Source organism: Grammomys surdaster, unplaced genomic scaffold (assembly GCF_004785775.1).
Source record: "Grammomys surdaster isolate TR1022 unplaced genomic scaffold, NIH_TR_1.0 313, whole genome shotgun sequence".
Taxonomy (NCBI): domain Eukaryota; kingdom Metazoa; phylum Chordata; class Mammalia; order Rodentia; family Muridae; genus Grammomys; species Grammomys surdaster.
In genome coordinates, this window is record NW_021604732.1 from 147,460 (window position 1) to 201,087 (window position 53,628).

A 53,628-nucleotide genomic window follows, 5' to 3' on the forward strand; every position below is an offset into this window, starting at 1 on the left:
CACCTAGCGATGGCGGACTTTGTCAGCTCTCGTGGCGGCTCCCAACATCTGCCCCTTTTTGTTTAAATATAGAGGGTGGCAGGGGTCCCTGGGAAGGTTTCGTAACTCCCAATTTTGGGGAGTCTCATGGCGGGTCTGAGTCTCTTTAGAGGGCGGTGCTCAAACTCTTACCCGTCACGGGGTCAGCCTCCCCACCCGAGGCTGCCCTGTCTTAGGTGGCCGAGCCTTATCCGTCCACTCCGTTATTGACTTACCAGACCTTCTATCCGTGGAACGAACACCTTAGTGGGCAGGGACTGTGTACAGAAATGTTTGAGGCTTTACAGGGTGTCTTTACCAGAAGCCCTAGGGTGCAGCAGCTGAGGAATCTGTCTACTGGCTATTTCCTTTTAGATTTGTCAAACAGGCACTGGCTAATGTCCCGTGTCTAGGCTGACTGACATTTCTTCACAGCCAGCACCAAAGAATGGTGAGCGCTCTGGCTAGGCTACGAGGGTCGCGCACCCACACCTGGCATTCTTCGAATGTGCGCTCCAGGTTGTGGCCACTCGTAATGCCTGTCACCGGGTAATATCACCATTCGTGGTATACCTCTGGCATATGAGATCAGCTTATTCCCGTCGTTGGGATCAATTGACAGCCGGCCTGGAGACAAAAGGATGGAGTTATCTAACTGACTGCCCTTAGTCTGTCTAGTATGGTACCAGTTATGACTCAAATCCAAGGCCTGATCAAGCAAATTCCATCTTGGGGGAATAAGCGATCAAAGAACCAACAGTTTAAAACCGTCTCCCTTACCCTACCAGGTGCAATGGAAACACAAGTCCTCTGGGTACAAGGGCTAAGGGGAACAGAAAGAGATGCAAACACCCATCCCTGTGCAATGGAGTCATCTCCTAGGGGTGCAAGGGCTGTTTGTCTCAAAACTCAGGTACCACAGCTATACAGACAAGAATCAGCCAGGTCGAGACTCCTCACTGACCCAGTGTATTGGGCAAATCTCTGGGGTGCAACGCTGATGGCCTAACATTTAGCACCACTACTCGTAAGGGGAGGACTGCTCATTTTCGAAGCAGTGAAAGCTACACTGCAGGGAAAGCCCCTAGTACTTTGGTCACAAACGCCTGGCCAATAATAGCCTTGCCAAAATTTTATTGAGCTATGAGTTCGCAAACCAATCAAAGGATGAATACTAAACCACAACTTAGGGTAAACTAAACAGGCTTACTCCCACTTACTTAAAAAAAAGGAAGGGGGGAAAAGGAAAAGAAAGGAAGAAAGCTGAAGAATTCTGGGAGGACAGTCCCTCAGTCAGGAACAGATCCACGTGCGTCGAATTGATGTTCACCACAGCTGCTCTCAATTTTCTGAGTGTCTCACTGAAGTTTTCTGAGCAGTTTCCTGTAAGATACTGTATCCCTTGGATCAGTACAAGGGCTATCATCAGAGCCTGGAGGGTCTGTCTGGGTGTCACCTTCCAGTATCGCGAGTCGCCTCGTCAGCCGCTCTGGTAGCCAAAACGGATTGTCTTCTTCCTGTGGAAACACACAGACCGCTCCCCTGGCTTTTATTAAAATAGAATCTGTACTTTTTCATTGTCTGGTCAAGATGTCTTTTTATTTGACCATTTCTTTTGGCCTGTCAAGCTGAAAATGAGGTTTTAGCCAATTAATATCTGTTAACAACTTTTGAGAATCACTTTTCTGGAGCAACAAGTACTCTAAAATCTTAAAGCTCGTTGTACTAGAGCAAGGGCTTGTGGAAAAACTCCTTTAGAGAGATCAGCCAATAAAATATACAACGAATAATATATACTGAGAGATTTAAACGCCTTAACCTTTTGTATTAAAGCAACAACAAATTTTTTAAGGCCATTAATTATTCTTTGAGGCAAGCTTTTTTAATGAATGGCTTCATGGGCTCTCAAAATTCACAAGTAATTTCACTTAATGTAAACCTCTCACCTTTACCAGGAGGTAAAGGAACTGTATAGAACACTCTCTTAAATCTATAATAATTTTTTATATGTATTTACTTGAATGGCAGCTGGAGTAGGCAAGTCAGGCTGTAGTGCCCCATTAGTCTTATAAATCTTAAATTTGAACTTTCTCTGTGTAGTCCTGGCTGTCTCGGAACTCACTCTGTAGACCAGGCTGGCCTTGAACTCAGAAATCCGCCTGTCTCTGCCTCCCAAGTGCTGGGATTAAAGGCGTGCGCCACCACTGCCTGGCTCTAGTGTTTTTTGATTAATTGAATAACCAACTCTTTTTAGTTGAGTGAAGTATCAAATAAAGCCAAGCTGAAGGCAATCTTGTCCTCTAATAATTGTTAATTAGCCCCAGTTTCTTTTAATTATTAAGTTAAGATCAGGTCTTTTGTTACTAATAAGACCTAATACACCAGAGGAACCAAGGTCATTTTGTCTTTCATTACACTCAACAATTTTGGCCTGGCCCAAAAGCTGCTTTGAATTTCTTTGAGTCTGAGGCTGACCCCTCCCTAAGGGACAAGCAAGGCAATAAACAAATTCTAGAGAACACCCTTTTTGAGGCGGGACAGGACAATAGGAATGTCTGAAATCTAAGCTCCTGTCTCAACTACTCTGTTAAAGTCTAATTTAAATGTAAATGTTTTAATCTTGGCCTACATCCTGAGGCCTGGCCCAAGGATTATCTTTTCTGTACCAAGGACAGGTGTGTTAAGTAACCTTGGTCACCTGGCTGTTGTTTAAGCCTCTGTTCTTGGGACAGTCACTTTAAAAACTATCTAAATTTTTACATTTAAAACACTCCCCATCTCTATGGCTCTGTGTAGTTATGGCCAGAACCTGATTGTATGAGGGTGCAATTTCATTGCAAAGACAAGTATCTAAGTCTGTCTTTGCTTGTATGATTTGAGGGCTGTGTGGGCAGTTCAACCTGATTAACATCACACTGACCTTGTCTTACAAGCACGTTAAGATCTGTCTTCGTGTCTTAATTTAAATGTAAACGTTCTTAATCTTTAGCAGGCCAGCATTGTATCACAACCCGTTTTAAATATTTTTATTTAACTCTACTTGCTGTCCCCCTTTCCATAACATGGGCGAATCAAAAAAAATTTTAAACTCAAGATTACAACTGCCAACTGTAGCCAATGGAATACTGGCAGTTTAACTAAACTTTTAAATATCTTTTGTAGCATTAGCGTGTAACCATTAGTTTTGAGAAGCAAAAGCAAAACCAATTTAAACAATCTATCTTCTCTAAAATCAACACCAAGCAGACCACCCCTATGCTATAACGTTTTGCCACCAATTCTCTACACATGAATGCATGAAGCAGCTTTTAATCTCATTGAAGAGACATTGGTCTAAAATCTTACTTTCTATATACCTGGTTTCTGAACGACTCTAACACTGAGCTAGTTCTACGCCACCTTTCGTTATCAAAGTTGTACATTTTTAATTACACCCAATAATTTAAGCCAATAGTCTATAACCAAGACATGTAGAACATTTTTATACTTTTAAAACCAATTAGAAACAACAATTAAGTGGCTATATATCTTATCTTCAGATCAAACAAAATTTGGTGCTATTTCTAGCTGTAATTTTAAGAGAAAAGCACCGTGTCACAGAGATTTTTCTAGGACAAAATGACTCTTAGCTTCTTTATAAAACCCAGAATGCTACTGGTCTCTTTTAAAAGCAGTTTATGTCAACCTCAATTCCTGAAAAGACCTTTTTTGCTCCCAAAGGTTGGATCAAGCAGTTTTAACGATCTTTCTTTTTGAACACGTAACAAACACAGAACATTTAGACAACGAAACAAAAGGGAAACACAAACACGTGGACATTGGCGCGCCAAGGACAAGAGACAAAAAGGACTCTAAGAACTACAGAGAATTTCAGGACTTCTCCCGAATTCTCTGCTTCTAGATGAACTCTGAAATAGCCTTTTCATTCTTTTTTGTTGACACAGCTCAGAGAGAGGGCACCTGTATTTTTTAAAAACTCTTTCTCTCTCTCTCATATTTAAAATGTAACTTTTCATCTCGTTCATTGGAGATGTAGCGAGCAGCTAATTTAACACTTCAATACCCTGCTTTCTAATTCTTTTTAACCCTGCTCTTCCCGCCTGAAGCGGCTTTTCGGCCACAGGCAATGTCTGTTTAGAATTCTCCTGACCTATGTTTCGCTGTTACCTCCTAGGCAAAATCTTCATTCACCTAGACTGACTCTCCCGAAACATTCTTCTTGTAAACACAGCCTCTAATTGACCCTTACTAGCTCCAGCACTCGATCTCGCGGCGGCGGCCGGCTGGCAACTATCCTCCCCATCCCTCTCTCCATCTGAGTCCTCTGACTCGGAAGTTAGCCCCTCCGACTCAGAGCTATCACGCCGTAAAAACCCCGGCTCCTTTACCGGATAAAGAGATCTTTCTCTGAGGCTTACTTCCCTCTCTCTCCCAAGAGTGTTTTTCCTCTTATCTATCATCCCCGTGGGTTGGTCCTCGGGGAGGCCTGATTTCTTAAATTTCCCTTTTCTTTTCTGAATTCCTAAGCGCTTTTTTCCTTCCTCTGTTTCTGACAAGTGGGCCCGTAATTCGTCTGTCTCTCCCCAGTCCGCCGCCATGATCGAGCAGCTTTTCTCATCCTGCAAAACCAGAAGGAAGAGTACCAGCAATGTCTGGGGAGGAAGACGAAAAAAATCAAGACCAAACATTATCTCTCAGAGAACATTACCCCGTCATACGGTTCTGGATTCACTCCACACGTGAGAAAACGAGCGGAGGGTCTTCTTTAAGCAGCGCCGGCGATCGATGGATTTTCCCGGGTTTCACGGCACCAAATGTGCGGGGCGCACGTGTAGTGGTCTCGCCGGCAAAAAACATACACTCACGCGCGCACACACACACATCACACACACGCCAGAATCCTTCCGTATGAACACGTTTATTTCCCCAAAACCAAGATGGTGGAAGAAGAAGAGAAGGCGTGGGAAAGCACTGCCTATATACCCCAGAGCGGGGTATTCACCCCCTGATTGGCTGCTTACTCGTAGCGCGCCAAACGCCGTGGGATGGGCTTAGTTTTGGCGGGCTTACCATGGCACATGCGCAGTTTACTTGGTACTAGGAAGAATTACGGGCGACAGCGCCACCTAGCGATGGCGGACTTTGTCAGCTCTCGTGGCGGCTCCCAACAACTACCTACAAAAAATATTTACATTTTACATCACAAAGGACCATGTCCCCTGAAACACAACTTTTTCTAAAGGTCATAAGGAAGATGAAAGATTCAGAGAAAGCTCCTACAAATGACTCATAATAAATACACACCTTGGGCTGGAGAGATGGCTCACAGGTTTAGAGCACTTGCGACTCTTGCAAAGGTCGGGAGTGTGAGTCTCAGCACCCACACAACAGCTCATAACTATCTATCTATAACTTCAGTTCCAGTTTTCTTCTGACCTGCACAGGCACCAGGAGTGGATACAGGGATGCTTCCATACATATATACAAGCGAAACACTCATACATATAAATAAATTCCCTTTTCAAACAAATGGCAGATCCTTACATCTGATAACAAACATACTGGGTAGAATTCTTCCGCCATGTGGGTCAGAGTGTCCTGGCTAAGCTTCTGGGGAAGACACTGGGCAGTAAGGATTCATGTACACACAGTTTCTGCCACATCGATTCTGCTGTATACACTCACCATAGTCATAGTGCTATATTTTGCATCCAGTATTTTGCCCTGCTGTCTGTCTTTCTTTCTGGCTGTCTTGGGGTGGGGAGCTTTCCCTATACCACATGTTCCTACTGTAATATACTATGCTGCCTCAGACCTAAAGCAATAGGGCCAAGAAACCATGGATTACAACTTCTGAAACTGCAAGCCAAATTAAGCCATTCTTCTCTTTAATTTGATTTAGCTCAGGTATTTGTCATAGTGACAGAAAACCGACTAACATGCACTGTGAAATGACATAGTGAAAGGTGATTTGTAGCCATATTTTTAAGTAATAGATTAGAGAAAACCTCAAAGTCCAAAATAGGGAAGCAGTACTTGTATATTCACATGTATTCAGTTTGCTTGGGTTGCCATGATAAAACACTGCAAAGAACAAAAACTTACTGTCACATAATTCAGGAAGCTTAAACTCCAAGGTGAAAAGAATCTGCAAGTCTGGGAAGGTGGCTCAGCGAGTAAAGGGCTTGCTGTGCAAGGGTGAGGACTGGACTTTGGATCCACAGCACAAGTCTAAATACAAAGACAAACTTGGCAGGAGAGGTCTGCAACTGCAGCACTCAGATGCAGAGACCAGCAGCTCTGTGCAGCTGGCTGACTCCGTGAGCTTCAGACTTAATGACAGACCTTGTCTCAAAAGTAAAGTGGATTAGGATAAGGGTAGACACTTATTGTGGACGTCTGGCCTATACACCCATGCACACACATGTATACACACACACACACACACACACACACACACACACATACACACACACATACATAAACAGTTGGATTTTTCTTTTTGTTTTGTTTTGCTTTTGTTTGTTGGTTTGGTTGGATTTTTTGAGATAGGATTTTTCTCTGTAGCCCTGGCTGTCGTGGAACTCTATTTGCAGACCAGGCTGACCTTGAACTCACAGAGATCCACCTGCTCTGCCTCCCAAGTGATGGAATTAAATGCGTGTGCCACAACTACCCAGTTCACTCACAAAGTTTAAAGAAAAAAACAGTCCAGGCTTAGTTCCTCCTGGGGCCTACACACAAAATCTATTCTTCAACTCCTGCTTAGCCACTAACACTGGCTGAGCATGAGGAGGGGCCTTGGTTGCTTAAAGACACATGTGGAAAGGAGTTTTCAGTGTCTGCCCTAGTACTTTGAACCAGGAGACTATTTTATTTGTTTATTCAAATTTAAGCATAATAAGGTAACTGGAAGGTATGAAAGATTTCACCTCCTCCAATTATACCAGTTTATTCCATACCCCAACCACAATACACAATATAAGTAGAGTAAGTACATAGTCACAAAAATATGACAAGTCTTACCTGTTCTTGTGTACTCAAGGACTGGGGAAGTTAACTGTCATATGCTACCCACTGAATGCATATTTCTCATAAGTAAATGCACTCAAGGATGAAAAATTAAAATCAGCCCTAAATTGATTCAGACTGTTAAACTTCTTTCAAGGGAATCATATGTACTGGTGAGTAAACCGACCTGTAGCAAACCACCTCCTTGGTTTTTTTTTGTGCTTTAAAGCTTCATTTCTCTCCACATTTGGTGGCTGAGAGTATCTGGTGGCTTAACTTACTTTTGTTTGGTTCTGTAGCTTCTCTAGGGACTGTGTGTCCTTATGTTAGAGGTGCTATCTTCCTGAAGTCTGTGTGGACTTGTTCTTCATTGCAGTAGCACCTGCTGCCTTGTGGAGAGTCACCCTTGACACCTGTCCTGAACATTGCCTTCCCGTTGTCTAGTGATTGATTTTCCTTTCCTTTCAGATCCTGGTAGCTTGGGTGTGCAGAGTGTGTGACAAGCGGTGCTTTTGAGCTGTGTTAGAGGGGAGAGTGGGCTGGACTTAGAAACTTGCCACCAAGCATTCTTTGAAGGGCGAGTCCCTGGACAAAGGTTTAGAAGGAACTAGAGGCCTCCATGCTATCTTCTACAGGGGCTACATGCATCCTTTTCCTCCATCCTTGCCAATGGTTGGTATCTGCTGTCTTCTTATCAAGAGCGAAGGAGTCTTTAAAAAGAAAGACAACTGAACTCGTACACATAGACTGACACAGTTTGGGGAAATAGGAAGGAAAAGAAGTTGTCCTAGGTCAGTGAGATGGCTCATTGCGCAAAAGCACTTGCTGCCAAACCTCTTGATCTGAGTTGGATCCCCAACTCAGAGGGTGGGAGGAGAGAACAGATTCCTGACAGTTGTCCTCTGGCCTCTATGTGTGGTATGTCATGACACAGTGCTGTCCCTACCATCACTAAATAAATAAATAAATAAATAAATAAATACATACATACATACATACATAAATACATACATACATACATACATACATACATACATAAAATACATAAGTGTAACAATGATTTATTTTTTAGAGTAGTTGTCCTTTGCTTTCCTAATTTTGAGGAAGAACTCTTGGAAAATGATACTCTGGTCCAAGGTATTTCTTTTCACTCTGTTCTAGGTACTGGATTTCTCTTATGACTTCATAACTATATAGTCTCAGGATGATAACATCCTTGCATCTCTGTTTCATCATTTGGAAAATAGTGATAGTAGCTGCTTCATAGGATTGTTGCAAAAAACAAGTTGGCATACATAAGACACTTAAAACAGGGACTGTCATATAACAAACACTGTTATAAATATTAACAATTGTTTCTGACATCAGTCCTGTGGTTGTATATTTTTTTTTCCCTAGAGGAGTTCATCGCCTCTGTTTATCGTCTAGGAAGGGAAAGGACAGTACCCAAGACCGTCAAAGTGCAGCTTTAGACAGGGCCAATTAATCTTGAAGTCCAGAAAAGCAGTCCAGAGTTCAGGTCAAGGATCTCTCTCTCTCTCTCTCTCTCTCTCTCTGTGTGTGTGTGTCTCTCTCTCTCTCTCTCTGTGTGTGTCTCTCTCTCTCTGTCTCTCTCTCTCTGTCTCTCTCTCTCTCTCTGTGCATGCATGCGCACATATGTATTTTTTTCTGTCTTCTGCAGAAATCTTATGAAATTATATAGGACTTAGATCTTGCCAAACTTAAGGTACCCAGAGTAGTCAGTGGTAGACTATTCTTTTAACTTTGAGGTCTTGTAAAATATCATGATATCATGGCCTGGTTTTGGTTGGGCTCAGGACTGAGCGGTTTGCTCTGGGATCTTGACAGAGCCACCAAGGCTGATAATCAGTCTTCGGACCTGTACAATCCACCTTGACAAATATCAATTCAACCAGGTGTGGGATCTCCAGCAAGACATTCTCTCTCTATTCTAGGGACCACTGAGACAGGAGAAAGAACGCCGCCCTCTAGGAATTAAAGTGTTAAGTTTAGGACATAATAAAAAGAATTTGGAAAGTACGCCAGGGAACCATTTCTGTGAATGTCATTAAGGTTATAAAAATCTAAAACCTCAACAAGGCCAAGAATTCAGGGAAGACTGGGGATTTCATTTGTGAACTACGGCTGGTATTGGTGCCTGTCTCTCCCATCACGCTACAGGCCAAGTTCCCACTATTTTCTGATGCCAGGATTTGGGATTTGCCTTTTTTACCTTTGAATCATCAGGATGATTCCATAAGCACCATGCTACCAGAAGCAGAGGCCATTACTCACCTCCTTTTCAAACCCATTTCTTCTTGTCATCTCAGGCTGAAGCTGGAGAGTAGGGGGAACCTTCCCTTCCTCTCATTGTTGCTCATGTGGATGAGAAGTGAGGCTACTAGGAACATATCTCTGTTGCTGTGTTGAAGGTAATCTTGAGCTTTGTCATTTGCCTTGTTGTTTTTACAGTTGATGCTCAGCTGTACCGTGTTCCTTTCTTCCTGCCAACAGTTTTGCTATCTATAGTGTGTATATTCTTAGGCAGAGAGGCAGGGAGACATGAATCTTATACAGATCCTCTTTCTTTCTCTCTTTCTTTCTTTCTTTCTTTCTTTCTTTCTTTCTTTCTTTCTTTCTTCTTTCTGTAGCCCTGGCTGTCCTGGAACTCATTCTGTAGACCAGGCTGGCCTCGAACTCAGAAATCTGCCTGCCTCTCCCTCCCGAGTGCTGGGATCAAAGGCGTGCGCCACCACTGCCCGGCCAGACCCACGTTCTTAGTGTTTATACTATTACTCTTCCTTCTATTTATCTACTCAGCAAATATTTATCAGACTTTGGCACTGCCTAGGTCCTAGGGTATCACAGAAACAGCACATGAAATTTCACTTCTCTTTTTGGTGATGTCATACGCAAGACAGATAACCATATAGAAGTCGCTCTCTCATGATGTTATATATGCATGCCTCTACTTACTCTTGTTCACTCAGCTTAAAAAACACATTGCTTTACCCAGCAAGGTGAACATGTCACCTGCCCAGATAGCCATTCTCACCTGTCTTCCTTTAGGGTTTTTCTGCTGTGAACAGACACCATGACTAAAGCAACTCTTAAAAGAACAACATTTAATTGGGGCTGGCTTACAAGTTCAAAGGTTGGTTCAGTTCATTATCTTCAAGGCAGGAGCATGACAGGGTCCAGGCAGGCATGGTGCAGGAGGAACTGAGAGTTCTTCATCATCATCTGAAGGTCATTAGAAGACTGGCTTCCAGGCAGCTAGTACGAGGGTCTTAAAGCCCATCCCCACAATGACTCCAACACTTCCTCCAACAAGACCACACCCACTCCAACAAGGCCACACCTACTAATAGTGCCACTCCTTGGGCCAAGCATATTCAAACCACCACATTACCTTAGTGCTAACTTAGCAGTTATTCTTAGTGCTAACTTAGTGCACCCTCTAGAACAGAATGCTTTCGCAGTTGACTTCCAATTAGAAAGGGCTCTGTCATTTCTTTCATTGCATCTTCTTTAAGCTGGGCTCAGCTCCTCTGACTTCCATTATGAGAAATGTTGGTGGTGGCATACTGCTACTCTGAGAGGCTTCAGGAAGGTTCCCTCAGCCCATAGTGAAGTGGAAAGATCATGCAATCTACTCCCAGAATTCACATTTGAGTAAATACATGAAAGGCCTGTTTCCTGTGGAGTCTTCTCTCATGGTTCAAGAGAATGTTGTGAATGTATCATGATCCATTCAGCACTTCAGCCTGATCCACAAGATGGACTCCAGAGTACAACTAGGAGGTGAGTTGTGAAGGGAGCATGAAGGCCAAATGCACATCTAAGTCAAAGAAAAGTGTTTCACAAATGTCTCATAACTGATGGCTACCGAGTCAGTCTTTCTGAAGCTGTTCACAGCAAAAGGAAAAACATTAGAGACCCACATTGACCAGAGGAGAAATGTGTCTGGGAAAGAAAGAAAAAGATTTAAGAAAGAAAAAGCCCTGCTATTATCATATTTACTTTTATCAACGGAAGAATCCATTCACAATGAAAAGCACTAACATTTAAAATATTGATCTCTCATGATATTAATACATCTATAAAACATGTAAAGCAAGCATGGCATAAAAATAAGGAAATTGGGTGTGATGCTCTCTAAAATGGGCTACATGCATAGACTCTGTTACAGTATAGAAATGTGAAATAATGAACTTGACCTAGTGGGCGGATTTATAAGACTGGTGTTCCTCAGGAATGATTTTTGAAGCACAAGCTGGACATTTTTATCATCATTCACCACATATAGCAGCATGCGATGGCTTTCAAGAATTTTCAAGGAATTGATGTCATTCAGGCAGTACTCAATAATCATTGTACAGTTATGCTAAGTGACAATAAGGACAATTTTAAAATCTTTGAAAAATTCTAAAATAACCAAAGGAGTCATTAAAATCGTAGTGGTAGTTTATACATTCTTAGAACTGAACTACAACAAAATGGTATCATTCTTCAAATTGAATGATAACAAAAGGATATCATTGATTATGAAAAGCAGCTAATATCGTCTTCTGAGTCAAAGTTATATCCATAAATATTCATGGTAGAAGTGGAAAGACTGTAGAGACGTATGTGTAGTTATACATAAGAATGTTGGGTTTTTTATACATAAAATAGTATATTTTTATATTTGTAGTTAGCATTTAAATATCTTAAAATATAATTTTTTTTGGTACAAGATGAAAGGGGAGGGAGGATGGAAACCGTAAGGAAGAGTGAAAAATAAAATGGGAAAGAGTGCAGAGAAGCATGCTGAAGCTTGTCGCTTCAAGGCACTGCTAATATGTTGGGTGTGGGGGGTGCACATTGGACATTCCATCGCTTGAGAGGCAGATGAAGGAAGATTAGGAGCTTTCAAGGTAATCCTTAGCTATATAGCAAGCTTGAGGCCAGCCTAGGCTACATAGACTCTATCTCACAAAAGGAAAAAGCATAAAATGTTATTGAGCATCTAGCAACAAAGATCAAAACCAAGGGAAACAGCCCCATTCTATTGCACAGGAAACGAGGGAAGAAGTACAGATGGGCTGTATATTTAAACTGCTTGAAATAACTTCACGTTTGAATGTGGCTGAACAAACATATCACAGAAAAGTATAAAACAGAAATCTGAGTCAAAGGAAAACATTTCGCAAATGCCTTGTAACTCCAGTGGGCTTTAAATCAGTCTTGCTACACAGATGACACCAAAGTCACACTATTTTTCTTTTTAAAAAAAACCAACCAAATGTTTAAAGAGAGAAATAGAAACACTCTTACATCAAATTTTTAGAAAGCAGAATAAAAATGTTAAATCCACTGGTGGATTAATATAATGTTAATGCTGAAAAAATTAAGAACAGTGTGAAAAAGATAGCACCTTGGCAAACTTACTCAAAAAACAAAAATGTGAAAGAATGTCAAAACTTTGCACATTCAAATAAAATAATACACATGATTATAACACACACAATGACTGAGCTGAGTTTATTTTGGAATGTAAAGTTAGGTCAACACTAGAAGAGATGGAAAAGAAATCCTTAATCCAAATAGTTTAAAGCCTAACTCACATCCGACTCTTGAAATTCTCTTCCTGCATGTCAGTCCAAGCGGCTCACTGGCACTTAGCAAGAGTCTGTGCAGAATATGTCAAAGGGCAAGAAGCACTGATCCCTAGACTTTAGGAGGAATAAGACTGCTTGAAAAGGAAACAGACACACAGAGAAAATTGCAAACGTGCCCCAGTGAGACATTTATGAAAGTTCAAACTAAGGGGTAAGCCAAAGACTGACGGAAAAGACATGTGCACGCAGGGAGAGGAACTTTGCCCATCTGAAGGCCCATCAGAAGCAGGAATTTTGAGCAGGATCTTGGGAAAGACATTCCTCCCCGCTTCCTGCTCAATTAATCAATACTTAAATGAGTACCTAACTTTTGTGGAAATTTGAACATAGTTCTGAGTAAGATAAAAATATAATTATTTAGGATATGTTATTACTCAATAATTAATTTGCCTCATCCTTTCAGGTTAAAACACCCCAAACAATATACTACTTACAAAACTGTGTATGGTCACATCATCTGGGAGCACTCTTCCATACCTGTTACTACTAAACTGCTTTCCAGAGACTCTCAGTTAAATGCTGTAAGAAACATAACACCTGAAGCAGAGAGAGCTATTGGTTTATTAAACAGTGTTGTAGCAAATACAGTAGTTCATGGAATTAATCCCTTTTTTCCTTATCAATTACTTATCCTTCCTTCTTCCTTATCACTTACTGGAGTGATGAGGTGATGGTATCATAGAAATTTATGCATACCATAATTCTCTGCAGTGATCGGCAACTCCTTATTTATAAGAAATTATAGACTTGACAATGCTAAGAAGGACAGATCTTAAACAACTTGCTGGTAAGGAGTCTGCAGCAATGGTTCTCAATCTGTGGGTTGCGACCCTGGGGGGGGGTCACATATCTGATATCATATATATCAGATATTTACATTATGATTCATAACAGTAGCAAAATTACAGTTAAGAAGTAGCAACATAAATAATTTTATGGTTAGGGGTCACCACAACATGAGGATTTATATACTAAAGGGTTGAAGCATTAGGAAGCTTGAGGACCACTGGCCTACAGGAATAACTGGTGACTCTAAAATGCAGGCTGATTATTTTGTTCCACACTGGTAATTATTGGCAGGTCACATTAGCATGTTACTCAGGATCTTTAGATAAACATTAGTCTACAGATCTTCTTTTAAGATCTTTTGAAGAAGGCTGGGCAGTGGTGGCGCACGCCTTTAATCCCAGCACTCGGGAGGCAGAGGCAGGCGGATTTCTGAGTTTGAGGGCAGCCTGGTCTACAGAGTGAGTTCCAGGATAGCCAGGCTTACTCAGAGAAACCCTGTCTAAAAAAAAAAAAAAGAAAGATCGTATAAATAAATTGCTTCTTAAAAAAAAAAAGATCTTTTGAAGATATCCCATTATATTAAGATACCTAAAATTACATCTAAAAACCCTACAGAGATTGCTTTTAATGGTCTTGCAGATTGTCGTGGTTTGAATATGTTTGGCCCAGGAAGTGGCACTATTGGGAGGTGTGGCCTTGTTGGAGTAGGAGTGTCACTGTGGGCATGGATTTAAGACCCTTGTCCTAGCTGCCTGGAAGCGAGTATTCTGCTAGCAGCCTTCAGATGGAGATGTAGAACTCTCAGCTCATACTGCACCCTGTCTGCCTGGACGCTGCCATGCTCCCACCTTGATGATAATGGACTGAACCTCTGAGCCTGTAAGCCAGCCCCAATTAAATGTTGTCCTTACAAGAGTTGCCTTGGTCATGGTGTCTGTTCACAGCAGTAAAATCCTAACTAAGACACATATGGATCTTCAAAAGGACAAGAAGTTTGTGTTTTATATACACAAAGAAGACTATACTCACCTCTGGTCATACGCTCAACAGTCTGAACTTGCTGTAAAAACTTGCAGTGTTTATTAGGTGTTTCTAAGCCACCGAATATTTTAACTGACCCTGCACAGTGTGCTCAAGCTGTTTCTCTTTTAGAACCTGCAAGCCTTAACCCTGTTATTAATCTTACTTCACAGTTACTTCTCTCCCTTCAGATGTCTGTGAGACAACCAGTATCAACATTTTTCATAACTCACATTCATGCTCAATCTACTCTGCCAGGTCCATTAATACTTGCTAATGCTCAAACCTATGCACTGACCTACCCCCCACCTCTAATACTTTATTTTTAGGCTACTCAAAAATCTCTGGTACTTCATCAAATATAGGCATAATCTTTTTACCTAGCGAGCAAACTTGACAGACCATCTCCTTCTTGTTTTACGCTGCCGCCATCTGCTGGCATAATTAATGCTCGAGGGTGGAAACTTAACGCCGCTAGGCAAACAGACATTACTCATATCTCAGAATTTGGATGTTTAAGATATGTCCATGTAAGCGTTGATACTTTTTCTAATATGACTGTTGCTTCTGCTTACAAGGGTGAAACAACTTCAGATGTCATTATCATTTATTATCTACGTTTTTCTTTCTAGGACTCCCATTACAACTAAAATCTCATAATGGTCCTATTTATAAAGGCAAATGCTTTAAGAGATTTTGTTATTTATGGAATATTAATCATGTTACTGGAATCTCTTAAAATCCACAGGGACAAGCTATTGTGGAAAGACACCATCAAATACTTAAGTGGCAAATTTTAAAAATAGAAAAGGGTTTTGTATACCCACTGAAATCCCCACATAATATGATATTTAACCATGCTAGCTTTAATTTTTTTTTTACTTTAAAGAAATACTTCTTTTGCTGACCAAAAGAATTTTTCCCTAAAGGAGATGTATCCTAAAGTATATGTTAAATGGAAACTAATCTATGGAAAGGTCCAGGTGTTCTTCTAACATCAGGGTGAGGTTGTTTTTATTTTTTCCCAGAAAATGAATGAAGTCTCAGATGGTTTCTGCTCTGATGCATGAGACCAGGACAACATCCTAGACAAAGGAAGCACCTGAAGGTAGAACACAAACCCATCAAGGGACATCGCCCAAGAGGAGAGTAAGTCTAAGATTTGGGGAAACATCAAGTCTAACTCATCAAGCCAAGACCTCAAGGAGACAACATGGACACAATATTATTGACATGAAAGTGATGCTCTTATCTTTACTGGCTGTGTTACATATTAATTCTCAGCTCGTCAGTCCAGAATCCTAATGCCTTGTGTCAGGGGTGATAAAAGGCACTCCTGTAATAGGAGACAGTATGACATAATGTTTTGCCATATTAAAGACTATCTTTATCCTTTGGGACCAATTGTCTGGACGAAAGACGTTATATAAACATTGAATCATATGAATGGAGGATATCGTGGACAGACTAATCTAATTGATTGTCCCAAGTGTAATAATATGGATTTTAGCATAATTAAGTACTCTTTAGAAATAGCTCTGTTGGTGGAAATTATAGTTGTACAAAGATGAAAAATGGACTGTCTGATGTATCGCTTATCAAAGTTTATATTATTACAGAATAGCACTATCTGTTGCCAATGGTTCAGAAAATAAACTCTGGCTTTATTTGGTGTCTGACAGTCAACAAGAGAAATCTTTCTTCATCAGAGGAGATCTGTCTATTCATGGAATATATATATATATATATATATGTATATATATATATATATATATACACACACACACACATATATATTACATAGGAGTTACTCATATCCATTAGAATCCATTTGCACTCCTGATATTCCTGCCAATGCTTTTTTTTTAAAATCATGTTGACTATTGCTTTAAATGTACTTACATCTCTCCTTATTGTAATCCCACCTCTAACCACGCCCTTCCCTCTGGCAAACAACTGCCTTTGGGATGGATCTCTCTCTCTCTCTCTCTCTCTCTCTCTCTCTCTCTCTCTCTCTCTCTCTCTCTCTGTATGTGTGTGTATGTGAAAGAGAGAGAGAGAGAGAGAGAGAGAGAGAGAGAGAGAGAGAGAGAGAGGGAGAGAGAGAGACCTACATACACTGCCCTTCTGTGAGTTAAATGGTGTTATGTAGATTAGGCCATATTACATTCATTTTTCAGTAAATCTTTACAATTGATCAATAGAATTAAGAGACCTTCCCCCAGTTGTGATGATTTTTTGCATCTATTGCATTTTGTAATGGTTGCATCCACAGCAGCTTTCTTATTATCAATCCCAGGAATGATTACTGGAATACAAAGAGAGTGGCCTGTATAATTACTATATTATATAATTAGTAGTAAAACTATTAATATTAAGCAAAAATGTTAGCAGAAATTAACCCAGCGATGGTTGAATTGAGAGCCCCGGTTTTATAAAATAGAGCCACTATAGATAATCTGTTGCTGAAGCATAATTTTGGTTGTCAGCATTTTCCAGACATGTGTTGCTTTAATGTGTTAGATTTCTCTCACATTACAGAAGGTCAAATTCATGATTTGCATAAAGAGGTAAAATCTTTCAAGTGCCCTCTGAATACCTATCATGTTCAGATGGCTTTCCCCTTTTCTTGGTCCTCTGTTAACTATTATTATAATTATTTTATGTTTCCTGTGTTAGTTATACTAGCCATGAAGGCAATGCATTCAACCTTGGCCTCTATCTTCTCTGCTGGCTGTGATGGTCTCAGAGATCTCTTGCACGAAGGCTGAGAAGAAAGAGGTGTGCACACAGGAAGAGGTCAAGTTCACCCATCAGAGGCAGGAATTTGGAACAGGATCTTGGGAAAGAGTGCTGATCGATAGGAAGGAGGTCTATAGGACATCAATTGCCAGGAGTGTAATGGATTGCATTGCCTCCCTGGTGGGAGATTAGGAGGTGAAAATGCAGAGAGAGAGAGAGAGAGAGAGAGAGAGAGAGAGAGAGAGAGAGAGAGAGAGAGAGAGAGAGAGAGAGAGGACTGAGAAAGCAAGAGTGAGGGGTGAGGGATGTATGAATGACTGGAGAGACTTGAAGAAAAAGGACACACTGCATATGACAAACTCAAGAGAGGAGTGGATTCTCCACCTCCAGCAGCCTCTCTTCATTCCATTCAGCTGTGTGTAGAGTGCAGCTTCACCAGGGAAACGCTTATACCCCACAGTTTCCAAGCTGTATGAGCGCTGATGTAAGTCTGCTTGTGGCAATGTTCCCAGGCAATTTCCGTGCTGGTGTTTCCTTGCACAGAGGAATGCAATGGGTTAAGTAGAAGCTGGGCACAAGCACTTCCCAACTTCTAATGGAGACTGAAGTCTGCTTCAATGTGGCTGGGGAAGCGAGAGGGGCTGGCCTTGGACCACCACCCAGCCTCCCTGGATATCCAGCTTGATCTCTCCAGCAATCCTGGGTGGCCAGCTTGAGTGTTCTTTTTCTGCTCTTAGCCCTTGCAGTTGCAGCCTGTTCTAATAAAGTTCCCTGGCACCTTTGGCCTCTTTTTAAGACACTGGAGGGACATTTTCTATGGGAACTCAGCTTGAGATTTTTTTCCACGGGGACGGGATGTGACGGAGACTTCCTCGTTTTGTTCTATCTATCTTGGTTTTTATAATAAAGGGCAAAACCAATAGTTTATGTCCTAAGGTGGAAGGTGAGTGAGTAATTCTGTCACCAGTGAGCTGCATCTCCTTCCTGACTTCAGCTGCCAGCCCACATCTAAAGCATCTTAGCATCAGGGACTAACACTTCACAATCACCCCCTGTAGAGAAAGGTGAGATTGCCAGCATCCCTCTGCCACTTGGATCTTCTGCTGTTACCTGAAAGGTATGTGGCTCCTTTGTGACACCTGTATGAACCTTCTAGAAACAGAAAGCAGAAAAAGACAGAGACCCAAGGGGAAGCATATCATAGATGGAAGCTCTTATCACCCAATTCTGGTGGTTTCGTGGGGGTTGTCTTAGGGGAAATGACCATTCAGGCTGGCTCCTCTGAGGAGGCAAGGTTCTGATGCATCCTTTCCCCTGCTTGAAAAGGGTTCATTCTTTTGAGACCCCCTTCTTAAAATGACTCAACCCTTAGAGATTACAAGGATGGAAATCCTCTTATAGACCAACTAAAATCACACCAGTGTAAGCTAGTGGGCAGTAGAGTAGTACTGGAGTGGGAAAGGGGAAGGAACTGAGCAAGTCTCATTTGCCCTTTGGAGCTTATGAGGATAGCAGCAAGATGAAACATACCAATTGCCGTTTGCAAAACAACAGTACAAAACAGGAGAAGTGAGAAACGGGCTTCAGTACTACAGTATGCAAGAGCTCTTTATCCTTCATATCTTCAGAAAGGAGCATCCCAGGGGATCACAGAGATAACATGGTCCTCAACAGGACAACTTAGCTAGGTCTGAGACCTCTTCACTGAGGTCTCCATACCCTCAACCCCCACCCCCAATTAAGCATGTCTACCTTCCTCCTTGCTCCATCCAAACTTCTCCACCTGGATCAGACTCTGGAGCCCACGGCAACCTTGGTGAAAATGGTGGAAACTAGAAAGAGTTTCTGCTTAGGGAAAACTGCAGGAAGGATGAGAGCCTCTAACTGAAGGTAGAAAGGGGACCTTGAGGCAGCAGCGGGGAGTATTGTGTGGTCCGCCACACAGTCACTTTAGGAAACTCTTTTCTTGTCCCTTCAGGAAGTTTCCAGGTTTCCACTTCCAGGCTTCTCAGCAGATACCCCTGAATATTGAACAGACATCAAAGTCCCATGACTCTTGCCTAAGAGGCTAGTGACAAAGTCTTAGGAACACTTTGGTTTAAGTTTTCTTTCTTTTTCTTTGGCAGTAAAAGTTAAGTTCCTTGGTTGATTGGTCTTGTAGCTAAATAGCTTGTGAGCTAGTTTCTTCTTTAGTCCAGGTGGGCATGGCACTGCTCGAGGCTGGGTGCTTGCTGACAGCATTACGGTTCTGAGTTGTTGATATGAATGAAATCAGCAGCCAGTCCTGACACAACGCAGATGGAGAGAGGCTGGAGGAGAGAAAACAAGTGCTGTAAACAACAGCTGAGGCAGAAATTTTACTGTGCCACCTCTAGCTGTGTGTGAAGGTGTCCCCTAGGCCTCGGCTTACCTACCTATAATTTGGGCTTATTGATAAAAGTAGTAATAATAACTGATGGCATATTTGAGTGTTTGATAAATAAGTGCTTAATTTATGTTTATTGCTATGGGCATATACATGAGTTGTGTGTGTGTGTGTGTGTATACTCTCTTCTAGTCCCTTCAGGAAGTTTCCAGACTACTGGTTTCCAATTAAAGGCTATCCAATAGATAACCCTGAATACTGAACAGACACAAAGTACCTGTGACTCCTGTCTGTGAAGAGGCAAGCCCAAATTATAAGTAGGGAAACTGAGGCATGTGGGAAACTGTCACACACAGCTAGAGGTGATAGAGTGAAGCTTCCACCTCAGTGTGTGTGTGTGTGTTCACCTTATATTTTAAATTTTTTCCCTGTGGCTTCAATGATGACAATCACATATATATATATATATATCTCACAACAGAGATATGACTACAGAAAACTGTGGGTCCTCTAGCAATTCTGGAACATACTTCCCCATTTACTTGCCCTTTGGGGAAGAACAAAAAACCATTCTAGGCTAACTAGAGCTACCACTTCACTTACTTGCCCCTTGGGAAAGAACAAACTGTCTCTCTTGGCTGACCAGAGCTACCACTTAACACAGTTGACTAAGTCCTCACATTGTAGCTCATCCAGATGGACCACTGCATATGCCCCAGTCCTTGCTTTGCAAGGTGCTATCTGGGTGGTGATGTTGCCCTGTGTGGCTTTGCTCTCTTGGGTTTCTAAGCTGTATCTTGTCCATAAGACCAAGGCACAAAAGGGAAGGGAAGACAAAGTAAGTGACACACACAGAGTCAGTGTGGCCTCAGATGCCTTGCTGCCACTTGGCAGGGCTGTCATTGACATGCACATTCACACTTCTGTCATCAGCCACAACAGACAAGGGGTCTTACTGTCCCTTCAGAGCTTTCATCTCCGCCCAGGACCTCTGGTTTGTTTGTTACCGCATAACTAATAACCTCAGTACATTCTGGCCATCAAAACAGACAGGTTGGCTCCAGTGGGCAATGAGCCCCCCTCTCTCTATAAAGAGCCCATCTGAAACACAAATGGAGTGGTCCCCATTTGCTCTTCTGCCTTCTCTCTGCAACCCCTAAGTCTGAGTTCCAAGGTCCCAAGATGTGGTAGTTTATTTCTTAGACCATTGCTCCCCGAACCCCATATTGTGTTTCTACCAGTCTGGGGCCTTCTAGCCCAAAGGTCATCCTGAGAAGCCCTCATCAACCTTCTCACATCTCCTTCTGATGGCTTTCCTACTGTGCAATCCTACATCTTTGTCTATGATTTTGCAGTTCGTGTGACTAGAGCTCAGCAGAAGCAAAGGCTACGCAAGGGTCACCAAACAATGGCAAATATTGTGGCAAAGACAGAGTAGAAATGTGAGTTGGATTAGAGAGTAAAAATCCACTGAATATTCCCTCCCCAGAGGAACTTTCGTGATGGGATGAACTGTTTTTGGAAGAAAGTGGCAAAATGATGTTTTGAAACTGGAGAGAGGAGAAGATGGCGACTTTTATATATGGAGTATTTCCTTATTCCTACATTTGAGACAGAGTCTGGGTAGGTTAGACTCATGATCCCTTTGCTTCAGCCTTTTGCATGCTGTGACTTTATGTGTGCACCATCACATGCAATTTAAACAGCATCTTGTCAACCCATAGGAGGCTTAAACTTTTTTTCTTCCATTGCTCAAGCATGAAGATTGAGGGTCACTAAGATACAAAATCTGCTGCCTTAAGTCCTATGCCTAAATAAAGAAACGATGTGGGGAGACTGTGCACCCCGAGATGCATTGATCACATCAGACTCATTGGCTGCTAGGGTTAGATGCTAACACAGAGCGCAACAGGGAGTTAGAGCTAGAGGAGTCTGAATTTTCTGGACCACAGAATGGAGAAGGGATTGCCAGATGGCATCCCTCGATCGGCTGGGCCTAAAGATGTGATAAACCTGAGAACAGGGACTAGCTAATCCTGAGAAGATCAGAATAGATGAAGTTGACCCAGAATGTCCCAAAAGTTGGCAGACAGCCACCATATATACTCTGCTTTGGAAAAAACAGCTCTTTCTTCCTGTTTTATGAACCTGATGTTCCAGGGCAAAGAAACGTGTACACTTGTGGTCTGTGGCAGGGAGGAAGGGAGATAAAGCTGCATTTGAGATTCTCCCTAGATTTTCCAGTCTCTGGAGAGTGTCACTAACCCAGAGGAGGGTGACACTGAGTCCCTACACAATGTATGGCTCCATTCCTGAGTCTAAACAATACTTGGCTTCCTCTGGGATCCTTCAGCCCTGTCCGCTCACAGCACCATGAATTCCAACAAGCCCAATGGTAACAACATCACCTGGTAAAATTAGAAGCAGTTCTTACATCCTGTCATAGTTTAAAAGAAGCTATGGGCCAGATATGGAACTCCAGAATTAGCTAATAATAAAATAACAATAAATAAAAGAATAAAAATAAGTAACTTAGACAACAGCAGATCTCAGACCCTATGTGTGAAGGGTCACTGCCCACATTATCCAGCATGTTTATTATTTTCTAGGTGGCCCTCACTGCTGACAGATGACAGACTTCTCAGTATTTCTGGAGTTTCTGAAGCAAATGCCTTGGTGCCTCAGCGTCTTCGTCACCTACCTTCTCTTCCTTCAGTTGTGGGAGGTGAACTCAGGTAGTGTATCTGATCTGCAGCAATAGTCAGCCCACCCAGGTAGAATATGAGCAACCAACTCTGTCCTGATCTCTACTGGGTGCCCTTTAGGAATGGGGCCCCATAATACAACACCAGACCATACTAATTGCTAAAATGCAAAAAGATTCCTACGCAGGGTTTTGGATTTTGTTGTTATTTGGTTGGTTGGCTTATTTTTCATTTGTTTTGTAACTTTTGTTGTTTTGCTTTTGAAACAGGTTCTGGCTATGCAGCCTAGGCTGGCCAGGAACTCTCAATCCCCTTGCCTCAGCCTTCTCAGGACTGAACATATACCAACCAGTACAGTTATATAGCAACCAGTACAGTTATATAGCAACCAGTACATTATATAGCAACCAGTACAGTTATATACCAACCATTACACTTATATACCAAGCAGTACAGTTATATACCAACCAGTACAATCATATACCAACCAGTATAGTTATATACCAACCAGTACAGTCATATAACAATGAGTATAGTCATATAACAACCAGTACAGTTACATATCAACCAGTACAGTTACATACCAACCAGTACAGTTATATACCAACCATTACACTTATATACCAAGCAGTACAGTCATATAACAACCAGTACAATCATATACCAACCAGTACAGTTATATACCAACCGGTACAGTCACTACCAACCAGTACAGTTATATAGCACCATTCACTGCTTCTATACCAGTTGTTAAGGCCATACCATTTGATGCTCTTTCAGCAGTTCGCCAGCCCCTGTTTTCCATATATACTTTCCTGGAGCAAAACAAGCACAGATAAGAGCAATTCTCTTTCCTAGAAAGCCTTGCACAGTACACGTTCCCTGGGAAGATAATAGACGGACGATAAATGGGGAGCAGGGAGAGAGACAGAAAGAGAGACACTGAGACAGAGAGAAACAGAGAGACAGAGGAATCTCAGCTGTGTGAGAAGGACAGCTGATGAGACCCTGGAGAAGAAACCTGGTAGGAAGGTGATTGAATTGGCTGGGATTCATCCAGGAGGTAAAAGGGTTTTTTGTTTGTTTGTTTGTTTTTTGTTTTCTCCAAAATGACACAAAGCAAGAAACTTCCATGATCTACAGGCAAAGTGAAGGATGAGGAAGGAGATGTAAGATGTTTGAGTTTGAGAAGAAGTGTTAGCTGAGTTTGGGTACAGAGCTGCCGACCGGGATCTGCTCTGTGGTCAGGCCCAGACCGGAAGCAGAGTGTTAGCTGAATTTGGAAAGGAGGAAGCCAACTAAGGATAGCAGAGAGACCACCTAGAGGCACCAGAAAAGAAGACCAATGATCAAATGAAAGATTACAACAGGTCTCTCAACAGCAGAGTTCAGTAGGCATTTAAATACCAAACTACACGGAAGCTGCACATATGTACTCTATTGATAAATGCTGCGAAGACTGCCTGCCCTGGCTAGTTTATTGTCAGTTTGACACAAGTCAGAGATATCTGAGCAGTGGGAAGCACACTTGAGAAAAATGTATCTTTATGGTTGACTTGCATGCAAGCCCGAGGCATTTAAAATTAGTGATTGATATAGAAAGGCCCAGCCCATTGTGTGCTTATACATTCTGAGCATAAGAAAGCAGGCTGAAGACTCCGTGAAGAACAGCGACAGTAGGCAGCACTCCTCTATGGTCTTTGCTTCAGTTCTTGCCTCCAGGGCCTTGTCTTGAGTTCCTGCCTTGACTTACCTGTAAGATGAGACCTTTCCTTCTCAGGTTGGTTTTGATCATGCTTTTTATCACAGTGATGAAAACTCTACTAAGACAAGGATAAAATAAGGCTTTCCAGTCTCACTACCCAGAAAGCACCACCATCAGCTAAATGGTTTCCCTCTTTCAAGATCTTTTTCTCTCAGTGCACTTACGAAAATCAGCAATTCTATATCATAGGCACAAATTTTGTTAGTCACAGACATTGTATTTAGCATGCTCCCCTGGCCATATTTACACAGAACCCCAAATAGCATCTACTCTTGATTGATTCAAACCAATAACTACTCCAGCCCCGCACAGCACATCTGGTTGCAATGTGTGTACATAGATAGGTATTTTAATTGGCTTTTTTCATGACAATTTCTTCTCCAGGAAAGCACACAGATTGTTCTTGGAAAGCATCTCATTTTTGTCATTTGAATGGTTTGCTGTAGACTTCTGATCTACAAAGGGAAGTAATTTAACAACAACAACAAAAAAGAAATTTGAAGTGGGTTGATATTGGCCATTGTTTTGGGTTGTTGTCCTAGATGAGGTCTGGGTGCTGGGCCCTGAAGATCCCATTTTGGCCCGCGTTGGGGAAGCGGTGGAGTTCCCATGTCGCTTGTCATCATACCAGGACGCAGAGCACATGGAAATTCGCTGGTTTCAGACCCAGGTCTCCAACGTGGTGTACCTGTATCAGGAGCCGCAGGGACGCTCCAGCCTGCAGATGGCACAGTTCAGAAACAGGACCTCATTTGAAGCTTATGACATTGCTGAGGGCAGCGTGATCCTGAACATCCTTAGCGTGGTTCCCTCCGATGAGGGCCGATATGGGTGCCGCTTTCTTTCCCACAACTTCTCTGGTGAAGCCACGTGGGATCTGGAAGTAGTAGGTACGTTCTCAAGCCAGCCAGGAGCAGAAGACAGAGGAAAGGATCGAATTGGAATTGCAGAGAGAATCTCAAATCAAAAACAAACAACAAACACAATGTGTTAAAACGTTGAGTGTGGCATGAAGGGCTACTTCAGAGGTCCAGTGCCTGCCCAGCACACACAGGCTGTGGTTAGATCCCCAGTACCAGGGGTTGGGGGTGAGGGGAGCTTTTAAAAAGATGAAAAAAATAACCACAATAAATCCGTATGCAGCAAATAAAAAGGAAAAGGGTTCATAAAAATACTGAATGACTTCAAAAACAGCTGGAAAGATAGTTTTAGTCCACAATGACAAGGTGAATCAAAGTGACATAAAGAGAAAATAGGCATTTGTGTAATAAAAGTGTTTGTAGCAGTACATAGAATTCCAAAAGCATCGAAGCTTCCTAAATACAAACACACGGGAGCTGAAGACACCATCCGTATTCTGAAGCTTAAAAAACAAGCTCCTTGCCACCTTCCAGAATGCTCAGAGCCTGTTGCGTCTCAATGAACAGATATGTAGTGATTCCTAGGGTCCATTAACGAGAGGGAAAAAAAAAACAAAGAAATTTGAGGATGTATATTTTTTGTACACAATTAATAGGGGAATATTGTAGAAAGACTTGTAAGAAATGCAAGCTAGAAGCTAATAGGAGTTGATTACCTGAGTAGTGAGATATATGAAATTAAAATGTTGGAGAAAGGCCTGGGGTTTTCCTGATATGTATTTTATATATCATTAGTACTTAAATAATATTAATCTTTTGTTGTTTTTGATTAAAGTAGAATTGCATTCCTTTCTCCCCTTCTTTTCTCCCAAAAACCCTTCCCAGATACCCTCCCTCAAACCCCTCTTCCCATGCCCCTCACTCTCAAGTTGATAGCCTCTTTTTCTTTGAGTATTATTGTTACATACATGCAGAGTGGTCAGCCTTGAAATCATATATGTACCACCAACAAAAAGGACTCAAGTTATATGTATATATATTTCTGAACACACACACATATACACATATATTAACGTTTTGCAAGTTTAAAATATATGGCTGGGGATAGAGCTCAGTGGTAGGATGTTTACCTACATGAACGAGAGCTGGGTTTGACCTCAGCACATAATTTAATAGTTAAATGACAAATGATAGCTAGCCAGATAACAGAGCTAGCTCTATTTGAGTGCGAAAGGATTGCATATACTGTAGGCATTTGAGATCTAGTGAGAATTAACAGAGGATAATCTACTTGAGTTCTGGGTGAGGCAATTTTCCATTGTAGTGGGATCATTTCTTGCGCAATATAGCTAAATGCACATAGCCCCTCCCCCTGAATATTTCCTAATGTCCCCACCTAATCTAAACTGCCTTTGGCAGTTCAGGGTTGGAAGGGTGGTCGCTCACATATGTGATAAGAGCAGTCATAATTCCTGTCATCTTATGGTCACCACAGATGGTGAACAGTGGCAGGAACTCTATGTATGGTGAGCCTGATTTTTCTCACTTCTGCTTTCCCAGGATTGGGCTCAGACCCACACATCTTCCTCAAGGGCTTCAGTGGAGAAGGCATTCAGCTGCAATGCAGTTCCAGTGGCTGGTACCCCAAGCCAAACGTTCAGTGGAGAGGCCACCAGGGTCAGTGCCTTTCTCCAGAGTCTGAAGCCATCACGCAGAATGCCCAGGGCCTGTTCAGTTTGGAGACATCTGTGGTTGTCCGAGGAGGGGCCCATAGCAATGTGTCTTGTATAATCCAGAACCCCTTGCTGCCTCAGAAGAAAGAGTTCGTGATCCAGATTGCAGGTCAGTAGGCACTGGCTCACACTTGTCTTTCTAATCATCAAAAGCTCCATCTTGATTGGCCCAGAGGTCGTCTGTACACTAAAGCACGGTTTAGGGGAGGGGATATAGCTCCTGGTATAAGGCCTATCTTTCCTATAAGATCCTGGAAGAGCATTTAGGGCTCTTAACCCTGAAGCAATCTCTGCTTCAGTTTACTGTACTAAAGGTTAAAGATATTTATCTGTAATAAATCATTACTTTTGAATAATTAGATCACATGGACACAAAATTATTAAGCTGACACATGTTTCTTCAAAGTTATGCTCCAGTTTTGTCTTCATCCCTTCATCCCTGGCTACTCGAGGAGCTTCCCTGGGCTGCAGACAACACCAAACTGCACCCTACCTTTGGGGATTGTCTTGGTTAGGGTTTTATTGCTGTGAGAAGACACCATGGGCATGATAGCTCTTATAAAGAAAAACATTTAATTGGATCAGGCTTCCAGTTCCTGAGGTTTAGTCCATATCATCATGGTGGGAAGCATGGTGGAACCCAGGTTTTGACAATGTCCCTGGGAGTTCTACATATGGATAGGAAGAGGGGGGGGGGGAGAGGCGCTTGAGCTTCTGAAACCTCGAAGCGCATCCTCAGTGACAAACTTCCTTCAAAAAGTCACACCTCGATAATGCTACTCTCTATGAGCCTACGAAGGCCAGTTTCTTTTTTAAAATTGCTTTTTATTTATTCTTATTTCATTTATTATAACCCAACTGCAGTTTCCCCCCTCCTCTACTCCCATCCCCTCATCCACTCCTCTGTTTCCCTTCAGAAAAGGGCAAGCCTTCCATGGATATCAACCAAACACGGCATATCAAGTTGTAGTAAAGATAGGCACCTCCCTTCAATTTAATGGTGAATAAGTCAACCCAGTGGAAAGACAGGGGTCCCAAAAGCAGGCAAAAGAGTCAGAGACAGCTCCCACCCCCACTCTTAGGTATCATACAAGAAGACCAAGCTACACAACCATAACATATTACAGAGGGCCTAGGTCAGTCCCATGCAGGCTCCCTCATGGCAGTTTAGTCTCAGGGAGTTTCTACGACCCCAGGTGAGTTGATTCTATAGGTTTTCTTGTGGCACCCTTGATCCCTGTGGTTCCTACAAACCTCCCTCCCCCTCTTTCAGAGTATTCCCCAAGCTTCACCTAATGTGTGGCCGTGGCTCTCTACATCTGTTTCCATCAGTTGTGGGTGGAGCCTCTCTGATGACGACTATGCTAGGCTCCAGTCTACGAATATCATTAGGAATCATTTCATGGACTTTTTTTTTTCTTTGTTGGTCATGTTTGCTTCTATCCTAGGTGACTGGGCTATCCCGCCTCTGGTTCCTGGTTTTCCAGATAGTGTCAGGCATGTGCTCCCTCTCATGGCATGAGTCTCAAGCTGGACCAGTCACTGGTCGGCCACTCCACCAATTTCTGCACCACCTTTACCGCACCATATCTTGTAGGCAGGGCAAATTGTAGGTCAAAGGTTTTGAAGTTGGGTTGGTGTTGTGAAGCCATTTTCATTTAAACTAGCACAGGGCTTGCTTGGGTTGCTACTGTGGCTAAGCAGCTATTGGCTTTGTTGGGGATTCTTCCAGTGGTGTGAGAACTGAGACAAATGCCAGGAAGCAAGTGACAACCTATAGATTCCCCCGCCAGGTTGAAAACACTTTGGATGCTGGACTCCTTCAAGTGTAAGATCAGAACTGGAAAAGTGGGGTTGTGGTCCTCCAGTTATAAGTGGTGGGGAGGTGAAGGGCATACCAGTTCTGTGGCATCCAAACCCACTGGCAGAAACCAGAAACTTAGAGTCAATTCAAATTCAGATTAAATGAATTGGCAGCCTTAGAGCCAAAGAGCATGCTGTGTGGAAGGGGGATTTACGTGGGGTTTTTAAAGGCAGACATAATGTATTACAGCTATCCACAGAATCCATAGCTGGGCAGGCAAACTGGTTTACTTCCCTCAGTTGTTTCTGACTTTTTCTCTAAATAGTAAAAAGAGCATTGCATCCCTTTCCCATGGGGATAAGCAAGCTGTACAGAAGCAATGGCCGCTGTTAATATCCTAGAGCCCATTTTCCTCTTCTCATCTCACCTGCAGGCCACTAGCAGGCATTGTGGAGTAAAAGGTCAATGGCACTTAAGGGACCCCTGGCTCCATATTAAGTCTCTTTAGTCATCACAGGGGACCTATGTAAATTATTACTCAGACCTGAACACGCTAATAACTGGGATAGAGCAGTCCATTTTGGCGCAGGCAAAACCACAGTGCCATCAGGCTGCTGTAGCATCCCTCCAGTCAGGACCCATCCTTTATCCTCAATTCACAGCCTTTCCTTCCCCCACACTAGTGAGTTCTGCCATTGCGCCTGATCCTACCTGGAGTGAAGGCTGCACAGCTGCCTTCATGGTCGGTTCATACCTGGCTACAGAGGCTCCCACTAAAGGTGTAACTGTCTACCCCAAAGTCACTCAAGACATTATGATGTGAAGTCCAAGGTAGTCTTGCTTCAGTGGTTAGTAGATCCTAAGTCGAGACAAGTAACACCATGTGGCATGTTTTCCAGATGTGTTCCTACCCAGAATGTCCCCCTGGAAGAAAGCGTTTGTGGTAACCCTGGTGGTCCTGTCGCTCAGCCTGATTGTACTCACTATGCTGGCGCTGCGGTATTTTTACAAGCAGCGGCGCTTCCAAGGTATGAGTCAGGCCCTGGAGCTGGTTTTGCTCCATAATGATACAGTCTAGGTAGGAGTCTGACCAGGTTTGTTTTCCCTGCCAGTTAAAGAACTAAAAGACAGAGATGGTGGGGGCGGGGGAGCAGGATTTGAAACAGAAGAGGAAGCAGCAGGGGAATCTCAAGCACCACAAACAGAATCAACAGTTTAAACGGGCGGGCATTTTCTTATTGGGACGAGGAAGCACACACATGCAACAGATACACAGAGAAAACGACCCTTGGGAAGCTAAGGGTGGGGAGAGGGGCACTCGAAAAGGCTGAAAAAAAAAATCCTGTCCCTTCCCCGAGGACCGTGGCTTTTAAATTCTCTGAAGAATCTTCCTCCCCTCCCCTATGGCAGGTTGGTTTGAGGACAGATGGGATGGTTGATTGGTCCAGAAAGGCTATGCGAGTTGTCCTGATCAGGCCTTCAACTTGTAGAGCCAGTCCACCCGCAGGGGTCCTGCTGATGGGACACAAAAATTGCCAGGTTTTTTGTTTCAAGTCAGGAGGTTGAGGAAGAAGCTGGTCATCTTGGAAATTTGCCACCTTTATATTACCTACCCATGGTCCCTCTCCCTGTCTGCCCACCAGGAAGTCTAACTACCAGTCTCTCAATAGGGAAGTGGGTGGGGAGGGGTGAAGGGGGGGGAGAGTAGGGTGTTGGGGGAGGGGGCGGAGGTGTAGAGAGACAAGGCGACCCAATCTGGAAGGAGAGCTTAAAAAGCTAATCTTCTCCCATTCCTTCTTTCTTTCAGAAAAGCGGGTGAAGCAGGGAGAGAAGGACAGAGGTAAGTCGGACTTGGTGCCCTCTACATCCTGAGGAGAGCCCAGGTTTCTAAGACCTCAGTCTTGGAGGGCTCATCTAGGACTAGAAGAGCAGAGAGAAGGAAGGACTGCGTTTGCTCAAGGTGTCTGTTTCCAGGCACCCAGGCTGTCGTCCAGATGCACAGGGCTCAGTCTGCACACCTTGGGGGAGTGAGATTCCCGTGTTCATAATCTGTCGTGTCTAGTCGTTCCCCACCTCAGAGGATGTCTTAGAGCATCCTCTATTCCTTTCTTCTCCAGGAAGACTAATTGGGAGGTTGAGTAGGTTCTGGGTTCCCCACCAGAGGGCAGCTTATAGGACAAGTATGCTTATCTGGCCATCCCTGGAGCAGAAAAGGGCAGTCAAAGTGACTAGGCTCCTTTGAGGGAGAGAAAGATGACACCCATCTGGTTCTCCACCCATCTTTGCCTGCCTCCCCTCAATCAGGCAGACTGAGATGGCCTGCCTGTGGGTCCCAGCTTCAGGGTTCATTCACCAGAAGAACCTCTGAACACACCCTGCTGGAGTATTTCCTTCTCCCAACCTTCCTCCTTCCTGGAGTCGACCTTTCTCTTTTAACCCAAATGCCATTGTGAAGAATGACCCTTGAACTTGCACTAAAATGGAACACTCTGGTAAATTACTTTTTCTTTCTTTGGAACACACCAACTTAAAACCATCGAGGGGTGTGGTGTAGCAGAGGGCTGTACATAGGAAGCTGAGGAACCTGAGCGCCTTGGGTCTCACTGCCTACCCAATCCTACAAAACAAAAACAAAAGCACAAGACAAACAAAAACCCGCTGTGATGAGTCATCAAGGTCCCCGTCTGAATTAGTATACTGATTGTTCTTAAAGAATACAGAAAATGGAGAGACCAGAGGACCATATTCTAGAGACAGAGTCAGATCTTTTACATCTAGCCTGGAAAAACTAATTATCATGTCCTTTTTATCTTTAAATGAACTATTCAGCAAATGACTCCAAGAGACATAGGTTGTGCTCTGTGCCTAAGCTTATCCATCTGCTTCTGGCACCCCCCTCTCCCTGCCCACCAGGAACATCTTTTGGTTTTAGAAAGAATAAACTCCTCTCCACCCAACTGGAACCTAGGGGAGAAACTCTTTAGAACCAAGCCTGTTGTCACTCCCAGGGCCAGTGCCTGTTGATTTCTCCCTCTGAAATGAAGGTAGGATAAAGGCCCTGGAGTGGGGATGAGCCTCCTATAGGGCAATGTGGCATCAAGGGTAGAGTTGCAGAGAGACGTGACCTGAGATGAAGGAATGTGCTTGCATCAGAAGGTTGACGATTCTCTGTTTTGCTTGCAGAGAAACTTCAGACAGAGCTTGGTAAGTGTCTTCCACCCCAGAACCATCCCTCTCTGTCCCCTATTGTACCCTACTATCCATGTATCCTCTCCCAAGGAAGTATGACACCCAGACTGGAACTGTGCTGGCTGCATGGGTGGCGAGGGATGGCAAAAACAGTGGTGTCCTGACTTTCTAATTCCACCTTTCCTTTGCTGCTTCAGACTGGAGAAGGTCCGAAGGCCAGGCTGGTGAGTACAGTCCCTTTCTCTCCTACCATTTCTCACTAGGCTCCCCAACTTCCATGATGGACTCATATCTTTCTAAACCCACTGAAAATGTCCTAAGTTGGAAATGCGTTTGACTGGTCTACCAAACATCATGGATGAACGGCACAGGGCTGGGGTTTTGGATGGGTACCTTCTGATCATGCAGCTGGCTTAGGCTCTGACTCACTGTGGCTTCCCCAGCATCTCCATAGAGTCAACACACCACCTATCACCAGCCTGAGAAATGATCGAAATTCCAAGCCTGGTTTCTAATGAATACCTATGGCTTCCATACCATTATAGAGTAACACAAGTAAGCAAGCAAACAAACCGAAAATGTAGATCAAGCTATCACTAGCCAGCTACTCTCTACTTGGCAACATCACATTCTGTCTGGTGCTTCTATCTTCTCTCCTGTGCATTCCATGTTGTATGCATATTGTATTTGGTAGAGGTCAGACCCACGTTTCACTTGTATATTTATACTTGTTGTCCCAAGGCTACCTGTGGAAGAACATTGTTTTTAATCCTGGTTACTGAATGAAAAAACAAATAAATAAAAAGGCCAGGACATGGGCGGTCCTAGGAATAATGTAGGAGGAAGTTTATTATAGATAAAAGGGAAAGTCCAGAGTGGACATGCCCTGAGCCATGTGATGATGTAGGGGAAAGGAAGGGAGAGAGGAGGGAAGCAAACTAGGTGTAGTAGCCAGGAGGCCCAAAAGAGAACTGGGTGCTAAAATGGCTGGATTTTATATAGGGAAGGGCAGCCAAGCCTCTCTCTCTTACCTAGAGAAGTTTAGGGTAGGGAGTGGGGTATGCCAGCCATACCCTGTAACAGGTAGGAACTCAGGGATGCTGGGAGAACCTGGTGGCCAGGTCCATTTTGATACGTTAGGTAGGCACCCCAGCCATTTGTTTCTGGTTTAAAACCTAACAGTTACACACCACAGTCACCTGAATTTCTGATGCTAATCCTCAAATTTCCTGTGAATCTAGAGTAGACATGCTACTAAATGTTTAAATGCTTCTCTTCATACCTCAGTGAGACTGAGGACATGGCCACTCCTAGGAATGGTTGAGGAGAAGGTTTTTATTGTACATACCAGGAAGAGTACAGCCAGAGGCAACTAAAAGAATCCAGACTGAATGGATCCAGAACATTGAACTGAACAATGAGAGGAAAGGGGCAGGGGTGGAAAGCAAGAGAGGAAGAAGGAATGGGGGAGAGGGTAAATGGAATTGGGGTCCAGGAGCAAAGCCAAGAGCAAAATCAAGAGGAGATCCACATGTATAGCTAAAAATGTCCGAGCAATGTAAGGGACAGAAGCTGGTTTAGGGTAGCAGGCAGAGTATGTCAGCTAGGATTGAGGGACCCTAAAGGTTAGCATAGACCTTGATATGCTAATAGACACTACAGGCATAGGTAAATGGAGGAGCCATATGTCACTTTCGCCACATATAAAGAAAATGACTCCTTTTAGCAAATACAAACTATCATCTTAAGTCCCAGAGGGAATGCTGGCTTTTGCCTAAATGCCAGACGTTGGGAAAAGGAATTTCTTGGAACCTGATAATACTGTAATGGCCTATATTCCCTCCATAAGACCAACAGTCTAATGTATATTTTATTTTGTATACATTCTTGTAAATTTGGGTTTCTACTTTGTCACACGCATTATAGTTTTTGTGTAAACATCATTCATAGCCTCATGCTGTCTGTCCCTTGCTTCACACATGTATCGCTGTTTAAATATCCATCTCCTGTATGTTAGGTTTCTTTCTTCTTGCTGGTTCTCACTGCACTCCACTGCAAACCACACTGAGTAAGCCAAAAGTGTGTTGTCCTATTACCCTGTTTCTCTAGGAAGTATAACCAGGAAGGGAGATTATGATGCTGACTAGACAAAGATTTCCCAGAAAGCCATCTTCCTGCCATCAACAATGGTGAGGCTCTGTACACCTGCATCCTGTGTGAGCTAGCTCTCTAAGTTTGTTGGCCCATAGAAATAAATGCTTTCTTATTCTTTTAGTAGTAGCTCCTCTCTGGATGCTAAGGTTTTGAGGATTTCTATATGTGGGGTATGTGTATGTAATAATATATATATGTATATATATTTGATATTAAACAACATGGATTCCTTTTGCTATTGTGTCATTTGCTGTTAGTCTTGTTCATGTTCCCTTTATTAAAGAGAGAACATTACTTTTGATAAAGTTTAATTAATCAAAATTTGTACCTTATGGCTTATGCTCCTGAAACTTTGTTGAAGACCTTTGCTAAGGATGTCACAATGATATTGTCTTATAATTTCTTTTATTAATATAGAGTGTATTCCTCACCTTCTAGTAGTGTCACACAACACCTGATACAGTAAACTTGCACTGAGAGCAAAGGTTTACTTGGGATCACAGTTTCAAAGGTGATCACTTGGGCCTGTGGCAAGGCAGCACATTGCAGCAGGGAGTAAGGGAGTGTGAGGCAGAGAAAGCTGCTTGCCACATAGTACGGCAGGAAGCAAAGAAAAAAGAAGGAAAGGCCAGAGTCTCAATCCCCCCTGGATGGTCAGAAGACTTTCATCTTGGCTGTCCCTCTTAAAGATTCCACATAGTGAAGAGCTGAGACTAAGCCTTTAACTCAGGGCCACTGGAGAATGTTTCATATCCAAACTGCAATGGCATATTTCATGTGTCATTAATCCTACAGAATTCCTCCACTGTGGGTATGAGGTAAGATGGGTCCACTGAATTGTCTGTGTGCAGTGAATGGGTCTTCATTATGCCGTTTAGTACACCAGCCATAATCTTCCCATTGAGGTAAGGTTTCAACCTCAGTGTATGTAAGTAAGATCTATAAGTCCAGATAGGTTTGTCCAAGGGCTCTCCTTCCCTTCTTGTTATCACTATTATGGCCTTGATAGCACCAGGAAGTTCAAGTGTTCCTTCCCCATATCTACATCCCTTTTAAAGCTGATGAACCTTTAAAAATCCTCAAGTTGATTTAGACGAATAGTTTTTAATTCATAAGCAAACCGACACTGAATCCGCATTTTGCTGGAACTAAGGTATTCCATGTAACAGCTGTGTACCTTTAAAGCTCCATGGGCTGTTCTGATTGAGCCCCCCTCCAGTGCTCTGGAAAAAAAAACTCTTCTATTGTTTTGGATCAACTCTTTGCAGAGGGAAGACTGGGCATCTAGAAGACATCTTTAGACAGAGTCCAGCTCAGCAGGGCCTCCAGGACTGAGCTTGGGCAGGCAGATAGGTTTCATTTCCACGCTTTAGGGTACCCAGGTTCCATGATCCTGTTGCATCTTCTCAATGTAGCTTGAGGCTGCATAACACTTTGGGAGAACCCAGCACTGTTTAGACCCTTGCCCAGTCCAATCCAGAGATGGAGATGAGGTCATTTAATTTGTAGACAGCTCCTGAGCAAGAAAAGCCATCCTATGTGTCCCAAAGTTGCTGGCTGAACTCTCTGAGTCCCTTCCCCTCTCTCTTTGGTTTCAGAGTGGAGAGCAGCCCAGCAATATGCAGGTAAGTATCTGAAGCTGCCAAATGTGACTGGTGATGGGTTGGGGCTTTCACAGAGGGATGCAGAGGGAACTGACTTTAGAGGAAGGGCTTTTCCAGGAATCAAGCCCATATCCTGGAAATGAACACGTTATACATACAACATACTGCATACATTCACATGCGCACACGTGTTCCATGACAGGAAGGCTGCTTCTGGAATCTTTTGCGGAAAAAAAAGGCAAACTCTGAAAGGAGCCTCTCAGATCATTTCAGAGAAGGGCTCCGAAGGCAGACACGATGATATACACATGAAATCCTAGTACTTGAGAGGCTGAGGTCATGAGTCAAGATCAACCTGGGCTATATAGGGAGATCTTGTTTCTCAGCCATCAGGTGGATGTGTTTATGGGCATAGGAGTTGGAGTGTAGGTCACTGTATGATCTCTGAGGTTCTCTGTAGTTTTAAGAGTCCTAAAATTGCTGCAGAGCAGAGGCACAGCATTGATGTTCAGACTGGGCGATAGGACCAGAGGACACAGAAGCTGGTAAATATCTGTCTCCTCATTGCTCAAGGCTTGGCTCCATCCTTGCGAATCTACTCATGAACTTTCCTCATTTGGAACCTGAGAATGGGATTCAGGAAAGGAGTTGGCTTCAGGAGTGATCTGCATGATGCTCTTGGAAGAGTGATGATTGGCAGAGTTGGTGGGTGGGAAGAAGTATGATTCCACCAGTTGTTTCAACTTGAAAAACTAAAAACTTTCCGAGGAGCAGAGGAGAGGGCAAAGGAGAGGAGAGGAGAGGAGAAAGCAAGGGATTGGAAGGGAGAGGAAGGGAGGGGGGAGGGGGAGGTTTCTGAACCTTCTTTACCAGGTACTAACTTTAAGCTTCTGCTCAGTGGACGTGTCCTTAGATCCCGCCACAGCGCACCCTAGCCTGGAGATCTCCAACAATGGCAAGAGCGTGTCCTCCCGCCTTGGGGTGCCCAAAACTGCAGCCAGTGACCCGCAGCGGTTCTCGGAGCAGACCTGCGTGCTGAGCAGGGAGCGCTTCTCCAGCGGCCGCCACTACTGGGAGGTGCATGTGGGTCGGCGCAGCCGCTGGTTCCTGGGCGCCTGTCTGGAGACGGTGGATCGCTCGGGGCCCGCGCGCCTGAGCCCAGCGGCAGGCTACTGGGTGATGGGGCTGTGGAACCGCTGCGAGTACTTCGTGCTGGACCCACATCGCGTGGCACTGGCGCTACGCGTGCCTCCGCGGAGGGTCGGTGTCCTGCTGGACTACGAGGCGGGCAAGCTGTCCTTCTTCAACGTGTCCGATGGTTCGCACATCTTCAGCTTCACCGACCCTTTCTCCGGGGCGCTCCGCGCCTACTTCAGGCCCCGAGCCCATGATGGCAGCGAACACCCGGATCCTATGACCATCTGTTCTTTGCCGGTTAGAGGGCCACAGGTCATCGAAGAGAACGACAATGACAACTGGCTACAGCCCTATGAGCCCTTGGACCCGGCCTGGGCTGTTAATGAGGCATTGCCATGACCTCAAGGCCAAGTCCAACCATTGTCCCGAACTCCTGGACACCGCTTTGCTCTCCTGCAGCCAAAGCATGCAGGGTGTCAGCACAAAAAGGACAAGAGAAGACCTCTACAGAGGCATGTATATAATATTCTTTAAATAGGCAAATGAGAGATCGTTTGTGTATATAGCAGGATTCTGGAGTGTGCAGTGTAAGAGATTGGAAAGAAATCAGAATTATCCACTAATTTGTGTACACAGTTCTGCATGGTGTGTGTGTGTGTGAGTGAAATTTTGTGTATTCTGCAAACGTCCAGAAGTAATGACATCTCATAAGCAATGAGTTCACCTATAGCTCAGATACGAATATAGCTTGTAGTGACTTCATTGATCATGTGTGTAGCAGTTTGTACATGGAAATCAATAATGGCAGTGATGTGGCTGCGGTGAGGTTCGTGGTAGAGTGCTTGTTTAACCTGAGGGATTGCACACATCTTCAACTTCACCGACACTTTCCCCAGGGAAGTGCATTAGATCCCAAGCCCAGAAGGAACAGGATAAAGATGACAAGAATGCAATAATGCCCCCCAAACATACATACAAGTAACATCACACAGAATGAACAGATTATATACATATACATACACATACATACTCATGTAATAGCATTAATTTTAAAAGACCATGAATTTGAAAGACTTAGAAGTGATATATGGGAGAATTTGTGAGGAGGAGAAGAAAGGAAGAAATTATGCAATTTTGTTATAATCTCATAAAATGAAAAAATAAAATAATGCAGTATTAGGGAACTACTAAAACCCAAATGCTAACACTTTAAAAGTAAAGTGTTAGTCAGTGCTAGCAGTTTATTTTTCTTTTCTTTTTTTTTTTTAAAGGGAAGCTTAAAAAAATAATCAACTGAAGCCTATCTAAAAGAGAATGGGAAGGGTGGAATGGAAAAGCTATTAGCTTTACATCAAGGAAATAATTGGTATAGACAAAAACCAACCAACCAACCAAGAAACAATGGCTGGTAAGCCCTTCAGGCAGTCTATTGAAAAGCAAGATGGCTCCAGAGTCTTTAGGAGCAATCTTACTTACTTCTTAAAATAGTAGAAATAGAAATATGTTAAAAAATAAAAGGTTTATAAAATGATTCCTTTTTTTTCCTTTGCTATTTTGTTTTTTTTTAAATTTTTTATTTTTTTAAAATTTTTTCTCAAATTGTAATTAATTCACACAGGGGTTATAAACACAGAAAGGCAGGATGTGGGGAAGGGAATGACACTGGTGTGTGAGTGTTCAGAGGGAATACAGATATCTTCAGAACCGGGTATCGGCTGGGTGAAGGTTCAGGGGACAAGTCACTATGACTCTGCCTATGACTTACTTGTCCTTATCTAAATTGGTATTGTCTGCCCAGGCTACCTATTTACAAGGTCTATGACTACTCAGGCTTATAAATTTCCACAAAAGCTGCCTGTTTACAATAGCTTATAGCCATCTGTTTCAATGTTTTTTCCACTGAGACCCAAGACTTGGTGTTAGTATATATGTATGTCAGGCTTATTGCTGATTTTAGGCCTATGGCTGATTTTAGGCCTACAGTGTGTAAGCAGGGGTGCCCCTGACATCTCCTCCCTTCTCTAAGTATAGAAGGGCTGTGGCAATTCTAAACTTGCGAAGGCGGGGATAGAGGCCTGACCTCCAGTATTTGAAGGGGACCTTGTAATGGCTCCAGTCCCCCTGTCGTTGTCCAGTGAGGCATGAGGGCCATACCCATCCCGATGTCTTTCCTAGAGAGGGGATACTTTTGACATTAACCCCTATGCAGTCAGGCTTGTCCCTCAGGGAACCCAGATAGATATTTTTATCTTTTATTTATATTCCCTTGCAGTGCTTAGCCTCGCAGCCTAAGCAAGAATTCAGATCGCCTGTCAGAGGGGGTTCTGGGTGGCCCCTCTCTGCCTGGTCTAGGGGTGGAAGTACCCTCTTTTAGGTTGGGTGGAGGTGAGTTTTGGGAACACCCTGTATAAAGTAACAACCTCATCTTGAGTCTTGTGGTCCTCCATAGCTAACTTATGATAATGTATCTGAGTAGGTTTTGCTACCAAATTATTTATCTGTTGTATCACAGAGTTAGTCTGCCTATTTGAGGGCCAGGGACCAGCAGAAAAAAGCAAAAAGAACCCAAATAATGGTCCCAAGATGGAAGGAAATAGGGTTGACAACCTTGGAGAGGCTGCAAACCAATTCTTGTACCAGCATTCATCTGTCTCTTTCTCTCTCTGATTTTTCTTAGGGCCTTCACTACCTATTTCATGCTCTCTTTAACCCTCCCTGTCTTGTCTATGTAAGGGCAACCTTCTTCTTTGAGGGCTGTACACAGTCAAGAGCTGTACACAGCCTTTTCTATTGTACTAGAGTAAATCAAGTCCAATAAGGATCTTTGCGATTTTAGGAGGTCTCTTCAGACAGTGAAACAAAGGATTTCTTCAGATTAGTGATGTCAATCTCTAGCTGTTTGATGTTCTTGTCAGTGGCCCTTCAAAGGTCTGAGTAGTATAAGTTTGGAGGCCAGCATCTGGATTAGAACTTCTAACAGCAGACATCACGGGTGATTCATTTTTACCTGGGCTGCTGCCTGAGTTAAAGCTCCTGGGAGGCCCTCTTTCTCTCTGTTTTCTGAGGTTGGGTACAGAGCTGCCGCCTGAGACCTGCTCTATGCTCGGGCCCAGACCGGAAGTCCATGAAATGATTCCTAATGATACTTGTAGACTGTAGCCTAGTATAATCATCAGAGAGGTTCCATCCAGCAATTGATAGGAGCAGATGTGGAGACACAGCTAAACTTTAGGGCAAGCACAGGAAATCCCCTGGAAGAGGGGAAGGAAGGTTTGTTGAAGCCAGAGGGGTCAATAACAAGGACACTGTAAGAACACAGCCCAGAGAATCAACTAAGCAGGGCTCATAGGTCCTCAGAGACTGACGGGAGGATCAGGGAGACTACAGGGGTCTGACCTAGGTCCTCTGCCTGTATTTTATGGTTGTGTAGCTTGGTGTTCTTGGGAGGCTCTTAACAGTGGGAGCAGTGGGTGTCTCTGACTCTTTTGCCTGCTTTTGGGGCCCTTTTCCTCCTACTGGATTGCCTTGCCCAGTCTTGACATGAAGAGATGTGCCTGGTCTTATGGCATCTTATTTTGCCATGTTTGGCTGATATTCTTGGGAGGCCCGCCATTTTCTGAAATGGAGAAGGAGTGGATCTGAAGGAGAGGCTGGGTGAAGTGGGGGCTGGGAGGAGAGGAGAGAGAAACCTGCAGTCAGGATGTAATGTTATGACAGAAGAATAAACAAAGACAAAAACAAATACAATTATTTTTACATAGGGGAAAGGGCTTCAGACTCTTTCTGGCTTCGGTCTCTTTCCTCAGCTCATTAGCATTCTTATTTTCTTGGGGGAGTGTTTTTTCCTTTCTTAAGATGTCTTTTGCTTTTACTCCGTGCCTAACTTAAAAGTCATGGTGTTTTCTTCATCTCTTCCTCGTGCATACCAGAGGTTTTGTCTCATCTGTACCAGTTTGCTGTAAACTCTGATAAAATTGTCCTTGAGCTTCCTTTAGGAAAAAAAGGAGAAGAAAAAAGGAGAGAGTACTATTGCAATGACAGTCTGCAGGATGAGGCACATGATGACATTTACATTTTCAAGGATGAGTCAAGACATTAGGTCAAAGAAAAATGAATAAGAGCCCAAAATATGAAGATACTTATGTGAGTGTTGATTTTACAAGTGAAACATTAGTGCCGTGGTGATGCAGGGAAATAAGTGTTGAGAGCTTTAGAGATGCTTGAGGTAAACACAATGACTAATTCACTCTCAGGTGCTCCCCTAAACCCCAGAAAGCAAAGGTGGTGATTGATAGTGTCTCTGGTTACCTCATCTGCAGGGGCTCAATATACCTTGAGGTAGGCTTCAAATGTGTCAGATTCAAAGAGCTGAAGTGGAAATTTCTGGTTTCTTTGGAGACTCAGTTGTTTCATGTGATGCTTTTCTGAAAACTGTCTTATGAGAAGATGTTTTTTTCACGACAGCCAGGGCTACACAGAGAAACCCTGTCTCAAAAAAAAAAAAAAAAAAAAAAAGATGTTTTTGCTGAAGCAGACATGTAGAAGATGTTTTGCTGAGAACAGACATATGGTGTTTTTCTGTAAGCTGCCTGGAAAAAGGGCATGTGAATAAATTTATTCATACTATCCAATGTCATAATGCCATAAATTTTTATGGTGCAAATGTTTTGGAGGCCTATGTGCTCGTGTGTGTGTGTGTGTGTGTGTGTGTGTTGGTATGTTTGTCTGTGTACACGTGAAGGCTTTGAGTACCTCCCTTCATTACTCATTTACCTTATATCTTGAGACAGGGTCTCTCAAGGAGCCTAGAGATCACTGACTAGCCAGACTGGTTGGATGGTTAGCAAGCCCCAGGGATCCTCTTGTTTCTGCTTTCTGGCCCCCAGAGCTGGGGTTATAAGAGAGTGATACCACACATAGTGTTTACATAGATGCAGAAGATCCTAATCAGTTCCTTGTGCTTCTGAAGTAAGCACTTTACTATCTCTCTAGTCCCATGGTGGGATTTTTTTTTTTTTTAAACAGAGATCATGTATTGTCTTTGAAACTAAAACAGCAAACCCCTGTTTTTTTTCTCATTTTGCCTCAGGTTAATAGGAAATAATCACAAGAAAATGAATATTGGCCAAAGTACTATTGTTCAGGGCACTCTGGGGTCTTCAGACAATGGCCAGAGAGACCATTGTGCTGACCTACCAGTTGAGGAGACTTTATAGTATTTCTTAAAGTTTCTAGAACAATATTCCCGAAGGATAGTTTTCTTGTCCAAGTGATTTGGATTACCCCTGAAGTATGGAGTCAATAATTTGTGTTTGTTTTCTTACTAGAAAGCCATATTCCTACCCCCCAAAAGTAACAGATTAAAAAAAATTTATAAAATAACTTGCTGTGAACTGGAGAAATGAAGGCTCTGTGGTTACTTGCAGAGGACCAGGTCTGGTTGCCAGCTGTCCCATGGTAGCTCACAGTCATCTGTAATGTAACTCCAGTTCCAGAGAATCTGATCCCCTCTTCTGGCCCCCTAGAGGTCACTAGGCTCGCATGCCAGGAACATACACACATTCAGGCAAACATTCATTAACATAAACTTTTTAAATATCTTAGATTAAAATATCCTGTTTTACCAAGAGGAAAAAAATTGAAATTAAATATAAAATAGGCTGGTTTCCCTTAACAGACTTCAACAAAGCCCTACTACCTCCTTCTGCCTCTCTCTCCCCTGGGGATTTCAAGTCATCAAGAGTGGCAACTGTCATACATCTCTCTTCCTTGAAATTAGTGTTACCATAGACACAGGTGTTAGGAGCCGACTCTGAGCCAAGGGCGGCTATTATCTTTGCAGCCATCTTGAGCCATGTACCCTGACAAGACAGCCTACAACAGCTAAGCACACTCTGATAATTATCTTGATCCTTTCAGTCAAGGCCAGGCAGTGGTAGCACATGCCTTTAATCCCAACACTTGAGAGACTCAGGAGAGATAAAAGGAGCAGGCAGAGAGCAGACAGACTTTGTCTCCAGACAGACTCAGACTAGACAGACTGACTCAGAGCAGATAGACTCAGAGCATACAGACTAGACTAGACAGAGAGACTAAACCAAGACAGACTCAGGCAGACTCAAACAGACTCAGGCAGACAGACTAGACAGAGCAGACAAACTCAGACTCCGTCTCCAACAGCAGACATCGTCTCCAGCAGCAGACTCCGTCTCCAGCAGGCAGATTTCGTCTTTGACCAGACTTTTTCTTGTCTCCATTCTTCTCGTCCCTGTCCCCACTCTCTCTCTTGCTCCCTGACCCGCGGACCGGAGCAGCAGAACGGCTCCTTACACACAGGAGGTGGGGTCCCAACCTGATCATGACAGAGAGCCTACCAATGACCTTTAAGCTCCTTAATTTTTAATGAGATGCTAGCATTAGGATCAAAATCTAGAAAGATGCAGATTGACACAATCTTGTGGACGTGTTCACAGGTTTACATTTACAATTGTAAACCACAATGAGGGGGTTACAGATTACATTGCTTATTAATTGGGGCTTAGAATTGTGTGACAACAGCTAACTGTTTTGTAAGAAGGGATTGGGTGCCTTCTTAGTCTCTGGGTGGTTTAGAGGAAGGAATCAATGTACTGCTGAAGTTGGCTGTATTACGTAGGTTGACTCATCTTGGGATGGGGATGTCCGCAGCCCACTGTATAGGTTCAGCTGTGTGAGTGACTACTACCTGATTAACAAGGGTTTCCTCCTTGGGCTAGAGATGTAGCTCAGTGGTAGAACTCTTGTCTAGAATGTAGGAGGCTCTGGGTTTGATGTTTAACATCATATTAAGAAACAAACAGACCTAGCAGGTCTGCCCCTGTGAAGACACCATATCCTGAAACTTCCTAGAGCAGCAGGTAAGAACTCTCCCCCACAATCCTAAGCTCCAGAGCTACAACCCACCCAAACCCCATCCCTCCAGAATACCACTCACCTTCAACCCCTTGCTTGGTCCTTTTGGCTGGGACAGACACCTAGAGGGTCTGCTCCTGTGAAGACACCATATCCTGAACCATCTTAGAGCAGTGGTGGAACCAGTGCACTCAGAGCAGCTGAAGAACCACTGCACTCAGAGCAGTGAGATTTCAGGATCCCAGAGGAATCCTGAGTCTCAGGAGCTCTTACACCCAAGAGCTCAGGATCACAGGATCACAGAGACATATGGACTCTGAGGAGTTCTGACACAAACAAGATAACTGGAAAGACAGTCTCCAGTCAGAGACAGTGAGTGCAGGTAGCACTATGGCAAAAGGAAAGTACAAGAATATAAGCAACAGAAACCAAAGTTACCTGCCATCATCAGAACCCAGTTCTCCTACAACAGCAAGTCCTGGACACCTCATCACACCAGAAAAGCTGGATTCATATTTAAAATCACTTCTCATGAGGATGATAGAGGACTTTAAGAGGGACATAAACAACTCCTTTAAAGAAATATAGGAGAACACAGGTAAACAGGTAGAAACCCTTAAAGAGGAAACACAAAAATCCCTTAAGGAATTGCAAAAAACCACAACCAAACAGGTGAAGGAATTAAACAAAACCATCCAGAATCTAAAAATGGAAGTAGAAACAATAAATAAATCTCAAAGGGAGACTACCCTGGAGATAGAAAACCTAGGAAAGAAATCAGAAGTCATAGATGCAAGCATAACCAACAGAACACAAGAGATAGAAGAGAGAATCTCATATGAAGAAGACACCATGGAAAACATTGACACAAATGTCAAAGAGAATGCAAAATGCAAAAAGCTCCTACCCAAAACATCCAGGAAACCCAGGACACAATGAGAAGACCAAACCTAAGGATAATAGGTATAGATGAGAGTGAAGATTCCCAACTTAAAGCGCCAGTAAATATCTTCAACAAAATTATAGAGGTAAACTTTCCTAACCTAAAGAAAGAGATGCCTATGAATATACAAGAAGCCCATAGAACCCCAAATAGATTAGACCAGAAAAAAAATTCCTCCCATCACATAATAATCAAAACATCAAATGCACAAAACAAAAAAAAATATATTAAAAGTAGTAAGGGAAAAAGGTCAAGTAACATATAAAGGCAGACCTATAAGAATTACACCAGATTTCTCACCAGAGACTATAAAAGCCAGAAGATCCTGGACTGATATACAGACCCTAAGAGAACAGAAACTCCAGCCTAGACAACTATACTCAGCAAAACTCTCAATCACTATAGATGGAGAAACCAAGATATTCCATGAAAAAACCACATTTACACAATATCTTCCCACAAATCCAGCCCTACAAAGGATAATAGACGGAAAACTCCAACACAAGGAGAGTAACTATAACATAGAAAAAGCAAGAACATAATCTTCCAACAAATCCAAAAGAAGATAGCTTTACAAACATAATTCCACCTCTAATAACTAAAATAACAGTAAGAAACAATCACTTTTCCTTAATATCTCTTAATATCAATGGACTCAATTCTTCAATAAAACGATGTGGACTATCAGACTGGATACGTAAACAGGACCTAGAATTTTGCTGCATACAGGAAACACACCTCAGTGGCAAAGACAGACACTCCCTCAGAGTAAAGGGCTGGAAAACAATTTTCTAAGCAAATGGTCCCAAGAAACAAGCTGGAGTAGCCATTCTAATTTCAAATAAAATCAACTTTCAACCAAAAGTTATCAAAAAAGATAAGGAAGGACACTTTATACTCATCAAAGGAAAAATCTACCAAGATGAACTCTCAATTCTGAACATCTATGCTACAAATGCAAGGGCACCCACATTCATAAGAGAAACTTTACTAAAGCCCAAAGCACATTCGTACATCACACAATAATAGTGCGGGATTTCAATACCCCACTCTCAGAAATGGATAGATTATGAAAATAGAAACTAAACAGACACGGTGGAATTAATGGAAGTTATGAACCAAATGGATTTAATGGATATCTATAGAACATTTCATCCTAAAGCAAAAGAATATACCTTTTTCTCAGCACCTCATGGTACCTTTCCCAAAATAGACCATAAAATTGGCCACAAAGCAGGCCTCAACAGATACGAAAATATTGAAATAATCCCTTGCATCCTATCAGATTACCATGGACTAAGGCTGGTTTTTAATAATAAAAAAAAGGAAAGCCCACGCACACGTGGAAACTGAACAATGCTCTACTCAATGATGACTTGGTCAAGGAAGAAATTAAAGACTTTTTAGAATTTAATGAAAATAAAAGCTCATCATACCAAAACTTATGGGACACAATGAAAGCAGTGCTAAGGGGAAAACTCATAGCTCTAAGTGTCTACAAAAAGAAACTGGAGAGAGCAAACATTAGCAACTTGACAACACACCTGAAAGCTCTAGAACAAAAAAAGCAAATACACCCAAGAGGAGTAGAAGGCAGGAAATAATCAAACTCAGGACTGAAATCAACCAAGTAGGAACAAAAAAACTATACAAAGTATCAACAAAACCAGGAGCTGATTCTTTGAGAAAATCAACAAGATAGATAAACCCTTAGCCAGACTAACCAGAGGGCACAGAGACAGTATCCAAATTAATAAAATTAGAACTGAAAAGGGAGACATAACAACAGAAACTGAAGACATTAAAAAAACTCATAGATCCTACTACAAAAGCTTATACTCAACAAAACTGGAAAATCTGGATGAAATGGACAATTTTCTAGACAGATACCAGATGCCAAAGCTAAATCAGGAGCAGATAAACCTTCTAAACAGTCCCATAACCCCTAAAGAAATAGCAGCAGTCAATAAAAGTCTCCCCACTGAAAAGGTATTTTTTAAGTTAGTTAAATAGTATAACAGAAAGCCTCAATTCACTAATACAAATAGTTAAAAATAAGTCAGCTAACTTGCTAACCCAAGGCTGTCATAAAAGATGCAGGGAAACAAAGGTCAATTGAGTGCTCCAAAGATCCGGCTGTGGAAGATAGGGAAAGTGCCTAATGGTAAATTCCTTAAGAACGAGAACATTATTGAAACACCCATCTGTTCCTGTGATATTTTAGCCTTCTCTAGAAAAAACTCACACTGAAGGGCCCAAAGACTTGCTAATTAAATTCTGCCAGGTGGTCAGCTGGCTCAGATAAAATTCACACTGGGTCCCAAGGCCACAGAAACCAGGGACAGTTTTAGTGAGTTCCGTTTACACACATTACAGATGTTTGAAGCAGCCAATTGTGTATGACTGTGCTGCAACCCCCTTCCTCCCCCTGGCCTTTACCTTTAAAAACCCTAAGCTGTTAGATCTCAGGGTCGATTCCTCTGTCTCCTATGTGAGACACGTTTAGGCCCGAAGCTTCTTATATTAAAGAGAACCTGACTTATGTTATTACAGCAAGCTGGTCTCAGGAGTGTCTTTGGGATCGCGTCGTACCCGAGTCTATTTTTAGTTCTGGGGAGTCTTTCACCCACAAAATAGTCTGGGACCAGACAGTTTTAGTGCAGAATTCTATCAGACCTTCAAGGAAGACCTAATGCCAATTCTCTTCAAACTATTCCACAAAATAGAAACAGAAGGAACACTACCCAATTCGTTCTATGAAGCCACAATCACATTCATACCTAAACCTGACAAAGACCCAACAAAGAAAGAGAACTTCAGGCCAATCTCCCTTATGAATATTGATGTAAAAATATTCAATAAAATTCTCACAAACCGAATCCAAGAACACATCAAAACAATCATCCGTCATGATCAAGTAGGCTTTATCCCAGGAATGCAGGGATAGTTCAATATTTAGAAATCCATCAATGTAGTCCACTATATAAACAAACTCAAAGAAAAAAAACCACTTGGTCATCTCACTAGATGCTGAGAAAGCACTTGACAAAATTCAACATCTCTTCACAGTAAAAGTCTTGGAAAGATCAGGAATTCAAGGCCCATACCTAAACAGTATGCAACAAATCAGTAGCCAACATCAAACTAAATGGAAAGTAACTTCAAGCAATCCCACTAAAATCAGGGACTAGACAATGCTGCTCCCTCTCTCCTTACCTATTCAATATAGTACTGGAAGTCCTAGCTAGAGCAATTAGACAACAAAAAGAAGTCAAAGGGATACAAATAGGAAAGGAAGAAATCAAAATATCACTATTTGCAGATGATATGATAGTATACCTAAGTGACCCCAAATCTTCTACCAGAGAACTCTTAAACCTGATAAACAACTTCAGCAAAGTGGCTGGTTATAAAATCAACTCAAACAAATCAGTAGCCTTCCTCTACATGAAAGATAAACAGGCTGAGAAAGAAATTAGGGAAATGATACCCTTCACAATAGTTGCAAATAATATAAAATACCTTGGTGTGAATCTAACTAAGCAAATGAAAGATCTGTATGACAAGAACTTCAAGTCTCTGAAGAAAGAAATCGAAGAAGATCTCAGAAGATGGAAAGATCTCCCATGCTCATGGATTGGCAGGATTAATATAGTAAAAATGGCCATCTTGCTGAAAGCAATCTACAGATTCAATGTAATCCCTATTAAAATCTCAACACAATTCTTCACAGAGTTAGAAAGAGAATTTCTCAAATTCATTTGGAAGAACAAAAAACGCAGGATAGCAAAAACTATTCTGAACAATAAAAGAATTTTTGGAGGAATCACTATCCCTGACCTCAAGCTGTACTACAGAGCAATAGTGATGAAAACTGCATGGTATTGGTAGAAAGACAGGCAGGAAGATCAATGGAATAGAACTGAAGCCCAGAAATGAACCCACACACCTATGGTCACTTGATCTTTGACAAAGGGGCTAAAATTGTCTAGTGGAAAAAGGACAGTATTTTCAATAAATGGTGCTGGTTCAACTGGAGGACAACTTGTAGAAGAATGCAAATTGATCCATTCTTATCTCCTTGTTCAAAGCTCGAGTCCAAGTGGATAAAGGACCTTCACATAAAACCAGATACAGTGAAACTAATAGAAGAGAAGGTGGGGAAGAACCTTGAATACTTGGACACAGAGGGAAAGTTCGGAAGAACCTTGAATACTTGGACACAGAGGGAAAGTTCCTGAACAGAACATCAATGGCTTATGCTCTAAGATCAAGAATTGACAAATGGGACTTCATAAAATTGCAAAGTTTCTGTAAGGCAAAGGACACTGTCAATAGGACAAAACGGCAACCAACAGATTGAGAAAAGATCTTTACCAATCCTACATCTGATAGAGGACTGATATCTAGTATATACAAAGAACTCAAGAAATTAGACTCCAGACAACCAAATAACCCTATTAAACAATGGGGTATAGAGCTAAAGAAAGAATTCTCAACTGAGGAAATGCAAATGGCCGAGAAGCACCTAAAGAAATGTTCAGCATCCTTAGTCATCAGGGAAATCCAAATGAAAACAACCTTGAGATTCCACCTCACACCAGTCAGAATGGCTAAGATCAAAAACTCAGGTGAAAGTAGATGCTGGGTAGGATCTGGAGAAAGAGGAACACTCCTCCATTGTTGGTGGGATTGCAAGATGGTGCAACCACTTTGGAACTCAGTATGGAGGTTCCTCAGAAAATTGGACATATTTGAGGACCCAGCTATACCACTCCTGGGCATATACCCAGAAGATGCTCCAACATATAACAAGGACATAGGCCCAACTATGTTCATAGAAGCTTTATTTATAATAGCCAGAAGCTGGAATGAACCCAGATGTCCTTCAACAGAGGAATGGATACAAAAAATGTGGTACATTTACACAATGGAATATTACTCAGCTATTAAAAACAATGAATTTGAGAAATTCTTAAGTAAATGGATAGAACTAGAAAATATCATCCTGAGTGAGGTAACCCAATTACAAAAGAACACACATGGTATTCACTCATTGATAATTGGATATTAACCCAGAAGCTCACAATACCCAAGATTCAACTCACAGACCACATGAAGTTCATGAAGAAGGCAGACCAAGTGTGGGTGCTTGGTCCTTCTTAGAAGAAGTAACAAAATATTCAAGGGAGCAAATATGGAGACAACGTGTGGAACAGAAACTGAAGGAGGGGCCGTCTGGAGACCATTCCACCTGGGTATCCATCCCATGTGCAGTTACCAAAAGTAGACACTGATGTGGATATCAGGAAGTGCATGCTGACAGGAGCCTGATATAGCTGTCTCCTTAGAAATTTGCCCGATTCTGACATATTCAGAGGCAGATGCTCACAACTAACCATTGAACTGATCAAAAGGTTCCCAATGGAGGAGTTAGAGAGAAGGAGCTGAAGGAACTGAAAGGGTTTGCGGCCCCATGAGGAGAGCAACAATACCAACCAACCAGAACTCTCAGGGTGGCATAGGTGGGAGAGGAGATTCTTGGTCTCATGAAGGCTGGATGCCGAGTGTGGGGGAATTCGAGGGTGGGGAGGTGGGAGGGGGGGCTGGATAGGGGTACATCCTCATAGAATCAGGAGGAGGGGGGGTTGGGATAGGGAGTTCCTGGGTAGGGGGTAGGGGGAAATGGGGTAAGGGATTAACATCTGAAATGTAAACAAAATATCCAATTTAAAAATAAACAAACACTTCCGGTCTGGGCCCGAGCATAGAGCAGGTCTCAGGCGGCAGCTCTGTACCCAACCTCAGAAAACAGAGAGAAAGAGGGCCTCCCAGGAGCTTTAACTCAGGCAGCATCCCAGGTAAAAATGAATCACCCGTGATGTCTGCTGTTAGAAGTTCTAATCCAGATGCTGGCCTCCAAACTTATACTACTCAGACCTATGAAGGGCCACTGACAAGAACATCAAACAACTAGAGATTGACATCACTAATCTGAAGAAATCCTTCGTTTCACTGTCTGAAGAGACCTCCTAAAATCGCAAAGATCCTTATTGGACTTGATTTACTCTAGTACAGTAGAAAAGGCTGTGTACAGCTCTTGACTGTGTACAGCCCTTAAACAAGAAGGTTGCCTTTACATAGACAAGACAGGGAGGGTTAAAGAGAGCATGAAATAGGTCAGTGAAGGCCCTAAGAAAAATCAGAGAGAGAAAGAGACAGATGAATGCTGGTACAAGAATTGGTTTGCAGCCTCTCCAAGGTTGTCAACCCTACTTTCTCCCATCTTGGGACCATTATTTGGGTTCTTTTTGCTTTTTTCTGCTGGTCCCTGGCCCTCAAATAGGCAGACTAACTCTGTGATACAACAGAAAAATAATTTGGTAGCAAAACCTACTCAGATACATTATCATAAGTTAGCTATGGAGGACCACGAGACTCAAGATGAGGTTGTTACTTTATACAGGGTGTTCCCAAAACTCACCTCCACCCAACCTAAAAGAGGGTACTTCCACCCCTAGACCAGGCAGAGAGGGGCCACACAGAACCCCCTCTGACAGGCGATCTGAATTCTTGCTTAGGCTGCGAGGCTAAGCACTGCAAGGGAATATAAATAAAAGATAAAAATATCTATCTGGGTTCCTTGAGGGACAAGCCTGACTGCATAGGGGTTGATGTCAAAAGTATCCCTCTCCAGGAAAAAGACATCGGGATGGGTATGGCCCTCATGCCTCACTGGACAACGACAGGGGGACTGGAGCCATTACAAGGTCCCCTTCAAATACTGGAGGTCAGGCCTCTATTCCTGCCTTCGCAAGTTTAGAATTGCCACAGCCCTTCTATACTTAGAGAAGGGAGGAGATGTCAGGGGCAGCCCTGCTTACACACTGTAGGCCTAAAATCAGCCATAGGCCTAAAATCAGCAATAGGCCTGCCATACATGTATACTAACACCAAGTCTTGGGTCTCTGTGGAAAAACATTGAAACAGATGGCTATAAGCTATTGTAAACAGGCATCTTTTGTGGAAATTTACAAGCCCGAGTAGTCATAGACCTTGTAAATAGGTAGCCTTGGCAGACAATACCAACTTAGATAAGGACAAGTGAGTCATAGCCAGAGTCATAGTGACTTGTCCCCTGAACCTTCACCCAGCCGATACCCGGTTCTGAAAGATATCTGTATTCCCCCTGAACACCCACACTCCAGTGTCATTCCCTTCCCCACATCCTGCCTTTCTGTGTTTATAACCCCTGTGTGAATTAATTACGATTTGAGAAAAAAATAAATAAATTATTTAAAAAAAATAAACAAACAAAGGGCTAGAGAACTGGCTCAGTGGTTAAGAGCACTGACTGCTCTTCCAGAGGTTCTGAGTTCAATTCCCAGCAACCACATGGTGGCTCACAACCATCTGTTGTGGGATCCAATATCTTCTTCTGGTGTGTCTGAAGACAGCTATAGTGTATTCGTATAAATAAAATAAATAAATCTTTAAAACAATACGAAACAAACAAATAAATTACATAGCCTCTCATTTCATCATAAACCTTCTAAACTAATGCTATCCTATCTTGATTTTCTCCTCTGACAATAACATAGAGAATACTTTTCATTGAAACTTCAAAATGTCTTCAGGACCGGTTCACTGCTGGTCATGTTCCTTTCTACCCAGATCCGTATTCTATAACCTCCCACTTAATCACTGCAGGAACTTCCTGAATGGATGTATTAAAACAGATTGGCTGGGCATGTTGATATATGTTGAGGTTGGTCTTGTGTGCTGTGTATTCAGATGCTGAGTTCTGTGCTAAGATCAGGTTGCAATCTGGACATGGACATTTTATTGACCAATATGCAATAAAGAATGCTCCCCCATAATCTCTTATGAATCTTTTATACAGCTAGAGCCTGTTACTGGGCAGGAGAGAGGGGAAGGTGAGACTTGAGATTAGGTATGAGGTCTCAGGTAGAGACCACAAAAGAAGAAAGAGAAAGGTAGAGGAAGAAGGAGGCCACCATGAGGCAGGATGGACCATGAGCATGTAGCAAAGAGAAAACCTCCTTGAGGACACACAGAGCAAGACTCAATTAAGAAATAACACAGGACCTATGGCTGGGATGTAGGTTAGAGTAGCTGAGAACCTGCCCAGCAGAGTGCTGACAGCTTATTAATAAGTTGTGATGTTTCTTACGCCATTTCCTTGGGAGCAAAATGGGCAAGAATGGGGCAGAACACTCCCCTCCCCCAAAACAATACTACAATAGGTAAGCACCTGTAATTTCAACACGTAGACAGATAATGAGATTGAGGCCAGCCTAAGTTGTATCGAGGGCCCCTGGCTCCCAAACACAAACAAACCAACTAACCCAGGGCAAATTCTCTCTCATTCAGATCTCTAACTCTTCATATTGGCTTACTAGACCCTACATGAGGTAGACCTGGTTCTCTTTGGCTAGCAAGTTCTTATTTTTTCTCTTGTCTCTCCACTCTAGAACTCATCTTCAGCTGTTTCTTCTAGCTAAAACACTTTCAATTATGGCGCAGACTCTAAGCTCTCAGGGGCCGGACCAGGTTTCTTCTTTCACAGTATCTCAAGATATGCTAAACCTGACATACCATGAGGTACCAAGAAGCTGGTAGAGGTCTCTTGAATGATGTAATAGTTAAGTATAAGTTTTGCTTTTGGTCCAGTATGTTTAAAGGAGGTCTTTGTTTAAAATATGGATCAAAGATTATCTCTTGACTTGGGTATGGTTGGACATACCTGTAATCTCAGCAACTAGGGGTGGGGTTGCAGATGCAGGAGAGTAGGATGATCATAAGACCAAGGCTAGACCAGGCTACATAGTGAGAGGAGACACTGTCTCAGGGCAAAATACCACAGGAGTACTACCTAAGTCCCTCATGAATATTTGTATTCATAGATATTCTGTCCTGACAGAAGTCAACTCCTGTGTTTGTGCCTGGTGTAGTGGCCCATGCCTATAATCCATAGGAGAAAAAGAAAGACATTTAAGGTCATTGTTGGTTGTACAGAGAGTTTGAGGTCAGCCAGAGTAACACCAGACCCTATCTCAAATAAAGCAAAACAATACAAAGTACTTGCAACAAAAACTAAAGCAAATGCTGATTCCTCTCCACAGTGGTCTCACCACACACCACTTCAGTTTCTCCTTTGGTTTCAATGATAAAGAAACACTTTGAGAGCTGGGGTTTAGCTTAATGGTAGAAT

The 53,628-nt window shown here is 42.7% G+C and overlaps 1 protein-coding gene across 1 annotated transcript; it reads left to right on the forward strand.

Annotated features, from left to right (window-relative positions):
* Positions 1 to 18,260: 18,260 nt before the first annotated feature.
* On the forward strand, positions 18,261 to 37,863 carry Btnl9 (butyrophilin like 9). The gene is made up of 10 exons (XM_028777735.1): positions 18,261 to 18,360; positions 22,218 to 22,343; positions 24,621 to 24,968; positions 26,499 to 26,780; positions 29,375 to 29,503; positions 30,283 to 30,315; positions 31,659 to 31,679; positions 31,862 to 31,888; positions 35,417 to 35,443; positions 36,321 to 37,863. Exons 2-10 carry the CDS (start codon positions 22,238 to 22,240, stop codon positions 36,956 to 36,958), a joined length of 1,611 nt encoding a protein of 536 aa, XP_028633568.1. The 5' UTR covers positions 18,261 to 18,360; positions 22,218 to 22,237; the 3' UTR covers positions 36,959 to 37,863.
* Positions 37,864 to 53,628: the final 15,765 nt, after the last annotated feature.

Coding starts and splice junctions, on each gene's coding strand:
- Btnl9 (XM_028777735.1), top strand. CDS start 22,238: ATGACAGACTTCTCAGTATTTCTGGAGTTTCTGAAGCAAATGCCTTGG. Junction 22,344..24,620: donor GTTGTGGGAGGTGAACTCAG/GTAGTGTATCTG, acceptor TTGTTGTCCTAG/ATGAGGTCTGGGTGCTGGGC. Junction 29,504..30,282: donor CAAGCAGCGGCGCTTCCAAG/GTATGAGTCAGG, acceptor TCTTTCTTTCAG/AAAAGCGGGTGAAGCAGGGA.